This window comes from Cricetulus griseus, assembly GCF_003668045.3.
Source record: "Cricetulus griseus strain 17A/GY chromosome 1 unlocalized genomic scaffold, alternate assembly CriGri-PICRH-1.0 chr1_1, whole genome shotgun sequence".
NCBI lineage: Eukaryota > Metazoa > Chordata > Mammalia > Rodentia > Cricetidae > Cricetulus > Cricetulus griseus.
Window position 1 is genome coordinate 120,653,004 of NW_023276807.1, and position 72,089 is coordinate 120,725,092.

General features: G+C 44.5%; 1 protein-coding gene across 2 annotated transcripts; it reads right to left on the reverse strand.

Annotated features, from left to right (window-relative positions):
* Positions 1-340: 340 nt before the first annotated feature.
* Ccdc149 (coiled-coil domain containing 149) lies at positions 341-58,884 on the reverse strand. Of its 2 annotated transcripts, XM_035452105.1 has the most exons (12): positions 58,726-58,884; positions 56,130-56,168; positions 41,170-41,277; positions 28,382-28,498; positions 27,504-27,676; positions 26,773-26,845; positions 25,356-25,440; positions 22,026-22,170; positions 15,407-15,483; positions 13,892-13,924; positions 9,441-9,557; positions 341-765 (listed from the first exon to the last, which is right to left on the reverse strand). In XM_035452105.1, the coding sequence occupies exons 1-12, from the start codon at positions 58,783-58,785 to the stop codon at positions 341-343; spliced, it is 1,452 nt and encodes a 483-aa protein (XP_035307996.1). In that variant the 5' UTR covers positions 58,786-58,884. The 2 variants fall into 2 exon arrangements, with proteins under 2 accessions (XP_035307996.1, XP_035307997.1); XM_035452106.1 differs by lacking the exon at positions 13,892-13,924.
* Positions 58,885-72,089: the final 13,205 nt, after the last annotated feature.

Genomic DNA, 72,089 nt, shown 5'->3' on the forward strand with positions numbered 1-72,089 from the left:
TAGAAAAACATCTTCTGTCTAATAAAACAAATGCTGACAGGGAGAGGTATGTGGAAAGGCAGCCATATGGCAACTATGATTCTTGTGCCCGGCCATGTTCACAGCAGCATTCTTCGGCAGACAGAGGTGACACTGAGAAGCTCACAGACCAGCATTTAATAAATCAGATGGAGCTGGCACCATCGGGTGCTCCCAGCTTGTAGCAGGATCAGAGCATTTTCTCATTTGCAGACAGGAAGGTGTTTTAGCAGAAAGGGGTTGGATGCCTGTTCTGAAGCGTCAGCCTTTTCTCACTGTCCCTGGTGCCTTCAATGTGTCACCATGTCAGTCTCTCTTCCCCTCAGGTTTGCACAGTGCTTCTCATGTCTCCGCCCTCCGAGATCCCTCTGTCACCTTCCACACTAGATGCTTTGGCCTCTGGCTGCATGGAAGACAAGTGGTCCTGGAGAGTTGTGGTACACTCTCCCTGGGAGGCCAGGCTAGGTGGGGAAAGGCCCGGCTCACACCTCTGTTCTTCCAGGGGAGCCTCCCTGGTGACCAGGTGTGCAGCCTCCTGTCCATCAGTCAGTTGAACAGTTCCCTTTCCCACGGTGTTTAGTTCCTCTGAAGGGAGCTGGGGTAATGGAGGATGATGAAAGTGTGAGCACTGGTTCCTATTGCTTGGCTGTGTTGGGGAGCTGACAGCAGGCTTCTCAGCATCCTCAGGCACTGTCAACGCCTCAGCAGCTGCACAGCTTTCATCTCGCTCCTGCTTCTGAATCTCCCCTGAAAACAGACAAGGGACAGCATCAACACTCTGGCAGCAGATTGGCCTTACCTTTCTCTCCTGTCAACTCCCACCCAACCACCTGCCAATGGCCTTTAAGAACCAATGACTTATTACTCTTCCCCCTTCCAGGCTGGTTGCTGGAGCCCAGGGGATAAAGGACCCATGTTCAGAAGCCAAGCAAGCACCTTCTTCAAACCTCTGCCTTATTGCCAAGGGACCGCCTAATGTCTATGGAAGACTAAGTCTGAGGACAAAGGCTGTCCTTTGGAAGTTGAAGGGATATCTAAGCACATTAGTGACAGAGATTCCAGCTGCTTTCAGAGCATAACGATAGCTTGGGGAGATTTGGTGTCATCCCCACTCATTCTTCATGAGCACTTCACTATCTAAGGGGAATACACCATGTTTGCCCAGCTTCAGATAAAAGGCTATGTGCAAACGGTTTCTAGCTCCCTTCTCAGCACTGAACTCTTCGCCTTAAATACCACTATCAATCAGAAATTCTAGAGATGCAAAGCAGGAGGGAGAAGACAAGGGAAGAGCACTGGGCGCTGTCACCTTGTCCCCATTTCCCTACTCACTTGCTTTATGATCACAGCTTGTCTGGCCTCAGTTTCTCAGATAAGTGAAAGGGAGGACTCTAATGTCCCTCTATGATGTAATAAGTAAGTAATCATGTGACCAGGGAGAGTAAACAGCTCTTAGTACCAGGATATGTGCATTTAATACTAGGCTGTGAGTTTCCCATAAACCAGTATGTTCTAGGACCTAGGAACAACAGTGATGAAGGATACAGAAGATGCAAATCTGGGTGAGTCTAGCATGAGCATAGGTGCTGGTGCAAATCCAAAGACCTTAGGAATACTTCCTGGTACTCCTGATTGCAACCTCAGTAAAACAACGAACACTATAGTCAGCCTGCCACCAGACACGTACAGGGATGTTCTTGGGCTGACTGCTGATTGGGGGACTTAGACTGTGAAAGATTGGCAGGATGCAGAACACATATTCCTTCCATTTTCTCATGTCACACCTTTTGAGGGAGCCTTGCTGATTCCAAGCCAGTTCTGACACCATTCAGGTTTTTTTTTTTTTTTTTTTTTTTTTTTTTTTTATAAGGTCCTACTGGTCAGGTTCTGATAACCTGTTGCCTTAGTTTCTGAGATTGGCTCACATATATGTATCCTTCCAAATGTGTGACATACCTGTGATAGGTTTATTGTCAACTTGTCTGGGACTTGGGAGATACACCTATGTGTTTGTCGGGCCTTTCCAGAAAGGACTGATGTGTGGGATAGTGACTGGGAAGGAAAGACCTGACCAGAATGTAGGAAGTACCTTCCAGCTGCCAGCCCAGATAATAAACAGAGTCTGAGGAAGGCAGCCTAGTGGGAGTGCAGCTTACATTAGCTGATAGCAGGCTTTCCAGCATAGAGTAAATACCAGCTACTCTCTAGAAACTTCCAGGCATTTCAGCTCCAGGCTGGGACTACTGAAGCACCAAGAATGTGGTCCTCTGCCTGTCTGCTGTTGGACTACCAGTTCCTATGGTCTATCGTAAAGCCTATCCAATAATCCCTTTACCATTTACATATGGACCTTTTTTCGGTTCTGCTCCTCTAGAAAACCCTGCACAATACCCCTTAGTTCTCTGCACAAACTATTCTGTTTCCTCCAGCTCTAAAGTGCTGACCAGCTAGGACTTACTGGGTTGGCCTTTCCGCTAGGAGTTGCTCTACAGACATGACACACTTTATCTTGTCAAACTTTGGTCCATGAGATCAGGAGCGTCTGAACATCAACTGAACATTCAAGAACATTTTAAAGACAGAATTCAATTTTTATTTTGAGTAGAAAAACAACATATGTGGGAAGAACTGGAGAGGCCTGCCATTACTATAACAAACAACTTACAAAAAGAAAGAGGTGTGGCATGTGTTGGGGTGGGAGTGTTAATGCAGATTGAATCTAGGATCTTGCACATGCTAGGCAACCTCTCTACCACTGAGCCACATCCCTAGCTCTTGGATTTTGGCTCACAGTTTTAGGGGCACTAGTCCAAAATAAGCTGTCCATTGCTTTGTGCCAGGCAGCATGTTGTTGTAGAAGCACAAGATGAAACAAACAAGTTCACCTGGGACCAGGAAGGAAAAGATAAAACAATGAGGGGGATCAGTCCCATTAGCCTCTTCAAGGGTGTGCCCAAATGCCTGATGACATTGCTCTAGGCCCCACTTCATAATTGTTCTGCTTTGTCCCTTTCCTGATTTTGATTAATGTCCTGGGTCTATCTTTAACCCCTCCCTTGTGAGGTCTGTAGGCTCAGATCCTCCTTCTCCATTCAGTCCCTCTGTCTCCTCTGTGGCATATGTTTCCACCAGCACAGCCTCCCCCCCGCCCCCGCTCTGCTTGTGGTTTCTCAAATAGCAGTTTTCTTCTGTTTTGAGTCTACTACTGGGTGCACACAGATTAATGTCTTATTTTGTGGCTGGTAAAGAATGACCACCAACTTAGTGGCTTTAAAACATACATTTTTCAGAAGTCCTCTGTCAGTCTCCTTGGCAGGTCAGGAGCACAGTCCCTGCGTGACTCTAGGGCACAATCCATTCTTCACTTTCCTCAGATTTTGGTGGCTTCTTGGTTTGTGGCAGAATTCTTTCAATGCCCATCTCCTCAGACACATCACCTGGCTTATCTATGTGGGCCATACCTCTCTCTTGCCTCCATCTTGTGTGGTGATCTATTTAGGACCCAGCTGTACAATCCAGGATCTTCTCACCTTACTACCCATAGATGAATCCCATCTTCAAAGTGCTTTCATCATGGGGATAAGGCCGATGGGTCCATTGGAAACCCCTGAGAACATCCTTTAGTCCTCTACATACATATGCCCTCTGTATTTCCTTTGTTGACCTGTTGTCTACTCCTGCCTCTCTGAGGATACCTTCCTAGGTATCTGTCCTGCTTCTTCTTCCTTCATTCTATTCAGTTATTAGCAATCTAACTCCTGCCCACAAGGACATCTCTCATGCCCGATCACCATGCTTCCCATAGGAGATGTAGACTCATGATTCTAGAGTCCGGTTAGACCCACCCCACCCCTACAACCTGCCTGGAAACTGCTGTTACATTCTAGAAATACTACACACACACACACACACACACACACACACACACACACACACACACACACACACACGTCTCCTCCCATTAGCCATCTCTGCATTGCTCTGTGATCACATGGACTTCAGGACTTCAGGCTTCAAAGCCACATGAGTGTCCTTCCTTATCTTTTTCACCATTTGAGAAATGTAAAGTCCCAGCTCTGTCCTTTAGCACTGCAAATGGAACCCTGTGTCTCTCCAGATTCATGGGTTCCACCTCCCCAACTGGAAAGGGGGTATTTGGAGGTGAGACTTTGGAAGAGGTTTAGATGCATCATGGATATGGCTCACTCACCATGGATTCAATACCCTCATAGGAAGAGGAGACCAGAGCCTTCTCTTTCTCCAGCATGTGAGCACACAGCAAAGAGGGGAGAGAGCCCTCATCAGACACAGGATGTACCCAGCCTTCAAAACTAAACTCACTACACAATGCAGCCAGATTGCTTGGCTCTGTTCTACAAACCCATGATGATCGAGACTCAGGGAAATGCTTCTGGCAGCTTGCACGCTCATCCTTCCATGGCATCAGTTATGCCTTGGCTGTCTAAAGCCTCTCTACACCAGGCTTTCTGGTTTGTATCCTCTTGGTTCAGGGACATGTGTCCCTTGCATCTCAACAAACAGGTAAGTGACACAGGAAAAAGTGCACCCAGCCCTGGACTTCAAACAGGTGTCAGGTGTGTTAACTGTGTATGAGGATAAAGCAGATTTGAGAGGATTCCTTCTGTACATTAGACATGTTAGATATTTTAAAACACAAACTATATAGTATGTTAGGTAAGATATAACATGAAAAGTGGGTATAATGAAAAGGTTGAGCTAAAAATGCAGCTTAGAATTTCGGCAACATGTGATAATTTTTTATATCTATGATCCATTTTAACACAATGCATGAAAGTATTGATGGATATGAGTGGTAAGGGATAGGAATTTTGAATACATCTATTTAATTAAGTAAATATTAATTTGGGGGGCATTCAGTTACCTAGCATGCATTTAAATGTTTAAGAAATTTTGAAATAGCAGTAAGGTTGACAGAATCTATTTGTAGATTTCAAAACAGTTGGTAGAGAGGCTTTTGCATGTCCCTAACACCTAAAGCATGGCGAGTATCTGAGGTGGTGAATATACCAACTGCTCTGATTTGGTCTTTATGCATTATATCTAAGTCTGACATGTCACATGGCATCCCATAAGTCATAACTAAGTACAGTCATTATGTGTCAGTTTAAAATATTTTTAAAATGTCTGAACCCTAGCTAAAGCAGAACTGAGGAGCTCCAAAAGAAACTAAACTGAGTCAGGCACTCTACAAGGCTTAAGTGATACCACCAAGATGAAGAGGATAGCTCACACAGAAAGAAGTGATACTGTAGTGGTAAACACAGTGATACCACCAAGATGAAGAGGGTGGCTTGCACAGAAGGAAATGATGCTGTAGATGGTAAACACACTAGAACCACTGGGAGGGGACAATGGGCTTCACCTGAGCAAGGCAATCATTGCTTCTTGTCCCCAAACCTCTTCCATCTAGTTCTCCTGATACAAAATGGATTTTTTTTCACATTAGAGGAGCCATCTCATTTTCCTCAGCCTTTTGGATAACCACAGAGGACTCTACAGACAGACTCTTGACCAATATTTTTCCCCTCTCATTTTCAAGTCTGAATTCAGTCATGGACACCTTGGGTCACTCTTCTCTGCAAGTCTTATCCTGGAAAACAAACCCAGTACTTGTCCTTGTCCTTACAGTGAAATACATGAACACATATATGAGTATAGCAGGCTTTGACTTGGAAAAAAATTGCCTGTTGTGATGATCTGTTCAGCAGAGATAACAGTGTGTGAAATTCCCAAGAGAGTCATGCTCCAATCCACACTGCCAAGCCAGGTTCTCCATACGGCTTTGCCATTCTGATTGGGTCTATGGACTTGCACCTGGGAGCTTGTCAGAGCTACAGGGTCTTAGGCTCCACCCCTCATCTACTGGTTTCAGAATGCCTACTCATAAGGTCCCATGTGATGGGGGGTTCCCATTACAGTGTGAGAAGCACTGGGACCTTGACACACAAATCTCACCATGTCTTCCTCTACATGGAAAACCTTCAAAGGCTGCAGATTCTGGGGAACACAGCCAAAGCTTGCAACCTAGTGTTCATGCATTCATGAGCTAACACCCATTTCTCTTTTTATCTGACATCCCTGCTCCGCTCCTTGTATCCCTCCATCCAGCCACATCTGTCCCTTTTGGTACTGCACCTTCCCCCAGGGCCTTTGTTGATTCCCATTGTCCCTGGAGCCCTCATCCCCCTCTCCATTCCAAAGGGAGCCTTTGGAGGCAGCCCAGCCCCCTTCTTCTCTGTGTGGATTAAATCTGGCCATAAGCTCTATTCCTAGTTACGGCTTCCCACGAGGTGGTCTAGACCTCCTGAAACTTAGAGGGTTTTTTTTTTTTTCCCACCTCAAATTGTTACTTATAACTAACTACCTTAAGTACAAAATCTTGCCTGATTAATTTTTTAACTTTGCCAATGTTCTATGGCAAAGACTCAATAAATAACTTACTAAGTGCTTGAATATATGGACTTATACATGTATTCATGAAAAAGCGAATCTATTAGCATACATCCTAAATACCATGCATCACGTTGGGAAAGAAACTTAAATTTACAGTATTCATTTTAGGGTATATTCAGATAACAACCCTGAAACTTCTCAAAATGGTACTTTCTGCGAAGAGATAGAGATGTCTAACTCCTACAAATATTTGGCTACATCCAAGGCAGCTCGGGGAAGTGATCACATCAATTTCAAACTAACAAATGAAAACTCTTACTGTGGTTGTAGAGGGTCGCGTGAAACACTGAGTCAACACTGATCACGCTCCCAGCAGAGGGGGAAGCGTTATTCAAAGGGAGAGAATTATGGTGTGTCCTACAGCTACATTTTTCAGCAGTGCGAGATGAATAAACTCCTTCTGGAAATTACTCTCATGAAATTACTTCTCCTGAGACAGTTAATAGTATATTCTGGTGCCCCCGAAAAATTAATTAACCTTCCTCAGAAGAACCTCACCCCTAAACCATTGGCAATGTGTTTTTACTGTGGGTCAGCCGAGACCTTTGCCACCCTCATTTACATCTAAGGGAAGCTGGTCTAAATTATGCCAGGGTCTTTTGGTTGCTGGTGCTTTGCCTTGTGCTATTTCCTTGTAGGATATTCCAATTCTGTCTAGATGTGTGAATCTTGTCATCATCTATCTCTCCCTTCCCCACCCCTTCTCCTCTTCTTCCTTCTCCTTCTCTACCCCCTCCTATTTTAATGAAAAGCCTTTGAGGTTACCAGGGAAACATTTTTATTTTAAACTTTTGTTCAGGGGATGACAGGAAGTCCCATAGGCTACAGAGCAGCCACAGGAAGGGGATAATGGACACCCAAAGAGGATGAGGGACACCAGAAGGAGATGGTGGACTCCTGAAGAAGATAATGGACACTAGCTTTGGTTCTGTTGTCTGCTCCTATTTGCTTCGCTGGATAGCACATCTTGGGACCAGAAACAATACAGGTTCTGGAAATTGACACTGTTGGTACAGCAGGATTTACCAACCCCTCCTTTTTTCTTGCATTTATCTAGAGGGCACCCAAACAACATGCTTAAGTCAATTATCAGTACACACAGAAAACTTCTTAAACATGTGACAGCCATCATGCCTTCACTAGGACCTCTGATCCTTTGCTATGGAAACCAAACCTCCTTGAATGCTAAGATTCAAGGTGTTAACTCTTAAGTCAGCCATAGGAAGCTTTGCTTTCACTTTAATTACAGACTCACAGCACTGACATCTCCATAAAAGACTTATGAATTAGCCAAAAGTTGGAAAATATTATTGCAAAAAGTAGTAATTATTCTGGGCTGCTGTCACAAACAGAATTAATATCATTAATACTAATTAGTCACAATACACACATCAATAAGGATGAGGCAAATGCTTCATGACAGAGTGGGAAGAAAAATATTGTTTCTTTTTCTCTAAAAGATGAAGAAGAAATAGTGTTGTAGAAAAGATTGCTAGTCCCCTAAAATGTATCCCCCACCCTTAGGCCCAAAGGGGACATTTGTCATCTTTTGTTGGCTGGCTGGCTGGGCTTTGTTGTCCTCCTGCATGTGGCAGCTTTCAGTTGGAATTAATCAGGCCACAGCAGTGATGAGGCCATTGGGACATTGACAGCCTCTCAGAGAGCGTGTCCTTGTTCCCACCCAGAGCTGGCTCAGGACAGACAGGAACAATGCGCACTGATGAAGGGACTCTGGAAGCTATCATTCTGAATCAGTCCCTCATGCAGGCTGCCCTTGTGAAGATCAAGACAGCTCCTTCCAGTACAGTAGGCCCAGGCCACCCAGAACAGTCAGAGGCTTTGGCGCCCCATGAGGACACAGGCTGCCAGCATGCTGTGACCACTAGCCACAATACAAGGCCACAGTGCACTGGAGACCAGTATTACAAGCAGCACGTGCTACAGGCTGTAATGACCCAGTTTTGCTTTCTGGCCAGTGTGGATTCACCAGGGTAAAGGTCTGTGTCCAGGGATTCTCCCATGAGTACTTGAAAATATTTCTTTCGAAAATCTAGAAATATCTTCTCCTTTCACTGCTCTGCCCTGTGGTGAGCAATCTGAATAGTGAGAAGATGCTGGGTGAACCTTGCTGGCCCCAGCTATGGTGGGCAGAAACACCTGTCTATCACAGTGAATCCTACATGGTCCTACTAATGCTCCGAGTTCTAAGTTGTGAACTGGCTGGTTTCACAGCACAAGCTAATGACAGAGCTGGTCAGCCCATATTGCTAAAGGGTAGTTCAATCATCAGGGGAGGAGGTTGGGCTAGATCACACTGTGGAACTGAGATGTTAAGTCAAGACAGCTAAGTGTAACTTGGAAACTCTGAGCAAGGTGAAAATGGGACCGCAAGGTATCACTATGGGTTGATCCTACAGCTGATGAATGAAGATGGGAACTGAGTATGGACAGGTCAGATGGTGAGGAGCCTCCAATGACACAGTAAGCACCCAGACTGAGCCACAAGTAGGATGCCCAAGAAACCCTGCAGAAAGACTTTGGTTACAGGTCAGTGTGGATGGGGAAGAGATACTGACAGGAGTCAATGACTATAAGGTTTCAAGCCTGAGTCACCAAAAAAAAAAAAAAAAGAGGAAGCAAGAAGAGCTGGTGATGTCACACCAAAGAAGCCCACAGGCTGCTGGGAAAGTTCAGGATCTGAAATAAATTGTAGTTGCAAATAGAAGTGCGTGAGTGTGTGTGTGTGTGTTTGTGTGTGTGGATATGGGTGTGTCTGTGAGTGTGTGTGTGTGCGTGCATTTAAGTATGGGGTGAGGATGTCTTCATGGAGTCCTACAGTAGCTGTAGAATGAGGCCCTGCTGGCACTGACATGCACTCTGTAGAGGGTACTGACCAGGAAGAGAGAGCAGACCTGAGAGACACTTACCATCCTTGGTGCTCTCCTTGTTCTCAGTGGGTTGTTCCACAAATTTCAACAGTGGGGACCTTGACCTCTGTATGGTGGTTAGAGTCTGGTCACTGAACAGTATAGTGTCCTTGCCCCCTATGAGGAAGATGGGAAAATTGGCTTATCAGTCACTGGTTTAGCTGGGTAACCTTTACAACCCATAACAGTTTTCATTGTTAACTTGATACACCATTGAATTGCCTGGGAAGAGTCTCAGTGAGTGGCTGCCTTGATCAGGTTGGCCTCTGAGGTATTGTTTGAACTACACTGATTGACATGGGAAGACCAGCCCACTGTGGGTGGCACTATTCCCTAGTCAGGGGATTTGGACCATATAAAAGAAAATGAGCTGAGCATAAACATGCACACAGTCTCCCTCTGCCCTTAAGTGGGGATGTGACTAGATGCTTGAAGTTCCTGCCACAATCTAGAATTGTAAGCTGAATGCAACCTTATTCTCCCAAGTTGCTTTGGTCGAGATTTTTTTAATCATAGCACCAGAAATGAAACTAAGACACTCCACACAATGAGCTAGCTATTTGGTTAAGGAAACTCCTTCAGTTGTGGGCAGTACAAGTAAGTAGTCAGTAGGCCTTTCTCTAGTATGTGAATAGAGTATGGATCTTCTATCCATGATAGAAGACCTTTACTCATTCCCCAGTGGCTACTCTGGAACAGCTGCCCACAAGTGCTACCAGTAAAGAGAAACCTGAATGCCTGCAAAGAACTGGGCAGTTGGGTGGGACAACAGCAGTGGCTGCAGCAGGGAGCTTGGGAGGGACACTACATTAGCTGTGCTGTGGATATAATCACCTGCTCACAGGGTGACCGTGAGAGTGTCACTTTCCCTCTCTAAACATCGAATTTTTCATCATGGGTAGTTGTGAAGATAAAATGAAACGGTCAGGGAAAGGCCTTGGGTATTTAGAGAACATTCAGCAAACATCATGTGCTGAAATCATCAGCACAGACTCCCACACACCTGATAAATGTCCCAGTTGCATCTGGTCATGTTAACCATGGAACTGTCACAAGTCAGCTGGCATTAAGTCCTCCACATTAACCTAGCTGTATTCCCACTTGGAGTATACACTCAGTTTAACCCACTACCTATTAGTGTGAGTTCCCATTAGAGGGTAGAGAGGTGTGAAGTGGATGAGAGGACAAGGGAGAGGGCACCACATTTTCACTGCAGAAGGCAAATGGGTCATGCAGATGAACAACAGGGGGAAACAGCTTCATACATGAGCATGTCAAACTGGCACCAAATGCATGGAAGAACAGTGCCCTTATGAGGTTGTAAGAGTCCATAGGCATGCTATGATGCCAAGTCTTGGCTTGAAAAGCTTAAGGGTTCTCTGGGTGGAAACCATTGGGCCTGAAACAAAAGCTCCAGGTCACAAGAGCAGCTTGGGCTCCAGTCTGGGCTACAGTGACTCCTCACAAAAACAAGAGACTTCTGCAAAAATGTGAGGGAAGTGCATGTAGAGAAGACAAGAAAGCCAGCCTTCACCTATGCCAGTAGAAGGGGACTGAGAAGACATGCCTCCCTAAACTCTTGCCTGGAGATGGTGCCTCCATATTAGCATCATTCCGAGATCTGGTCACCCTTGCCATGCTTCCTTCCTTAGAAGGTTCCTGGTTCAGCAGCTCTCTGAAGGTCTGGAGCTGGCTGTGGCCACTGGACTGAGGTCTAATGGACAGTCTGGTTGCCTGAGATTTCTTCTGGCTTCCACTTAGAGGAGATGGTGCGTCGGGGAGGGAATTCTGCACACTAGGTCAAAGGACCACTAATGCCCAAGGCCACACAGGCTTCTCATTCAGCTGGTGCTTGAGTGGCTGCAAGCTCTACTGATTCCATATGGCACCAAAGTTCTCACTCCTGCCTCTAAAAATGAACCAAGTACTTTCAACCCCCAGGTTTTCCTCCTCAGGCTGATGCCTTGTAGTAGACACAGGCTGAAAATGAAAAGCTCAAAAAGCCAGATTATAGCCCGTAGATGGATTGTTTTCTGGCTTTCAGTATTTCTGTGGATTGTGTCTGTGCTTCCTCAGCACAGACCCCCCCTCCCTCTTCCTCACCCCTCTCTCTAGCTCCCTCACCCCCCCCTGTGTGTGTGTGTGTGTGTGTGTGTGTGTGTGTGTGTGAGAGAGAGAGAGAGAGAGAGAGAGAGAGAGAGAGAGAGAGAGGCAAAGAGGGACAGAGGGGGGCTATGTGTCATCACTCTTACATGGGAATCAGAGGACAATAGTAGATGTTGCTCTCGCTTCCCACCTTATTTGACACTGGGTCACTTTGGCATTTGCTATGCACATCCTGCTGTCTGGCCCATGAGCTTCCAGGGATTCTGTTTCCCATCTCTTCTGGCCTTTAGAGCACTGGAATTACAAATATGTGCTAATATGCTTGGCTGTATGTGGGGTCTGGGGATCAAACTCATGCTGGTACAGCAAGCATTTTACCAAAGAGTCAGCTTCCAGCACATGGTGTTTCCTTGTAGAATATGAACACATCCAGACAACACTCCTCAGAGCTACCTATATAGATCTGAGAAGACCTGAGGGAAGGATGCCAGCAAGTGGGAGTAAAGGTATCTATCGTGGCTAGAGAGCATGGCTTGCAATACCTACCCTCTGGCTTCTTTGCAGTATCCCATAGCTTTGTTACTATCAAAGCACAGGCCAAACAACTTGAATAGTCCCAGCTATCTAGATAACTTCTCTCTATAGCCTGACATTTATCAAATACGTTTATTCTCCAGCAAGATCACAAATTGACTCCAAGCCTAGCAACCACTGTTGAAATCTCTATGATGGGGCTGGTATATCTAACTTATTGGTAGCAAGCTTGTCTAGCATGTATTTGTTCTTGGGTTCAATCCACAGCACTAATGAACACAGTGTGACAGTGAGTGCCTGTGATTCTAACACTTGGGAGGTAGAGTGAGGAGAATCAGAAGTTCTAGGTCATCCATAGCTACTGCAACAAGTTCAAGGCCAGACTGGGCTCTGTGAAACTGTCTAATAAAAATACAACAAAGTAAAACTACATGGTGCTGGTCAGGAAGAGGGGAAAGAGGAAACTCACAAAGCATTCTTCCCCGTGGATTCTTTCCCACAGCCACATCATCTCCCTAGTGCTTCCATCTCAGAAGAAGTTTTTCTGCCTTCTGGATTCCTCCTATCTGGTCCAGAAACCAGTATCCACTTACATCATTTGCCTATGTATCTTGGCTCAGAGCTATGGTCACCCAGCATCCATAAAAGATGTATGAAACTCTAAATACACAAACCTAATGCCATCTTCTATGACCTGTGTGTCATCTAACTCTCCCTCCCCCACTGTGTCCTGTTCTAAAAGGAATAGCTTAGGAAAGGAGAAAGCGTTCTTTCACATGTCAGCTCTGACACATCCATATTGGATGTTGGCCAATATGGAAGACTGATGCCACATTAGCAAGGAAAAATGCTAAGATAGATTAGCAATGTCTGTCACTAGTGTGAGAATGGAGTATATACTACATACACACCAAGTATTTGTCATCCTGAATTTTCTTGTTCTTAACTGTTTTTAACTCTACCCATCATCTCCCTAGTGCTTCTATCTTGGTCACTCATGCTGCACTAAACCCTCAATACTTTGTTTTCTCCATCAGTGCTTAATGGAGATTCATCTTACTTCCTTAAGAAGACTATAGGTATATGGAGGGCAGGGGTGGGTTGGCCTGGCATGGTATTCATAAAGCTGAAGCTCAAAATAGGTACCAGACCATAAACAAAGTGATTTACTGGAGACTTTGCTCGTTCCTTTTGAAATGCTGGTAAATAAGACAATTCTCGAAAACCAATAGGACTCAGCACCTTCCATTGTGAAGTAGCTGCTGCTTGTGGAGAGGATGAGAAGAAATGGAGGAGGCAGAGGAGGTGTGAGGGCGAGAGAACACATTGCTTCTTGCAGTAGCTTAAATGGAGACACGTAAGAGCAGGAGTAGGGGAACTGCTGTGACTCACACAGGAAGAGTCACCCCACTCCCTGTCCTTTCTCTCCAGGACTACAAACACCCCAAGACAAAGCTACATCCATATATCCCGTCACTCATGGCCCAAAGCAAGGCTGTTGCAATGACAAAAACTATATCTAAAGGGGAAAGTGCTACTCCTGTCCTGTGCCCCCATTTGTATCTATGTGGTGGCCAGAGGCTAGAACCCCTATGCCCACAGCTTAAAACCCACTGAGGCTGGTCCTTCAAGTTAATTGTACTCATAAATGTTTGCTTTACACTAACTGGATTCCCTATTTCAGTAAGTAATTTTATCTAGAAAATTCACAGAAAGGTGGATAGCAAATTTCTACAATTCACATACATGGATGATAGAATGTGTTCCCAATTTAGCCACAAGAAACCCCAAATATTTGAAAATGAACATACTCCCAAATCCAACTGAAACATTGTAGCTCAGGCCTTCGGCAGCAAAAAGAAGGGAAAAACAGTCATTATTGCAGAACAGCCATTTGAAGTCCCACCTGACCAAACAAATACCAGACACAGGAAATTCCCAGCATTGATTCACCCATTCAACTTCCATTTTTTTACATAAATCACACAAATGAAACAGTGAGAAAATTCACAAAGTCATTCTTAGAGAGGGGGAAAAAAACCAAAGCTTTGGTACATGCACAAAAACAGCAATTTGACTGCACAAATAAATGACAAATTTGTCTGTCTGTGTTGAAATTCAATGCAGTGAAAGAAAGGCCTTCACAGAAGCTGAGGTTTGAACATCATCAAAAGCGGCTGATGCAAAAGGACCATTCAAATCCCCAGGACGGCACTCGCCACTAATTAGTTCTGTGAGGTCTTTTGACATCCAGTTCAAGGAATCTCTGTGAAAAATTCCAATTTATGAAACACACTCTCAGGCAACCTAAGGCAGCTATTCAGATTTCCACCAAGGAAAACGTGATGTTGTCCACCTCCTCTCCCGGGGCAATTTTCATTTCTCATCCGTACAGGAATGCAGCCCACAGGAGCTGAGGGAAGAGACCGCTCCACACTGAAAGGGTAAGGCACTAAAAATACCCAGACAATGTTCCTTCCAGGGAACCAGGAGGCGGTAGAAAATGATAAATATAAGTTTCCAAACAGCGTAAAGACAAGGCGAAGAACTGACGGGGTCTCCTGAGAGGGGTATTTTACTGGGATAAACGGGATAAGTATAGCTCATTAGAAAGAATCACCTTGGCTTCTCACACATTGGACAAATGTGGGGAGAAAAATCTCCTCAGGAAATTTTTGTTTTCAAGCTACATAAAACTGTTGGGAGGAGGAAGGCAGGAGAAGGTGGCTGTGAAGTACATCTGGGTTGGAGAAATTGTTGGCGCTTCATTTTTAGTACTGGTGATTAAACTGAACAAATCTTTGTGTGGTTTTACATTCCATTTTAGGGCTGATGATTAAATTGCACAAATCTTTGTAAGATCTGATATCCGTTTTTTAGGACTGGTGATTACATTGAGCAAATCTTTGTATATTCTCCCATTCGTTTTAGGAGGGAAGGTTACATGGAACAAATCTTGATGACTACTGATAAATGAAACAACTCATGGGCTTTCACAAAGGTTAGTGTGTGTGTGTGTGTGTGTGTGTGTGTGTGTGTGTGTGTGTGTGTGTGTGTGTTTGAGAAGTTAGGCTACCTAAACATCAGTGCCCCACTGATGAGATTTTGAAAATTTACTGTCTATTTCTCAATTTATCCCTTCCATGGACTTGTCATTGGACAGTTTCTCAATTTGAAATATTGTGTGGTTGTTTCTCAATAGTCTCCAAATCAAAGGGCCTCAGACAGGCAGAATTTTGTTGCAAGTTGTGTGAGAGAGGTCTTTTTAAAAGTGAACAAATTCCTAAACAAGAAGAAAGCCACAGCCATTCACAGTTTCTTCTTACCTGGAAGACTCCACAGTCCAGAAACTTCCAGAGTTCTTAGCTTTTTCTCCAGCTCTGCCACTCGATTCCCTAGGATCCTGGAAAAGACAGGAAAATACTAAGAGGAGACTGAGTCACCTATCAGCGCTTAGACATGGGTGGTAGCTAATGGGGGAGTAGATAGATTTAAGAACAGTGCTAAAAATAGAGCAAGTGGGTACACTCGAACACAATACACAGTCTATTGGAAGTTCATGTGGAACACACACACACACACACACACACACACAGGCTATTCAGTTGAGTTCTGTTCCACAAGGCAATACCCTGGATGTTAAACAACTATTTATCACTGCCCAAAACATTGTAAGGAATTCCCATTTGAAAATTGTTCATTGCCAAATATGACAAGATTTTGAATGTCCTTAGTAGCAGCAGACCCTTATTCTGTGAGAGCAGGTTTGATTTTGGAACCAGTAGAGGGGCACACTTGGAAATGTTTCTTCTGAGGCAATAAAGTAACAAGATCAGCTTTCAAAGACCCCCACTAGGTCTTACTGACACAGATGCCCTAGATATCAAGAACCATGTCTAATACAGCGTAGGTGGTCAATAAATGTGTGTTTATAAATGTGTGTAATTAAACACAGATTTTTTTCTTTTTTCATAATCTGCAATCATATGTGGAAAAAGTGAATAATATGAATTTCAAAAGAGTTTTCAGTGGGATTATGAGATGGCTCTGCAGGTAAAGGCATCTGCTGGCAAGCTTGACAATCTAAGTTCGAACCCCAGGACCCACACGGTGGAAGGAGAGAACCAACTCTTACCAGTTTTCCTCTGCCCTTCATATACCAGACATGGCACATGTGTACCCTACTCCCAACACACATAAGTAAATAAATCTTAAAAACAATTTGGGATTGGGATTTGGGAACCACCAGGATAATGGGGTTGTTTTCCAAATGACCATTCGGACTCACTGTGATATCTAAGTTCTGAAATGTGTAGCAGAAAAGATCAGACTGTGTGCTTGAAAGGCAGGCTTTGTGTAGATGCATAGGTAAACATCCGTTCATTCCCTCCAGACATTAAACATAGCCGAGACATGATCGATACTCATCTAAAACCTTGCTTTCCAGTGGTCTGGAATTGGAAACCAGTCTTTATTTTTATTTGAGGATTTTCTTGGCACTGCTGTGCTGAAATGACATGAAAATCTCCTTAATAGCAAATTCTCAATTCCTTTCAGTGGGGAAAAATTAGAGCAGCAAAATTATTCTCCTACGTCTCTTTCTATTCCAGAGATAGCTGCACACACCCACATACATTCAGAGCCATGAATATGCATATAGCTGCACATATATACAGCTCGGTTCATCCTGATTTTACCTGAATCGACCTGCAGCATCTTAATCTTCCCCTGGAGTTCACAGGGAAACTGGCATTGATCTACATGGCTTCCTTCATCTAGTTACTACAGCCCATCTCTTCCTCTTTTCCTCAAATCTTGCACTCTGCATAGTGCACATCAACTATTTCAATTTCCGCATCATCTGTTGGGTCTGTTTTGCTTTCATGCCCTTGACCCTTCCATGGACACCGTTGCTCCTAATCTGCTTTCCAATATTTTGCACAGAGCTTCTGATCCCAGCTCTCTTCCTCACAGGTGATGGGTCTGACAAGCAATCACAACAGTACTTTCGTTTGTTTCTTAATGAGATGAGATCACATGTCTGCAGCTGTCTCTTAGGACAAAGCTTAAGGCTTCACTCCTCAATGGCGCTGAGGGATGCCCTGAGCTGGGTTTATAGGTAGAGTGCAGGCTTTGCTCATGCTGTTTCTGGATAATCCAGCCATTTCTCATAGAAATGGAATGTGTGAAGTGGCTGGTACCCCTTGCTTGAGTTTTTCAGTGGTAGCTGTATTCTTTGGTCTGATACCAGCACCCGGATGCAGGGCTAGGGGTAGTAAAGGATTTGCAGAGAAGTTGTGGGGATGGCAACAGCAGCAACAGAACCACTAGAAGTAGTAGTGACTGTAACACTTTAAAAGTCTGTGCTCATGGAACTATAGATATAGCCATAGGTGATGTGCAAAATACAACCTAGGATGCTTTGTATAACTGGAAGGGATCTCCTGCCTGACCTCCTATATCGGCTTAGGGAGGAGTTATGGGAGCTGGTATAAGAGGCTGTGAGAGCCACAGTCACTGGCAGCTCTCACGATGGAGAGAAGCGTAAGAACAAATGTAGCTGAAGAAGTTTGACTGATCCAAAACCAGCTTCTGGGATCCACCTCTGTGCTACAGGCTGGAGGGGAAGCTGAAAGGAGAGGATCCTGTCCCTACTGCTAGAAACCAGCAGTCTGTTAGCAGATACACATGGACAATGTGTTGGGGAGCCTAAGGACAGCTGATAAATATCCAGAATTTGTTCCAAGTCAGGTGTTATGCCCTTGAAAAACATACACACTGCCCTAACTTTTTATTTGTTTGGTTTGTTTTATTGCTTTTCTGCAACATCTGGGTAAGTGGTCCTCGATTTATAAATGAGAAACTTGCAGCTCACAGAAGACAATGACTTACTCAGGGTCTCACGGCTAATAATCAGAGGGACTAGACAAAAATGAAGCCTGCAAGCACACAAGTCTAATAAATGCTGAGAGAAAAATTGATAAGCTAAGAGAAGGGCAGAACCAGAGAGGCTGGTAGGGCCTCTGATGGAGAAGGAGCCTGTGGCCATGCTGAGAACACTCTGACTTTTCATCAAAGTTCTGCTGAGCTGCTAAGGTCTTCTAAGCAGCAGAGAGAAGTTTAAGAAGTGGTCCTCTCATGAAGTTGAGAACAGACAAGGATTAGAAGTAGAGGCAGAAGATCACTCGGTTGGAAATCATCCAGGAAGATGAAGATGTGCCCAACAACCAGGGGATATGCAGGAGAGCCAAAGGAACAGGGCTACAAGGAAGAAGAGGAGGAGCTGAGACTGTATTAAAGATGCACAACCACATGGCAACTTGTGGAAGAGATAATCATCTGATCATGGGGCCAAGGAGATCTACTCTTGCCAATGGAGTAAAGCAAGAACCAGAGAGTGGCAAGAAATGGCTGTGTCAAGGAAAGGAACAGGGGCAAGGCAGAGCCTGGAAGTCACTGGGAGAGAAATGCTAATGGGAAGGGTCCGCTTCTTCCATGAAGTGTGTGGGAGACGTGACCTACCCTGGGGTGGGGTGCCAGGAAGATAAAAGGAACTCGGGTTCCCAAGTGAGAAGCTAAGACAGTCTGACAGGTTAGCGGACAGGAAGATGAGTCTGCTGGGAAGACTGCCAGTAGCACAGAGATGTAGTCAGGGCAGGAGCTGAAGGTATACTTGGGCCTGGGAGAGAGGGTTTATGGTATGGATAGGATAGGAGGGGTGTTTGTTTGTTTGTTTGTTTGTTTGTTTGAGACAGGGTTTCTCTGTAGCTTTGGAGGCTGTCCTAGAATTTGCTCTGTAGACCAGGCTGGACTTACAGAGATCTACCTGCCTCTGCCTCCTGAGTGCTGGGATTAAAGTAATGCACCACCACCGTCCTGCTTGTTTTGTTTTTAAGGTTGTTTTAAGGTAAATAGGAGAGATTTTGGTATATGTCCCCCTCCTGCCCCTTAGTCTAAAAAAATCCTCTAGATGTCAGACCCCCTAGTGACTTTGTACCATGGTTTCTGATGACATTCCTGGGGATCAGCAAAGAATTGAAGGAGCTAGCCTGTCTGGTAGAATTCCTAGGTGAGGGTCCAGACGATCCCCAGCCTGAGGGGAAACTGTGGCTCTCTGCACTACCTGTCATGCCCCACCTGGGGGCCTTTGAAACTCTGCTGTGATCTAGGACATCACTGTTATATGAGATTTAGAAAATTTAGCTCACTTACCATCAGCTAGGGAAGCATGAACGATGTTATTGAATTAGCCACCTGGCAAGGACAGGCAGGCACTTTAACAACCATCCCCTGTGCTGTAGCACCAGCCTGTTAGGGACAGGAACCTCCTCCCTTCTTCAATGATAACCAGGTAACGGCTAATGCATCATCAAGAAGCACAGCCAACAAACAGCCAAGCCATTGAGCATCACTCAAATGTAAAATCCCATGGTACTTAGCATGTCATCAGATGGTTCCCACAGGACCCTCTGCCTGAAGGGGGCCATTGTCAAAGCCAGTAGGCAGAGCAGGAGCTTCCAGAAGGGAAGGTCTTTAGTCCTGAGACGCTACATCACCTTAATAAAGCCTTTTCTTTCCTTCTTTCTTTCTTTCTTTCTTTCTTTCTTTCTTTCTCTCTCTCTCTCTCTCTCTCTCTCTCTCTCTCTCTCTCTCTCTCTCTCTCTCCTTCCTTTCTTCCCCCTCCCCCCTCGTTATAAGGCTAAATCACGAAGGGTACCAGCGAGCTGACCAAATTCACATTCTGCTCTCAGTCCTTCATTTATAATCCAGTTAAATTCTTTATACACCTCCAGGAAGTATGAAACAGAAGGCCTTCAAAGTACCAAAAATTGGCACATTTAACATTCCTTTGTGCACCAATATGATGCTACATCTGCAATCTACTGTTACAGGGGGAAAAGCAAACCAAAGAACAAAGGCACAAAGTGTGCCCCTCCCTTTTCTGTGATAAAGAATAGCTGCTTTTTGTTTTTAAAAATCCATAAATATATGAATACTTAGGTGTTTCTTCATGTACTGTGCCTTTGTTTGCATGATTTGAAGGTCATGTGGAACACAAGAAATGGTGGCTTCTCCCAAGAAGGGGATTTGGACAGCTGATGTGTATGGAGACCCATGGTTATTTAACCAAAACAATCAGAGACTTGGGGGAAAGGCTGACGAGGTCCACGCTGTCCGCTGTCCACCACTGGGCAGATCTGGAGTTTACCCGTCGCTAAGAGCCCAAAACATTGTTTTAAATGGGTAAATATGCAAAGGTATGCTCAAAAACAAAACAACAACAACAAAACCCACAATGAATGGAAATGTCAGCCTCCATATATGGAGAATGTGGTTTGCATCTGGGACCTATGGCTGTTGCAGTGGGGTTCAAAGGAGCCCAGAGTCCCTGGCCAGGGGCTTCCCAGGAGTGAGGAGCAGGCTCACTGCTGGCTTCAGGGGATCCCCAAAGACAGCCCTCCCCCACCAGATTCCTGTTCCTGCTTCCTGAGAAGTGGCTGCAGTTCAGCATGGCTGTTTCATTTTGCAAGGCTGTTGCAAACGTCTCCTGTCAATAAATTACCCTGTCACCCAGGGAGATTGCCGGCCTCCCTTTGATGCTCTTGCTTTCTCCCACATACATCTTCATCTCTGGTACGGTCGTCTCCACACTCCATCATTTCCCTTTTCTCTTTTGTTTTTAAAACACTTTCAATCATTTTCTTGTGGCCTCTTCCCTGGGTGTCCCTGCCTTTGGCAGCCCCAACTCTCAGGTCCCTTCCCTCTAAGTCCAACATCTGTTCTTGCTCAGTTCTTCTGCAGTGTCATTGTGGCTTTGAGTGTAAGTCTTAGGAGCAGGACCACCTATAATTTTCAGGGTTCTGTGCAAGATAAAAATGTGTCCCCCACCCCTGTGAATAAAAAATTATCATGACCTTCAAGATGGTGGTAACAGTATCTGACCAAATGCCAAATCCTTCTCAGAGTAGATTGCATGCATAAAGCTGGCCCTGCTTTGATTCTAATGTGCTCCTGTGTTAGAAGTTGAATTTCCAAGCTCATAGGTCAATGCTAATCACCTTTAGGAGGTGCTTAGAATGTGACACTGTCAGGAGGGTGAGGGCCCCACCATAGCACCAGTGGTTTAGGAGAAGGCTACCCAGGTAAGCATGCTTGCCATGTCTGACTAGGTGGTACCTGGGTCATGTTCAGGTGACATCATGAAGATCATCACCACACACAGTGGCACACTTTTGAATTCAGCCCCCTGAGGTGTGAGAAGTAAACTTCTTATTTTTAAAAATATTCATAAATTACCTAGTCTCGGGTACTCAGTTATAGGAACAGAAATGGATGGTATATATAATATGTATTGCTTTAATTTACTGTTCTTATTCACCATTCTCAGGACATTTTCAGCTTTGCTCTCCTGCTTCTGTCCACTATTTTAACCTACCTTAACTTGCTCAATTTGATACAACATAATCCACACTCACTAACAATCAAACAGGGTGCTCCATCTTATTGACTTTTCCTTTTCAACATCAATTAACTGACAGAGTGACAGGAAGTTTCCCCTCAGGGACAGCAGCCCATAGAAGTTGACAATTGTTTTTCTGGTCATCAGAGACCCTCAGAGTCAAGTCATAGGGTTGAAGGGACACTGAGACAGCTCCCACCTCAAAAGGAGAGCTAAGGAAGAAGTGAGAAATCTGGCATTGTGCTGTGGGAACTACCATGAAACTGGTGTTAATATTGCACAGCTCACTAAGAACTCAAAATTCCTGCTTTATTGACTCTGGTGGATAACTGGGATGCCAATGCAAAGTAGAAGCATAGTTCTGATTTCATCGGGTTCCCCTTCTAGATTTCAGGGATGTTACCTTCTTCCCAGAGTGCCTGTGGTTTACTTCTGGGAGCCTCATTCCCACTCTGCTACCCCCAGTCTAAGGGGCCACTGCACACCTGTTGGTTTGCCTCTGGTGCTGAATGACCATGTTTTTCTCGTGGATCGTCTCCAGAAGGGCTGTGGCCAGAGACTTCAGGTCAGCAATAGACTGTGGAGTAGCTGGAAGGCTGCACCCGTGATCTTCAGAGAGTAGATCCTGGACTAGGGAAGACACAAAGTTGACAGCTCAGTCATGGATTCTGAAATATGGGACTGCAAAACCATGTCAGTTCTTCCTGGACAATGGGTGTCCCAAGCTTTGACATGATACTGTGTTTTCCTGAGAGCCTATCTCAACTACCACCAATAAAACAACATAAAAGTCAGTATCACCGTCAAGTGGAAAAGCCTCAAGGAAGTTGGACTCCCTTTTTTCCTGTGGCTTCTTTTTGTCAAACTGGGATGGAACCCAGGGCTTTGCACCTGCTATACTGAGCCACGCTCACATCCAAGTGCACTCTCACTGAGCCACGCTCACATTCAGCCATTTGCAGCTTGTTCAGAGACTAATCACATTTTTCACTTGCCAGTGTGTGAAAACATTTTTATGGTAACTCACTGAGACTCCAAACTGAAAAAAAAAAAAAGGCCCCCAACCCTAGCAAGTGTTATTTATTTCCATTTTGTTAACAATAAAGTAAGTCTCAGATGGGCTAAAAACTCCTGTGAAAGGTCACACTGCCCTGCAAATGACAATACTTCCTTGCCCTTCAGGCTCTCTGATTATGGCAAAAGTAATATACCACTTTAAAGGGGTAAATCAATGGGGAGAAAACGCAAGTGACAACCACCCTGGTACTCCTCCAGACTATGAAAAAACACTGTGCTCTTTCAAATACTATTTCCTGTGTGACTACATATACAGATTCATTCAATATACTTTGAAAATGGGGAAAATACTTAACAACATCCCATCCTATTCATGTCCCCTAAAACATACAGATAAACCCCCACTTTATGGTTTTTTTCTTTATTTTTTTTATTTGAATTAGAAACAGGATTGCTTTACATGTCAATCCCAGTTCCCACGCCTTCCCCTCCTCCCCTACCACTTGCCCAACTTAAACCCTACCTATCACATGTCCTTTCTGCTCCCCAGGGAGGGTAAGGCCTTCCATAGGGTGTCATCAGAGTCTATTGTGACCTATGGGATGGGGCCTAGGCCCACCCCCCATATGTCTTGGCTCAGGGAGTATTCCTCTATTCGGATTGGGCTCCCAAAGTCCACACCTATGCTAGGGATAAGTACTGAACTACTACAGGAGGTCCCATAGATTTCTGAGGTCTCCTCACTGAAACCCATGTTGCTGGGGTCTGGATCAGTCCCATGCTGGTATCCCAGCTATCAATCTGGGGACCAAGAGCTCACCATTGTTCAGGTCAGCTGTTTCTGTGGGTTTCACCAGCTTAGTCTGGACCCCTTTACCCATCATTCGTTCTTCTCTGCAACTGGATTCCAGTTCAGTTCAGTGATTAGTTGTGAACCTCCCACTTTAATAGTCCATTTAGGTTTGCAAAAATTCATTTAGCTATTGCTAGATATTTATGCCAATTTCATTTAAAATACAGAATGTATGAAGAAATTTCTTATAGAAAAAGGTTCCTATGTGTCTAATTTATTTCTTGCTAGTTCTTGCTAGGGAATCTGTTTAAGTTTTTCATAACGGGTTGCCATGTTCACACATTTTAATGCCAATCCTATGGATCATGTAAATAAGCTTCTCTCATAGGTTTTGCTAGACTTGAGTCAGTGGATAACTCTGCCTGTGTGCTTGAGGCATAAGAGTCAGGACAGGGCTCCATACTCTAAGCTATTTGCTAGGTATGGTATCCAGGGATAACCATGGAAGAGGCTCTCTCTCTCTCTCCCTCCCCCTCTCTCTCTGCTTCTGTCTGTCTCTCTCTGTGTGTATGTATTTATGTATGTGTACATGTTCATGTGTGTGTGCATGTGTGCATTTATGTGGAGGTCATAGGTTGACATCAGGGCTTTCCTTAATCTCTACTTTTTTTTTTTTTTTTTTTTTTTTGGTTTTTCTGAGATAGGGTTTCTCTGTGGCTTTGGAGGCTGTCCTGGAACTAGCTCTTGTAGACCAGGCTGGTCTCGAACTCACAGAGATCTGCCTGCCTCTGTCTCCGGAGTGCGGGGATTAAAGGTGTCCGACACCACCGCCCGGCTAATCTCTACTTTTTATTTTTGAGTCAAGGTCTCACTATACATCTCTGGCTAGCCTAGAACTTGATATGTAGACCAGGATGACCTCAAACTCCCAGAGATATCTGCCTGCCTCTGCCTCCCGAGTACTGAGATAAAAGACAATATACTTGGCACAACCTTAGTTTTTGAGACAAGCTCTCTCACTGAGTTCATCAGTTAGGCTACAGGAGCTGGTCAGGAAGCTCTAATGATCCTCTTCCTTCCTACTCACCAGAGCTAGGTCTACTAGTGTGCACCACCACAACCGTTTTTTTTACATGGGTGCTGGGGATCTGAACTCAGGTCCTCACACTTGCACTGCAGGCACTTTGCCTGCTGAAGCACATAGATGGGCTTTTCGTCATTTTTATAGGGTGTTATAGCTTCCCATTCAAAAATACTTCTAGGATGTTCCTTTCTAGTTGAGTGTGGAAAAGAAGTTGCTTGGGAAAGAACCTTGATTGTTAGGTCCACTGCAGACACTATGATTTTTAAAGCCAGTTCTGATTTAGACTGGGCCATGATAGCAGCTGGTCCCCATTGTCAGCAGCTGAGAAGCCGGCCTGTGCAACCTTAGGCTTAAGTCGAGAGCTGACTGAAGAATATGAAGTACCAGACTCAAGCTTTCTGCTATTTTTCCCCCAGACCACTCCTGAAGATCATTATTCTTCATTGGAATCGACAGGAAGGAAGAACAAAGCTGCAATCAATGAAAGCTTCTTTGAAAACGGCATGTGTTCCCATGATCCATGGTGCAATGATCTATGCAGTAGGGGGCTTTGCCATTCTGTCTGCATAGGCCAGGAGAAATACTTAGGGAGGCTGGACATCTAGAGGGAAGGAAAAACATTTTCAAGAGAATCCAGCCATTGGAGAAGCTCTAAGGTGATGATTCCTAAAGTGGGGGTCTCCCACTACAGCAGCATGGCCTGGACACCCTGCAGATGTAGAGTCTCAGGTTCTACCTCGAAGACCTGTCAAACCAGAAACCTGGGTAGGGGGTAATCTGGGTTGGAAGGACTCAGGCAGTCCTGCTGCATGTGGCAGTCAGGTGCCACTGTTTTCTGTTCCACAAACCCAGAGACTTAGGTGGGACATGGACTGCAGCTCTCTGCTCAGAAATTGGTCCAACCTGGATATTAACTCCTACCTTGCTTTGCAGACAGGACCCCAGTCAGAGCACTACTGCTGGATTTGCCTTGGCCCTTGGAGTTTTTCCGTCTCTCGAGAGCATTCTGTAGCAACAATGGAAAACCCAAAAACCTTTGTCAGAAAAGGCAGTGATGGAAAAGTGCCTTGTTAAGGGAATACCCCTGTGTACTCACAGGAACCCTGGAAGACTCCAAATGTAGCCTAAAACATAGAACTCCCAGTCCTTGGGATTTTAAGAGGCTCCATATAGAGAGAGTTTGTTTGTTTTTTAAGTTACTGCAAGAGAGAAAGGCAGTAGCTGTAGTCCCTTGTATTCAGAGGTGTTTAACTCACGTTCCCTAAATGGGATCTGAGGCAAGAACCCAGACTACATGTGGAGAAACTTGTTATGGAAATCATTTTAGAACAGACCTGACATGAAGACTACATTGGCTTTCATGTACCGATGGTGGTCTCTGGAAAGACATGATGCTTGGATTGGAAAAAGATCGTGGTCAATTAGTGATGTCTGCCTTGGACACAGGATTAAGTACACATGCTGCCATGGTCATTCTTAGGATAGACTCTTGCCTTCACACTGATATATAGTAGTCTGCCATTGTTTGGAATATGAACATGATACATGAAAAGATATAAATGGTTGTAAATTTATATCCTAAAAAGCACACACTTCCTTGCTTCATGTTTATATATAGATTGATGTAAATGAAAGTGTGGCTCCTGCCCGATGGAAAGCCATGGTGATCTCTGAGAACAAAAGCCAATGTCAAAAACCAGGACAATGAGCCAGCTCTCCCTAGTATTAAGTTGGCTGTAAAACTTCACCAGCAGAAAGAGCCATCAATCTATTTTCAAAGCAGAGAGACCCAGGAGAGCTTTCCAATTATAACACTTACAACTAACACTGTTGAAATAGATATTATCAAACCAATGGAGCTGGAATTAGACTAAATGACAGTGAGGAGGCAAATTCAAACATTCTATCCTTCCAGGATGCCTCAAACACTAGCGTTTAGGCTATGATGTTCATCTTTGTGTCTTCTCCCACCGAAATCACTTTCTTGGGGGATAATTATGCAATAAATAGAATCTGATAACTGTACATTTCACAGAGGAAGTGGAGAGGACCCCTGAGTTCACAGGGATGCGACTCCAAGGTGGAAGCACAAGGGTTTCGGAGGTTTCACAATGCCCTGTCCAGACTATAGACATAGAAGCAGATACTGGGAACAGAGGGCATTGGGATTTTACTGTTATGTGGTTGGTTTTATTGGCTATCCCAATTAGGGCTCTTGTTGGGCTCCATTTGGGAGGACAGGAAAATGATGGAATGTCTTTGAAACATAAAAGAGAATCAAACTAGGATGACATGTAGATACCGAGTGGAGAATTACAGACGTCGTCTTGACTGTTACCTTGTACTTGGCAATGTTTGACTTCAGAAGGCTGACCTCCTCATGGAGTTGTTTCAATCTCTCTTGAAGATATCTAGAAAAACACACACACATAACTAAGATGGGCATGGTTGGGGGGGAATGAAGCCCACTAAATGATAAGAGCAAAACATGAAGCCCAGATGTCATTTACTTGTAACGACTTCTTTCTCATCCGGGAGGGCAGGTGTAGGAAAATGTGACCTTTTATTAAATGGAAGTGATCAAGGTCAGACATGCCCAAATCACAGACATCCCATTTTGAAACAGCCCTCTTGGAGATCCCCTAAGGGACAACAACATCCTTTTCACATAATTCTCATTAAGATGATTCCACCAGGGAGCAAACCAGGAAGAGAAGGCGCCAGCCATAACACAAGTCAGACACATCCACACGCAGAAATGTGCCTGGGGGCAAAGACACAGCTAAGGGAATTTCTCAATTTATTTTCTTATTCTTTCTCCTCTCCTTGACAGCAGCCACAAACAACTCTTCCTGGCTCTTCACCCTTGTGGCCCAATCAGAGAAGGTGTGGGAAGCGAGGGAGGCTAGATAAGTGGGTGTTTCCCCCTTCTCTTCTTACCAGTACATGCCATTGCCAATATTTGGGGACTGTGACTTGCTTTGCATTCCAAATGTGCTGTCTCAACTACAGACAGGGCTTCAGGAACCCCGCCCCCCAGACTGCCTCCCTCCAATGCTCAGCACTCGCCTGTTCTCCATGCACAGAGCATCCACGTCAATGATACGGTTCTCATGACCGCCCAGGATATGGTTGAGCTCCTGGTTCAGCCTGTCTACCTTGTCCTGGTAGGAAGCCCGCTCTTCCTTCACATCCTGGAGTTCATCCACTGATGCCTGCAGGTCATGTTCCAAGGACTCGATCTGAAATCCAAGGAGTGTCACAGTGGTTCTCAAATGTGGGCTTTTGGGTCAGGGGTGTAGCTTCCACTAGACTGGCTGACTTGGAGAGCTTATGGGAACTGCCCAAGTGCTAGAGTCACCCACATTGCAGGCTGGGTAAGGACTAGAGCTAGGGCCACCTTCCAACCAGACACTTAACATGGGTGGGACAGATAAGTGTGCTCTCCAGCCCCAGCACATTGCTCTCATTCACAGGTATGGAAAGGGCAGGCTGATGCTAGAGCTTTACAAAGACATGCTGTTCCAAGCCACTCAAACCCTGGGTGTCCTATGCCCAGTTAGTCAGAGAAGAGGAAGGAAGTTTGTTTCTGTAGCTGCTTCCCAAGCAGGGCTCCGCACCCTCTGAAATCCTGCCTACAAAACATTGCTCAGCATCTTAGTGGAAACTCCTAAGTTACAGGCCAGTTTGTCACATTTCTTCCCAACTGCCTATGCAGGTGGATGGTGGCAAGTCTCTTGGCATGCACAGAACAACAGACATTCAGTACTGGATACCCCCGGCTGCCATCAGACACTCAGCATGAACCTAGGAAGAATGGAGGAAGTCAAGCTCTGTCAGCATCCCCTGGCTTCCTCTTAGACTTGGACACAGGAGCATGTGTGCCCTACTTCCTGTTGTGAGGCCTCATGCAGGCATCCCCACCCACAACAGAGCTCAGCAGTCACCTGTTCCTTAGCTCGCTCCAGCTGCTCAACCAAATCCTCCCGCTCATGGGCTGCGAAATGCCTCATGCCAATTTCTTCATCTCCGAGCCTTTGTTTAGCAATTGTCATCCTCAACAGCTGCATGTTCCATTATCAAAAAAAAGGCAAAGGAAGAGAGAAAGAATATGAATGAGTACATCCCCCCAAACCTCAAGGACCTATCCAGACATTTCTGGAAGAGTAAAATTCTTGCAAGAACTACTGGGGAAAAGCATAGAACAAACTGCTTATCAATAGTATGAAGTTTTAAGAAAGAGAAAGTTCTGTTATAATTTTTGATTGTTGATACACATGTGCACATGTTCAGTGTAAGGCTGGGGTAGCCAGGCTTGATACTGGAAGGTGGATGTGCCACAATGAGAAAGAAGAAACTCTTGAACCTCATTTAGACTTAGCAAAGATCCAAAAGTAACCCCCTAGGACTGGTTAGGATCTGCTAAGATGGACACGCCCTATATATTGAACCACTAGACAATGCTATCAGGAACTTTTAACATGCTATTCAATGCCCAGTAAGTGCTCCTGACAATGTGGTTCTGTGAATGACCCCAGACATGGGCTAGCTTCTTGAGAAAAGACAAGTAGAAAGAACTGGAGAACACAAGCCTTTTACACACGGTGACCAAGTATGTGCTAAGAACTTACGTTTGAGAGAATACATAAAGTGACCAAATATATAAAGTACCCAAACATCTGTGTTTGGGGATGCTGACACTCTGCATACTGTCTCCCAGCTCCCGCCTCCCAGGTAAGGCCACAGTGGGAGTTATGGGAGAGGTCCCAGGATGAACCCATAATCTTAGAGCATCCATGCCTGCCCATCACAATGTACTTATCCTAAAAAGGTTCATCATGCATCAACTTATCCCTATAGCTGCATATGCATGAAGCCCTAGGAACATGTTGTCTCTATCATGTGGGTATGACAGCCCAGCATAGCTCACTGTGGGCATGTTCTTTCTTGCTCCTGCTTGAGCCTTACGAGAACAGTGACCAGCACAAGGGGTTAAGCCTCAGCATTTCTGAAGGATTTGGGTCAGGTGAGAGACAGAAAGTTAGTTTAAGCCTAGGCAGAATTACCTAATTGAAATTATGACAGCAGTGAACTTGAAAAGAAGTGATAACTGCAGAAAAGCAGGCAGGATGCAATGACCCTCCACTGCTCACTGAATCTCACAATATCTACTGAGTGCTGTGAGCCAAGGGCTGGCCGAGGGTGGAGAATACTCACATGCAGAACTCCATTCCTAGTGGAATCTGCTAAGTCCATCCTTGGGGTTCATAGCATGTGGATTTTTGGATTTTTCCTACTTAACACAGCTTACTTATTTTCACCCCCAAATCTATGTTCAAGGTCTTCTAGTTTCATTGTTGAATATTCAGAGTGGGAAATATGTGAGGGCCGGATGTTCAGCCCAGATGAGGTCAGCAAGGCCACCTTCTGCCTCCCTGCCTCACACTGTGGATGGCCTGTCCATGGCCGGCTTGGTCCTGAGTGCCCACATTTTTCTTTTTCTTTTTTGATTTTGATGGTTTTATAAAATTCACGTATTTGTGGGATTCAATGTGTTGTTTTCATGTATGTATATACTGCATGATGTTCCTGGCACTGTAATTAATACACATTTCACCTCCCACATTTATCATTTATCATGAAAAGCTTTGGAACCTAACTGCTATGAAATACATACTGCATGGTGCTAATTAACCATGGTCACCTACTATGCAATAAAGCGTGAAGCTTAATCCTCCCCTTCAAGTGTGACTCTGTCAGGATGTTAACACCTATGCTCCCATGCCCACCCCAGTCTCAGATAAACAGATTTTCTGGTTTTGTGGTAAAACACTCTGACCAAAACAACTTGGGAAGGGAAGGGTTGGTTTCGGCTTACATTTCCAGGGACAGCCCATCATTGAGGGAAATCAAGGCAGAAACTCAAGCAGGAACTGTAGAAAGCAAAACCAGAGCTGCTGACTGGCTTGCTCCTGGCTCATACTGAGCTAGCTATTTTATGCAGCCCAGACACAGAGGCTTAGGGATGCTTCTCTCCACTCCTACCCCAGTGGGATGAGCCCTCCCACATCTATCAAGACAATCTCTCACAGACATGGCCACCATCCAATCTGATTGAGGCAATGCTTCAGGTGAGGTTCTCTCTTTCCAGTTGACTAAAGGTTGTGTCAAGTGGACAATAAAAACTAGCTAGTGCAACTTTTCTGTGAATAACCTTTTTAAGATTCTGGATAATAATATGATCCTGAGGTCTTTCTGTGATTTATTTATTTATTATTTATCTAACATGATGTCTTCTGAATTTCATCCATTATGAAGACAGAGTGGTATCCCACTGGGCATATGTACCATATCTTCTTTATCCAGTCCATTGATGCACACTTAGGCTGGCACCATACTATGGCTAGCCTGAGTAGCATATCAATGAACAAAGGCATGAAGGTATATTTTAATATACTGATTTCATTCCCTTGAATACATACCCAGTAGTGCAACTGCTATAGTTTGGTGCACATATATAACATTTTATTTACTTATAATTGGAAGTGCTACAGCATTTCCTCCCATTGTTGTATAAATCTATACTCCCACTGGCAGTGTGGGAAAGGTCTCCTGATGATGGCTTCATGTACACTGCTGGTATGCTGTCTAGTGTTTTTGAGTGCAAGAAGGATGGCTGCCATGTGCCTCATAGGGAAAATTTGTGAATTGAGGCAGCTCCTTCTGAGTCTAAGTTAAAGAATGGGTTAGCCTGTTAGTTTAATGCTGATAAATTAAACATCTCTGTCAAATAAGTTTAGGTTAAATGGAAGCTTACAGAAAACATTGGCACAGTAGCTGTGGCAGAGGCTGGCAGGAGCCTCCCCACCTCTCCCTAGACCACTAAGCCAATACTCTCACAATCAGCATTGAAGTGGCCTCATGGAACACATGGACACACAGCAAAGCTGAGAAGCAGCATTTGTCAAACCCCAGAGGCTGGATCACAAGCACATAGGCTTCTGTCAGGAGGTCACAGGAGACTCGGGCTATGTCTTGAAGACACATTCTAGATAGACAGCTTGAACTACAGGTAAAGAAACCTCACTTTCCAGTTACAACTGGCCTCACAGCACATTTCATTTAGCATCATACAATTCTGTTTATTAATGCCAATTAATTATTACACATGCCTAGTGAGCCCCCACTCCATAGAACAGAGCTATCTTTACACTGGATGCTAGTTAAATGTCAATCAATGCATTAGCTATCATTTGGTGTTTAATGTGCAGATAATATTGCTCCTACATGGCAGGGCTGAACTGGTTGAAACACATTTAAACTGAAGCTCAAGTTGGGTTGCTAGTTGGGTCTGAAATTTAAATGCAGTCAGCAGAAAGGGCCTGGTGAGGCTATTGCTGTGGCTACGTAGAGCCCAGGACATCAAGCCTGCCTTCTACAAGGACATCTCATAGGCTCTGGGGTCACCTGTTTAGGGCTTCCCACACTTACTCCCCAAAAATGATCTTGAATGTCTCCATGCCTCTGTATCTCCCTGCTGAGAGCACACTATGAAATGGGAGAGAGTGGAGGCATAGTAAAGGAATACTGGCTTAGGGGCCACATAGGTGAAAAGGAATGAGGGATGCAAAGAAAAGAAGTCATTCTAAAATTTGAGTGATTCCCCTCACACTCATGAGGAGAGTGACTGTATGTATTCAATGTACATAGACTACATTTTCCCAACTATCTATGCTAAGTTGTAATGTTTGCAATCATCAATAATGCCACAGTTTGGAGGCATGCATGCAACTGTTTGCCCTTGACTGTTTGTGAAATTTAAGGACCATCCAGGTAATCTGAGCTTGCCCCATGTTGATGATAGTCATGGCCCTGAAGAACAGAAAGTGGTCCTTCTTTATGGCATTAGCTTAGTCCAGGAGCAGAGAAAGTGTGTGACTGACTAACATCAGCTGCTTGCAGAATGGGTATCATCATCACCATCACCTTCATTACTGTCACTATCATTATGATCATTGCTACCATTACCACCACCACCACATTGTCATCATCATCCATTCAGTAGCCCCTAACAACCACCTAGGGAAATATGCTGTCTTTAAGATGGCTGAAGCCGAGCTCCAGACCCAGGCTTACAAGTGAGCATGACGGCGTGGCTGTCTACCAAAGGAAGTAACAATAAGCACTGCTTCCCACATTTGCCATCCTCAAACAGGGCATCACAACAATACAGCTAGTTTCTGAGTGCCAAGAGAACTAGTGCTCTGTGAACACCCGCTCTGTCAGCAAGGGACACTACCATTTGCTGATTTAGAGAGAAATAAATGTTTATGAATGAATTATGGACATGAGTCTTTGGCTGGTGCACAATGCCCAGCTGCAGCTCAGATGTCGCTGGGGGACAGGGAACAAAACAACCTGGCAGGAAGACTCCAGGTCATTGCCAGCTGCCCAGGCCCCACCAGGCTTAGCCTATGTGAGGCCTCCCTAGTCCTTGAGTCACAGAGACACAATCCTTCTTTGACCTCGTCTCAGGTTTCTACTGTCATGGCCTATAGCATTGTTTTCATTTGCTAGAATCCATTTTGTCCAATGGGTACTGGGTGGCAGTTAGGGTGGGAGCCACTATTCTCTGAGTGTTACCTCTGTTCAGATTCTTCTTTTGCCAATCCTAGCTATGTGCCCTGACAAAGTCACCTAACCTTGCCAAGCCACACATGACTTGCGAATTTAAAAACAAAGATAAGTGTGACCTTAAAGATACACCAGTGTCTATGCAAAAGAGTTTGTCAGCAGGCATGGTGGCACATGCCTTTAATCCCAGCACTCAGGAAGCATAGGCAGGTGGATTTTTGAGTTCAAGGACAGCCTGGACTCCACAGTAAGTTCCAGGACAGCCAGAACTACACAGAGAAACCCTGTCTCAAAAACAAATAAAAGAAAAATGAAAAAAGTTTGTCACTTATAACAAGATGATGGGGCCTGTGCTCCTCTCTTGGGACTCAAGAAACTGTCATCCACACACTACTGTGCATGTCAGCTAATGAGCTCCCTCCTTGGGCTGAGAAAGCAATGTGCTCAAAGCTTCCTGCCCAAAACAGACACTCACAGTAGCTTTCTCCTGCACTGAGATGGTGTAGAGCCCTTGCTGAGACTGGGAGGCCCACATGACTCTCCTTACCTGCCCAATGCCATCTCCTGCTACCTCCTGCCATCTCCTGCTGGGTGACTGTGCTTCACCCAGCCTTCCTGCATCCCTCCTGGTATCCATCCCAACGCCCAGGTATTTGTGCTTCCATGCCCCTACACATACAGTCTTAGAACTTCCCACAGTCACCCATGTTGTCCTTGTCAAGGCTCAGGTTAGAGACTTCCCTAGATGTCTCATCTTGGCTAAAGATATTCCTTCCCATGTCCCTTGCTTCTCAATGCCTGCCTCTATGAACATCTGTGTGTGGCACCTGGCATCAGCTCCATGGTACCTCCTGAAAACTTCAGTATCCACAACAAATGCTTCTCAGATCAGGGCTGACCCTCTGTCATGTTCCTCACAACCCAGAAGAAGATCCTAATGTCCCTTCCTTTCAGAGAGGCAGGATGGGTCTGGGTTCTGGTCTCCTTGACCCCTGTACCCCATCTAGTGCTGTCCAGGATGCTGAAATGCCTTCAACCCTGGGGAAGATCCACTTTGTATCCAGCTGGTGATGATGGTGTCCAGTCAGCTGAGACCAAGAGAGGCAAGGTCACTGGTTTAAATGGAAAATCCTAGAAATGGCCGAGGTGGGGTTGGTCCTGGCTTTCCAGGGCTTGTCCTCTGCTGTGATACTATCCTGCACCACCCCACTCAGATAAATCACATATATTTTTGCAGAACCTGCTCTGAACTAGCATGTGTTGCAACTTCCCAGTGAAATCCTCAAAAACACTCTATTCTCCATCCTGCCCCAGGATATTTGCACTTCATCCTCTATATATCTGCCCTCCTTCCTTCAGGTCTGTGCCCTGGGCATGTGAGGGCAGTACTTCCTGAGTGCCCATACCATTAGCCAGCTAGCCTCACATTCTGCCTAGTGCCTGGCATCTCTGACATATTGAGATTGTGTCCATCTAGTACACCTCAACTCTCTGACCTTTAGTATGGAGCACAGATCATAGTGAACCTACCCTAATGATAGTGTGGTGCGATGGTGAAACTCCACTTCCCAGAATCTAGGAACAGGACTTGTTTGTTTGTTCAATTGTGGCTCTGCCCCAATTCAAGTCCCATGAAAGTAGTGACTTACTGTTTCTTGTGCCATCCCCAGAGCATATGTGTTAAATGAACTGAACCCATGGGCTACATGAGACCCTAGCTCAAAACAAAACAAAATGTCTGCTTTGCTCCAAAGGAGAATATCTCATAGGGCGCCCCCTTCTGGAGATTAGTCCAACAGACCTCCTCTGCAAAGCACCTAGAACAGCTTGTACACAGCTTTCCCAGATACATCCAAGACCGTGACAACCACAGCTGAACACACTTTCCTATTTTTTTAAATAAATAAAGTATACTTTAATTGATCACCTGCTTGCTCACTGGCCTGTCTTTATTGTCTTGGACTTCTCTGTTTTGCAGGATTCATCCAACCACTCCCCACAATCGGCAGTCACAGAAGGGCTCTGTGGTTTTATAGGGCCAACACCAGATCAAACAGAGAGAGGCACTTAGAGCTGCCAGTTGGTGAAATAGAAAGCTTATTATTAAAGGGAAAGCCTGAATTTCTCCAGTATCATAGTGACAGCTAAAAAAATGGAAGCTTTCTTGCCTCTGCCCATGCCACACTGGTTAGGGGTCTGCTACCAGCCATGTACTATGGTCTCTAACATGAAGCAAAATAAAAATCACACAAGAGTCACCACTGTTGTCACTGTTCTAGAGGGTCTGGGGGTGTGTGACAGCTATGGGTACATCTTACAGGTGTTCCTTTAATAGGGTGCACAGCACACAAAGAGCTTCCAGAAGCCCTGCATAAAAATGATGCTTGCTGATAGCCACACCTGGGTGTTGATGAGGGGCTGAACTTGGAGGTCCAGCTGCCATGTGGCAGGCTTTCACTTGGATCATGATCTCTGCTGGGGCACACACTGAGGGCCCTGGAAGTAGTGGGACTACAGGAGGGAAGTTTCTGACTGCTGATGACACTCTGGTATGAGGGGATTCTCAGGCAATACTGGCCTGTGGCATGCTAAAGGTAACAGTACCCTCCCATCCAGAGAACTCGCTGCACAGTGAGCAGGATGGAGCGCATATTCCCTCATTAAAGCTCGTCACCCTGCTTTCTCATCTTCTCACACTAGACACTGTCTGATGACTTTATGTGTTTTGTTCTCTGTCTGTCTCCCCAATCAGTGTTTAAGTTCCCTAGTGGGGAACTTTGTGTTTCTCAGCTTCTTATGCAACTTTAGCTGCTAGAATACAGGGAGTTACCAGGTGTGTGAGGGTCAACACAGAAAGAAGCCTGGCCACCACTGATGGGCATCTTACAGATGAGGACACAGAGACCCCAGAAATGACTGAATTTCTTCAGACCACTAACACACTGGCAGGCAGAGCAGAAACACACACTTGGGTCTAAGCATGCCCAAAGATGGGGCCTCCTGGGTTGTCTCTACTGCTGCTCTTCAGCCAGATCCTTATGGGAGGCAAATTATTCCAAGGTCACAGGTATCAGTTTGGTGGTGTGCTGGCCAGTTTTATGTCAACTTGATGCAAGCTATAGTTAATGCAAAAGGAGGGAACTTTGATTGAGAAAATGCCTCCATAAGACCAGGCTGTAGGTAAGCTTGTAGAACATTTTCTTAAATAATGAGTGATGGCGGAGTACCCAGGCCATTGTGGGAGGTGCCACCCCTGGTCTGGTGGTCCTGGGTTCTATAAGAAAAGCTTAGCAAACTCTAAGAAGCAATCCAGTAAGCAGCTCTCCCCCATGGCCTCTGCAACAGTTCCTGCCTTCAAGTTCCTACCCTATTTGAGTTCCTGCCCTATTTCAGGAGTTCCTTGTCTTAACTTCCTTCAGTGATGAACTGTGATGTGGAAGTTGAAGCCAAATAAACCCTTTCCTCCTCTAGTTGCTTTTGTCATGGTGTTCCATCACAGTAAGAGTAATTCTGACTAAAACAGGTGCCTGATGTTTGCTATGACATCAGTCCTAATGGCAAGAAAGCTGGCTAAGTTTCAGAAGCTGGGCTCTCTCTGCCAGAGAGGCAGTGCCAGCTCCCCTCTCAGACTCAGATAGCCTCTACCAGCTTGTTGTTGAAGTTTTAGATCCACAGAGATCCCCTTCTTGTTACGATGAATCTTTCCACCATAAGCCACCGAGCCCCACCACCACATGTGCGCTTTACACCCGAGTTAGGGCCCAAATTAATACACAGAGAGACTTGTATTAGGTTCAAATGCTGCTTGGCCAATGACTAGGACTTCTCATCTGTTAGCTCAGTCTTAATTATCATAAATCTATATATTTTATAAGACTTATCAGATGCCTTATTGGCGTCCCTCCATGCAGGTGGATCACATTGCTCCGCTGGAGGAAGAGCAAAGGGGAAAAAGGGGACACTTTCGGTTTCCTTTGCTTAAATATGAGTCTCCTTGTTATGTCACTTTCTGCCTGGATCACCACTTCTCTACTACATTTCCCAGAATCTTCTTTGACTCCTAGTCCCTTCTAACTTGCTGTCTCATTGGCCAAACAGTATTTTATTCAATAATCAATAAGATAAACATACACATTACATTCCCCATCACCTTCTTCTACCACTTTCCAGCCTCTTACCCTTCTCTCTATTCCATGACTAGGAGAAAAGACAGGCAAAGACCAGGGGTGTTGAGGCCATTCAGAGCAGGCTGAGTATAGTTGGGGGAGGGGTCCTTCCTACATAACTGGTTCTCTTCTCTCACACATGAACACAAGGGCCCTGCATCACCCACAAGGATTCTCCCAAGTGAGGGTGGTGCCTGGAGCCTTTCCTCCCCAGAGTCCTCACTGACCTTTAAACACTGAAATTTTTAATCCCGATACTGAGGAGGTGGAGACAGGGGATCTCTGGGCCTTGCTGGCTAGCAAGTTCCAAACTCAGTAAGAGACCCTGTCTCAAAAAAAAAAATAAATGAAAGGAAAATAATTAAGGTAACCACCTGAGAGTAGAGAGTAATCCCTAGCCTCCACATACATCCACAAACATGTACAAGTTCATAATGCACCTGCAATCACCCACACATATGGGAACACATCCATACCAAAAAAAAAAAAAAAAAAAAAAAAAAACCTGAAATTTTGAGGAAGGGGAAGTTTCTGGTGTGTTTCAACTATCACACTTCTCAATTCGTATGGGTTGGGAGTTTGTATTTATCTGGGTGCATTCTTGCTCCTCTCTCCAGTTCTTGGGCACCAGACAGAGGAAGGTCAGGTAGTGATGAGTTCCAAGCACTCCCCAATGTATCATAAGATGCCCCCCCAGTTTATGCAAATACTAAGCTGTCATAGCTGCTGTAGTTGCAAACCTTCCAGAAGCCATTTGGAAGTGCTTTATGAAGTGTAGGGTGCCAAGGCTCTAGCTGAACAAATAGAAAAGTCAGTCTCTCTGAAATATCCAAGGCAGGTCATTTCCTGTCACCTCAGGGCTCATGTGTGCTCAATACCCACAGTCAGCTGCCTATGGCATGGTGAAAGGTCATTGTCAAAAATGGTGACTCAGAGATACTTCCCACAGGCACAGGTGTTCAGCAAGCACTGCCCTTGACCCCTGCTTCATCTACAAGTAGCAAATATCCATCCCTTAAGTATGCTGAGTAGAATCAACCGACCACGTGCAGGGTTGACATGGGTACCCTCTGGCCACCAAAGTTTGTCCTCTGCCCTTGCACCTATCAGGCCTTCCCAGGGGCTTCCAGCTGGAGTTTCTGTTTGTCCCTTATTGGGACATTTTGCTTTTCTAGAACTTTTATTCCAGTTTCTAAGTTCCTCACACCACACAGGGTGATGATATGGAGTAGGGATTCTGTGAGCCACTTTCCCCTTCTCTCTTACATGAATTCCTTTGTTCTACTCTCATCTTGGCTAGTCTTGATCCCAAGATCCTCCTGCCTTTGACTCCCAAGTGTTGGAATTACTCATGAGCCACCACACCGTCCCTGTGCCAATCCTTTCTTTCCCTTTATCCCTTCACAGCACTGTTCAGGCAATACATTCCACCCCTTCCTGGGAGATTTGCTAAGGAGGGCTCTGTGGGGGGAACTAAGGATCGCATACTGAAGTATGGGTGGGCCTAGCACTTATCTTCTGAGCATTCCCCTGGGGCTAAAGTATCAGTTTGAGGAGCAGAGCCAAACACAGTGAGGACACACAGGACTGACATCTGAAAGCTGGCAAAACTACATTTAATCCATGATCTGACTGGAACGGAAATGGATGGAAAGGAGAGTCAAGGAGAAGGCCCCAGAGTATGTAATAGGTGCAAAGATCCCATGACTCAAGGCAGCAAGGCAGACAGGCTGAACCTGAATGAAGAAGATGACATCAACCAGATTATGGCTGGAAAAACCAGCAGTGGACAGAGCACAAATGCCTGGTGCACCATGACAAAGACATGGCCTGCATCTGGATGATGAAAGAAGAGTGGAAGCCACACATGGTACAATGGATCAAAACAACAAACCATCAAAATCACCACCACCACCACCACCACCACCACCACCACCACCACCACCACCACCACACACACACACACACACACACACACACACACCTCCCTCAAAGGCTTAACCAAGTCTCTATCACACAGCCCCAGCTACCTTTGACCTCCATGTATCCCTTTCACATAGCATCTCCCCATGAACCTGGAGCTTTAGTTTTCTTCACTTGGCTAGAAGCCATCAAACCCAGAGAACTTCCTGTCTCTATCCCAACTCAGAGCTGGAGTTACAGAAACATTCAGGACATCCGGCTCTTGAAACAGATGCCAAAATCTAAACTCTAGTTCTCAAACTCGGGCAACAAGTACTCTTAACTGCTGAGTCATTTCTCTAACCCTGTCTTCCATTATGGTAACAAAACACCAATGGCTGGGTACATTATAAAGACAAGACGTTCTCTTGGCTCATATCTTTTGAGGACTTCTAGTGAGGACCTTGTGGCAGCAGCATAGTTTGGTGGATACAGAAGATGTCAGCTGGAGAGGGAAAAGTGAGAGAGCAGAGAAGGGTCTGATGTTCCTGTGACATCAACTCATGAACAACTAGAAACCTGATTTACTCCATTAAACAGGAGGTAAATAGTCACCTCCCATGGGCCTTAGGACCCAACCTATTAGACCCCGCTTCTTAAAGGTCCTAGCTCCTTTCAGAGCTGTGACTGGGACTGTGGTGTGTGGTCTTGATTGACAGCCAGACATGACTTTAATCGACATAGAAACAAATGACTGAGCACAGCTATGAGGAATGTCCTAGGTTAGTTTAAATGAAGTGGGAAGACTCACCCTAAACGTAGGCTATGGGTGCCTACCAGCTGGAGTCCTGGACTGAACCACAGAGAAAGCTTAGTACAGTATCATCTCTTCCTACGTCCACGTCCTGTTGCTGCCATCATACCTTCCTGTCGCCATGCTTCCTCAAGTTGTTTTTATCATGTAACTAATACAAGGGCCAAATTTCCAGTACACAACAGGGGTGGGTAGGGTGGGGTGCAGGGAATGACACCATATCCAAACCATCTGGGCTTCCCATCTAGCCATCAGCACTGGCCTCTCTGATCTTTTATTGTGGAAGAGTTCCCTCTAGGCAACTGACTCCCAGGGAGTACTAAACATGTTTTACAAAGAAAAAAGTGAACATCTTTCAAAATGGTGCCTTCCAATAACCACCACCAACTCCTCACAAAAGAGAAAGCTACCTTCATTTGTCAAGGAATTGAATAACATCTAGAAAATGTCTCCTCAGGAAAGCACCCCTGGACACACACAATATAGCGTTTCTGAGTCGAAATTCAACGCCCTTTCTGTTGTGAACACTGCCTCTGGCAAAGGGCTGAAAATGAATCTGTAATCTGTCCATGCTGGGCAAAATGGAAGATTATTTGTGGGAACAGAACTTAACTTGAGTAGTTTTTCTTCTCTTTTTCAATTGTACTTTTGTTCATAGCTTCAGCTGGGAGAAAGTGAGTGCACACATTTAGTTTGGAGTTTATGAGTTCATATTTTATAATTAACGTTGCCAACAGGGGAGTTTGATTAATGCCGAGCTTTGGATTTTGAGCAATGTTCCATACAAATTGCCAAATTTAGCAATAAAGTAAATTGGTGATGTGAACATCATTAGTAGAATGACTACTTAAAATTCAAATCATCGGAGCCACAAATCCATTATTTGTGTAGAAGGGAGGAAGTATCACATTTGGTTTTATTTCGCCTTCAACCACATGTTGTCTACCACCAAGCTGAATATAACGAAAGTTCTAGAATGGGTTGGAACAATATTTTAGAGCAGCTCACAAACACACACATGCTCACAGGCATGTGCACACACGAAGGGGCTGCGATAAAGGCAAATGCTAAACTGTGAATTTCCCTTCTTGCAAATATAAAAATCTGTAACAAAGTTTTTTCAGGTGATGCTGCAGTGTGTTTCCTGATGTACTACATACACAGAGACTTCCAGTGCACACTCACGCAGTGAATTTTTCCCTGCCAACATTCACAGTACCTTATTGTCACCCTGGACCTCGCCAAGCCTCTGCCGAAGTTCTTTAATTTCTTCTCCCAGATGTTTATTCCTGTCCTGAGAGTCTCTCAACAGCTGTGCAAGATTAGCCTGGAAATATCAATATAGCACAAGAGCAATCAGCATGGAGGTATGAACAAATGGGGGTTTCCCTGACTTGTAGATGCTACCATCCAGCTCAGCTGGATCCCACAGAGCCCAGTGTCAGTGAATATGTGTGAAAGCAGCAAGCATGTAAGCCACATGGTACCAGCTCAAGGAGAGGAGGATGACATGGGCAGCAAGCCTCCATTATTTAGTGAGATTCACTTCCAGAATGCATCACAAAAGGGGGCAGGTTACAGGGGAATCAGTCATATTTGACTATTTCAAAACTTTCCTAAGGGCTTGTCACTAAAATGTCTATCCCATGAGGATACCCAACACTCACATAAAAAGCTAGGCAGGTATGGCTGTGTACAGATAGAACCCTAGAGCTGCTGGGGAGGAGATAGGAAGAACTCTGGGGCTTGCTGGCTGCTAGCCTAACTTGAAGCTCAGTGAGAGACCCTGTCTCAAGGGAATAAGGTTGATAGAGCAGGACCTCTGATGTCCTCCTCTGGCCTCTGCCCCCTCATAAGCACATACTTGTACATATGTACCCCACATACGTACACACAGGTAAAAAAAAATTACATTTTCAAATTGCATAATTTTCAGTTCTCAATCAGGGCCAGCAATGTAAGAAGGCTTCATATTCTCATTTAGGTCATCTCTTCTGCTCCTTCAAATGAGCTCTTCTTGGCTATTTCAGAATTTGAGTGTGCATATGTGTACACTTATGTGTTTGCACACATGTGTAGGACAGAGGTTGACATCAAATATGTTCCTCAATTGATCTCACCGTATTTTTTTGAGACCTTCTCTCACTGAACCTGGAGCTCACCAATTCCACTAGGCTGTCTGGCCAGTGATCCCCAAGGATCCCCCTTGTCTCTGTCTCCCCAACAATGGGACTACAGTTGCATGCTGTTGTGCCTACCTTTTACATGTATGCTGCTGATCATACTCAAGTCCCCACACTTTTGCAGCAAGCATGTTACCCACAATGCCATTTCCCCAGGCTGAATGCCCAGAACTTCCATTGTCATTCTGAGGCAGCCATTTCCAACATCAGGACTCAGTTGCAATTCTTTAGTCTCCTGGGCTGTCTCCCATCTCATTGTTTCCTGATGGTGGTTCCCATGGTTCAAAAAAGCTCAGGTTTTTGCTTTCCACCCCAGTCTTCAGAACATCACCCACCACCACCACCACCACAAGCTTCTCCTCTCACAAACATCATCTAATTCCTATCTAGACTGGGGTACCAAACCTGTTGGAGGGGCTCATCTAGCCAGCAGCTCCATTCCTTTCTCCAGAGCAGCACTGCTGGCACCTGCTGACATACACTCATTTCCTCTTGGTCTTCCCCTGAACTCCTGTCACCTTCATGCTTCCCTCCACTCAGCCTTCAGCTTGCCCTTGTTCCCTGACATTTTTTTATTTAATTACCCTTATTTTACAAACCATAACTTGTTCTGACTCTCACCCGACTGATCATGTTCTCACCCACCTTTAGTAAAGACAACTACTGAGCAAGGTAGCCAGTCACACAGGGCATCTGTGTGCATGTCTAAAGCCTCAGGATGAGAGGATGAAGGAAGGAGAAGGCTGGAGCCTCACAACAGTCAACTCAAAGAGGTGTACATGGAGATAAGTCCCCAGATTCCTTCATGCTGAAGTTGAGGACACCCAAACCCAGAGGCATAAATAGACAGCCAACGTCTCCAAGGCCTTCAATGCTACAGTTAAGGAAATAATTATGTTGGGTAAGAAAAGACAGCAAGAATATAAAGATGAAATTTTCACTGTCCTTGCTCCATGGGGCCTCTACAGTCCATTGGTTGGATGGCCATCTTCCTCTTTCTAGATACCCGACTTCCATTCTCACACCTTTCTCCTCCATGCCAGGCCTGATTCCATCTTGGTGCCCAAACCATCTGTCAGCTCCTTCAAGCTTTTGCATAGAGATCACTGGTCCCCACAGGACCTGCCCCTAGACCATTGGATTAACACGGCCACCCTCCCCTTTGCTCCCATGCCTTTGTCTGAGGCACATGCCATCTCCTAACATACCATATAATTTACTTCATGGTTTATTGCTCGCTGTTTATTTCCTGACTCCTTCTCCTTTCTAAAGCGTAAGTTCCATGAAGGGCGAGAAACTTGGTTCTCTCTTCTCCCCTCTCCCCTAACACAGCTAAAAGGGGAGATGAGATGCCTTGGCATTGGGAGTAAGGAGTACCAACTACTAAACTAGTGCCTAATATGCAGCCTTGCCTGGGACAAACCCTCAGCCCCCTGTGCTCTAGGCTGCTTTCCCTAATACAATCTCCATTCCATAGTGCAATCTAAATCTTCAACCCCATATTTGCATGGCTCATAGCTTACAATATCTTGCTTCCCATTTTCCCAGAATTCTGCTCTCATGAGATACAAAGTTGATGGTGGATGAGGAAAGTTAGACTCCCTTTTGTAGACAGAGAAACTAGGAACCATTGCTCCCAGATGACTTTGGGAAGTTCCCTTGTGGGGAATGAAAGTTACTTCTCAGTTTTGTCACTAGCTGCATGGGGAATTTTCTCCATCTGCAGAAGGAAACAAACACTGAACTTTCCATGTGATGACCTGAAATGTACACAGTAAACACAGAATGCTAAGTCCCAGGCTGGGCACCAAGGGGGTGCTGCTTAAAGTCCCTCCCCATGGCACTAACTCAAGTACACAGAAGATGGAGTTGTGGGGACACAGCAGGTCTCTCTTTGGCCACAGCTGGCTCTTTATGATTCTGTGCCTGCATTGTTCATTGTTCATTCATTTATTCACACAGATGTTTATTGGGCATCTGCTTTGTGCTAGGAACTGTCTTAGGCCTGAGGATGCAGCAATGACCCGAAAACACAAAACTCTGTGCTCTTGTGAACTCACATGTAACTGATTACATGTTATAATCCATGGGACAGAATGAGAGTGGCTCACTTGGTCAGGTATTAAGCTTCTAGGAAAAATGAAGTACAGGAAACAGAGTGTACAGAAGAGGTCACCTTTAAAAAGAGATGATGGACCTTGTGAGTACCTTGGGACAAGGATCCAAGCAAAGAAGGGGTATTCCTCATCTCACATCTTAGAACTTTTTGGGGGTGGGGAGGGTGGGGTCACTTCAAAGACACAGGACATGTGGGGTCCAGGTAGTGAAAGTCAAAAATGTTCTTGATTGACAGTTTGTGGTTCCGTCCCTGTGGCTTGCTTCCACTGAACTTCAGAAAGTTCCCAGACATTAGCTCATGGTTCTTAGGGAGCCAGCAACAGCATCCTCCCTAAGGACAGGCAGCAGGTAGGAAGGATGGTCTCAGAGGAGGTGGTAAGGGAAGGAGCAATACCACCTGTACCTTTCCATGAGCAGCAATCAAAATTCAACAAGAAAGCCAAAGTGCAAAGATGGTCACACCCTCAGACTTCCCTTGTTCAATGAACAACAGCTTGATCCCCAGGTGGGGAGGGGAGAAACTGACATTGAGGGACCACTGCCACTGAATTAGCAAACCCAGAGTAACTCATCTCATGTAGCAAAAAGAGCAGCATTCTTCAGTCCATCCCTGATCAATGCTTTTGGGCAATGCAGCCAACATGAATTATAGGAAAATAAATTTAAGAAAACCCTGTGTTTTCAAGCCCATACTATGGCTCTAAAAAACCTCTGAAAGATTGCTCCCAATTTCTCTGCCTATCTTGTCATGAACCAGAAACAATAAGGATGCTTTGTGGCTCCAGACCTAGGGCCTCGCTCTGATTAAGTGTTGACCTTGGTTCTCTGGGACATTTGGACATAGAGCAGGACAGAAACCCATGATAAACACAAAAGATCCCAGAGAACACTTGGGTAGAGGTTTGGGCTGCAACAGGGAAGGCATTCAGAGTAGAGCCGTGATTATCAAACCTTATTTAGTTTGTAGCCCAGCTGAAAAGAATGCAACCACAAGATAGCCAGGCATCCCACCACCGCCCACAATGCAGTGGTGGTGGTCAGTTGGAATCACAATACCTTTGTGATGGGAGAAGTCCTTCTGTGTATATGATTGTCTTATTGGTTGATAAATAAAGTACTGTTGGCCAATAGGAAAACAAGATAGGTGGGACTAGGAGTCAAAGAGGATTCTGGGAAAGGTAGGAGAAAGCACAGAGTCACCATATGAGCCCGTGAAGACAGGACGCTTGCCACTGGCATCCGATAAGGTAAGTCCTATAAAATATATAGATTTATGATAATTAAGACTGAGCTAGCAGATGAGAAATCCTAGTCATTGGCCAAGCAGCATTTGTACCTAATATAAGTCTCTGTGTGTTACTTGGAAAGTGCCCATGTGGCAGCAGGATTCAGGCGGCATGGCAGAAAGACTTATTGTTATAGAAACCTTTGGATCTATGAATTCACAGTACATCTACCCAAGCCTTGAACTTGTTCTCAGGGGTAGAAGTGGAAGGGAGGGGCACCCTTGCCTTAGAGCAAGTGACTGTAATTTTCATTTATACTTATCAGATAGGGTTGTCAACACACAACCCTCCTCTATTCAAGCCTTCCACCTTCTCAACTCTAAAACAGTAACTAAAGCCTGAAAATGACTATTCTACTAGGGTACACAATTCCTTGAGAAACACTTTAAAGGTGATGGGGGGGGGCACGTTTTCAAGAGCTTGGAATAGAGGATCAAAGTTCACACAGTTCTCCTGACCAAAAATAACACCCATGACTCACAACCTCACTCTAACAATCCATCAAGAGAGCAGGTGGTGCCTGCTTCTAATTTATCAGCTATGCAGAGCACTTTGTCTCCCTGTTATTGAGGACTCTGTGACCATCAGTTTGGAATAGCAGTTTGTGAAGGAAATATCAGGGAGAATGTGGCAATGCAATAGGGTATCAGAGGAAAGAGAGGCAGGCCCAGGAGACCGCTTCTTTCCATCTCCAGGGCAGGTGGTGGCCCAGTAGAAAAGCTCAAAGAGGCACACAAATGACCCTACTTTAAATATTCATATCAAGCTAAAAAAGGTTGTCATATTCTCCTTGATAATAGGAGTGAGTACACAGTGGGCAAACTATAGAATCCTCACCCTGAAGTCACTCTAGCTGTCCGGGAGATTGTCTACAAAAGTTGTGGCAGTGGACCAATGGGATGGCTCAGCCAATAAAGGTGTCTGCTGAGACTGACAAGTGAGGTCAAACCCTGGGATCCAAGTGGTGAAAGGAGATAGCTAACTCCTAAAAGTTGCCCTCTTACCTCCACACATGTGCTGTGACACACACACACACACACACACACACACACACACACACACACAAATAAATAAATATAATAAAAATTATAATTGTGATGGAGGAGGGAAGAGAGATTTAATAGAATAAAATAGGGGGAGAGGGTGATAAAGTGGCTTATTGCTTAAGAGCACTTGCTGCTCTTCCAGAGGTCCAGAACCTTCAATCGCCTATAACACAATTTCCAGGGTGTAGTCACACTCTTCTTGCCCCATGAACGTCCTTACACATGCCCATTCACACGTAGACACAAACATACACATGACATATAACCTTAGTAACAAGTAGCGGGAGGTGAGACTTAAAGGCTATTGGCATACTCCATATTGGAGACCTTTTCCTTTATCGAGGGGAAGTTCGGGCCCCAGCACAGGATGATGGGTGATTGATGCTGTGCTGGCTAATATTTAATTCCAACTTGACACCAGCTAGGGTCATCTAAGAAGAAAGAATCTTCACTGAGAAGAATGCCTCTTTAGGATTAGCCTGTGGGCAAACCTGTGGTGCATTTTCTTGAATAATGAATGATGTGGGAGGGGCCAAGTTCATTGTGAGAAGTGCCATGCCTAGGCTGATAGTCCTGGGTGCTAAAAGACAGCAAGTGTGGTGGGGGAGGGGGGCAGGAGGAGGGATGGGAGGGAGAACTGTGGTTGGAATATAATACACATCACACACACACACACACACACACACACACACACACACACACACACACAAGACAAACATGCAGGTAAGTAGTTCCCCTCTATGGCCTCTGCACAAGTTACTTCCTCCAGGTTCCTGCCTTGAGTTCCTTCCCTGACTTTCCTGGATGATGAATGTAAATAAGCTGTAAGGACAAATAAACCCTTTCCCACAAATTTACTTTGGTCATGGTGTTTTATCATAGAAATAGAGACCCTAACTAAGGCAACTGTGAAACTAAGAAACCCTAACTAAGACACTGTGTGCCTAAGAAACCCTAAGTAAGACACTGTGTGCCTAACCATCTCCCAAGCCAGCCCCTAACTAAGAACAGTGTGCCCTGGGAATCTTCTGCACAGAGCAATTGTCGCACCTCTTGATGGCTAGTATGAAGACATCAAGGAGTTAGTACCTCTCACCCAAACCTCGTGGCCACCTTTTGGTAGGAATTCTTACTGGGGAAGCTTAGTCTCCCTTCTGCAAATCCTCTAGAATCTATTAGATACACATCATCTTAGTCATCAGGCCATGGACAGGTTAGTATACATCATCATATAAAAAGACAGGGCTTGGGCTAGAGAAATGGCTCAGTCTCAGCAGTTATGACTGTATTGTCCTTCCAGAGGACCTGAGTTCAATTCCCAATACCCATATCAAGCAACTTATAACAGCCTGCAATACCAGCTTCAGGAAGAATCCATGTCTCTAGCCTCACAGATAACCACACTCACATGCACATCACACATACACACACACACACACACACACACACACACACACACACACACACACACAATATGTAAATAATCAATGTGTACTAGGGAGCACTATAACATATCTTTTAATTTACAGACTTATTAGAATAGGAAGTCAAACGTAAAATGAAAATAAGATGAGACAGAAAGAGAAGCAAATCCTTGACTTTCTCATGAAATGAGAGAAAGAAATGGAGACCAGATCCAGAGAACACTGCTGAGTTCCATTGCACTGGGAAGTTTAAATCCTGGGCCCCTGGAATCCACAGCTTCCATAGGGTACAGTACAGGATAAAGCAAAAAATACATTAAAAAATATATGCCCACCCTACATTTGATGAAACATTGGTGTTCTTAAGGCCGATGATGGATGGCAAATTTAATTGCAGTTTCCACTATGCTGTCTTGGTTCAGTGGCAACTCCTATGTGTGCAGTAATTGAGTGAAACTTGCTTAGCAAAGGGCCCCTGCTCATAGAGCCTGCCAGAGCAATTACCTCCATCACACTGGCAGCACTCTTATTTACAAACACCAGCTACAGAGAATGCATTCTGTGCATAGTTTAGGGCAGTACAAGAGTTCAGCAGCCTCCTCCTACCTCAGTCTCCACCACCCTCACAGATAAATGTCTTTCCAGGCAAACCTGTTGAGTGACTTTAGGGAAGGCACAGTTTAAATAAATATTTGCCTGATCTACGACATTATGATTTTGCTTCTGCTTGCTAGTGGCTCCCAGAATAACTCCCAAGCATTTTAGAGTGAGCCTATGAATCAGGGGCACACCCATACTCTATGTCAAGTCATTACAGGGATTTGCAGAATGTGATAGCAAAGATGGAGTCACAGTCCTGATGGGGAGGGCTTAGAGCAGCTGGACCTGGGTTGCCTCCTAGCTTCCCGAATGTGGCAGTTAAGTCGTTCCTTTCAAAGTGTTCTGAAAGAACAGCTCAAAGCACTTGAAGTCTTTGAAGGAAGTTTTAGGTTCCCTGCATCAAACCAGGATTCGTGTACAAAGTCATTCTGATTTGTGGGCCCTGGGGACTAAAATAAGCTTGACCAAGAAGACTTTGCTGAAATAAAAGGCCCCCTCCTTTCCCACACAGGGCCACTCTACACTCCATTTTCCCCAGAGTTGTCATCTCGTGCATGTCACTGTATAAATAAGCCATTCCTTTTTAGAGGCAAGAAAGCAAAGACTCCCTGGTGGGCCAGGGAGATGCCTCCCAGGGCACTTGTGCTCAAAATCAAACAACCAAAGACAAAGATATTAAAGATGTGTTTGACTGTCTGTTCAAGGAAGAGTTTGGGGAGGAGGAGTGTGCCGCTGTGACCCAAAAGAATTCTGTCACCTAAGAAGATTAACCCAAGATCATCTAAATTCCCCTTTGTCTCCTTCACAGAAAGTGCTTGTTTAGCTAAAGAAAAATATTTAAGGAGTCGTTTGCGATCTTCCCCTGATCTCTCCATGCAGTGCAAAGGGGCACGCAGTGTACAGTTCTGCCTGGAGTAATGGGAAGATGTTTTCATTTCAATATCCCACGAGAAGCTATTAGTGCCATCACTGTTGTCTTGGTTTCTTCACAGCTTCTTTAACGGGTGATTTGCTACTGGAAATTGAGTTGTTTGAAAAAGAATTCCAAGGTCCAAAAGGAAGGCATGACAACTATATTCCTAGAATTTACAAGCATGAAGTTCAAGTCTGTGTTTTAAGCAGATTAAGAAGGAAGGGGAAAAGACAGACAAAATTATGGTTAGTGGCTGGCGGTCACCAGAAAGAAGACTAGCTTATATAACAGGTTCCCAAACCTTGACACAACTGACACCATGATGGAAGTACCATTCAGACCATAAAACTCAGCATGTAGACAGCACCACCTGCCAAAGCAAAAACAAAGACCTAGTCCATCAAAGTCCATAGTTCTGGAAAAGTCTCTAAATATACTAACCTTGCTTTTTAGCTTCTATAGTTTTGTTTCTGCCTGTTTCTTAATACTTGAAGCCAGTCAACCCAAGACATTGTTTTTTCTTAAAAATTTACTCTAAAAAAAGGCTTGGGAGTACACTGAGATCCCAAATACACAGTATCATCTCCAATCAGTTACTAAAGACTTTCTATTGACTTAAATCTGTGCCCGAGTATGGATACTCCACCACAGCTTAGCACAAAAATCCTACCTCCACTTATGGTTCTCTGCTACTGCTTGGCAGAAGGCTCTGAATAGGACTTCCAAAATGGATGGACTATCTGTCTCCAAATCAAAAATAGAACCAAACCCTGAACCAAATTATCACCACAGAGAGTCTTCTAGAATCTAGTATTGCTCTGTGAACCTACTGTGTGGCCTTGAATAATCCCAAGAAAACTATATAAGGTCTGGCATTCACCAAGCATTCACAGATTACTAGGCAAAGCACATGGGCAGCTATTCTTGGTTGTCAACTTGACTACATCTAGAAATAACTAAACCTAGAATGTAGAATGGCTGGGAAAACCCAGAAAGGATTTTTATTAATTATTATTTGAAGACCTACCTTTACTAGGGATCCTTTGAGGTGGGAAGATCCACCTCTAATCTGGGTCACACCCTCTGCTGGCAGCCAGTATGAAAGGCTTGGAAGAAGGAAGCTCTTGCTCTTTGCTTGCCCTTGCTCTTGCTGGCAAGGTTATTCTTTCACTAGCATTAGAGCCCATCAACTAACTGGTTGATAGCCATTGTTGGACTAGCTGGACCACAGCCTGTAAGCCACTCTAAAAAAAATTATGTATATTTGCCTGATCTGGGACACTGTGATTTTGTTTCTGCTTGGTAGTGGCTCTCAGAATAACTTCCAAGTATTTTGATTATAAATTATTGATATACAGATTCATTCTATACATTCTGTTCCTCTGGAGAACCCTGACTAATACAGCACATTAGAAGCCTTCCTACACAAGTTGCTCAAAAGAATTTCATGAATACGTCTCATTAGCATCTCCATTTTAATGAAGAGGCAATGGTGGCTCAGAGAGGTTATGCAGCTTGCCTAGGGTCAGCCAGCTGGTAAGCAAAAGATTATACTTGAATTCACGGGACTGGAAATTTTTTATCTAAGGCTATGGCATTGCCTTTATGAAAGATGCATCTCACCAACACAACCTCAGAGCACAGCAGGATGTACACATATAGGCATGAACATCTCTAAGGTCTTTTAGAAAGCACACAGCACTACAACAAAAATAAGGATATGTTACTATTGTCTATCAAAATATGAGAAGAACCCTCAATACATTTCCAGCTCCTAACAAGCATCCTGTAGAATGCCAAGGACCCTCAGGTAGGCTGCAGAGCACCTATGACTATGAAATGGTAGGCAACTTTTTTGTAACAAGCACATGGGCTTCTTCTAGAGTGAGGGCCCATGGCTTTCCACATGTTTGTAGATCTCAGATTCCCAAAAGGATAAGATGCACTGGTCCTAAGGAATGAAAAAAATGGAGAAAGTATGACAGGTATGGTCACAGCATCTCTCTTCCAAAAAAATGACCTAGTGAGGTCATTTCTACATTCTACATTTCTACATTCTTCCCTGTTCTGAATGGTGTGACATAAAGGGACTTTAAAATGACCAGTCAAAACCATTCACTGGCCTAAGGACTAACACAAAACAAAATTTCAAACTATTTTAAAGGGGAAAGAGCCAGCCATTCTACTTTCTAGGTTTGGTTAATTCTAGATGTAGTCAATGACCTAGTGAGGACCTCCAAAAACCTAGTGAGGTCCTTTCAAGTAAGCGATAACTATCACAGACACAAAGACAATGGGGTAGCAAGAACCAAAGTGTCCATCTTCTTTTGCGTACACATCTCTTGACCTCTATACTGCCTCTGTAACTTGGCAATCATGTCTGGTTCAGTGCCATCTGTTCATGCCAGGTGCATTCATTTTGCAGCTGGAGGGTAAACACTACACCTTCTGGCTCACATCTGGGATCAATACACAACATGTGCTAGGAGGCCCCAGGTCAGGGCTATGCCTCCCTCACTTCCTGTTCATGAAGCACTTCAGGAAATGAAAATGCCTCCCCTTATAAACACATGTACTGCCTGTTTTGGACTAAATGGGAAATCACCTTGGAACCAGGGTCTACAAAGCAATGGCATATTCTTCCCTGTTCTGAATGGTGTGACATAGAGGGACTTTAAAATGACCAGTCAAAACCATTCACTGGCCTAAGGACTAACACAAAACAAAATTTCAAACTATTTTAAAGGGGAAAGAGCCTTCTTCCTATTGCCAAGACTATTCCCCAATACTACTTATTCCCCCCCAATTTACTCAGCCAGACATACTTTTGAACCATAGTTTTCTCTCCTTTGCACAATTACTATCTACCATCCTATATTTAATGACTTTGTTCACTGGTTTATTCACAGAATCACCATTAGACTTAATGATGACTGCATTATTGGTCATTTGTACCAAGATACCTTGGGAAGGGAGGCAGGATACCTGATGGCAATACAAGAGGTGAGATCAAGGAGCGACGACTTTGACAGCACCAAGTTCAACAAGCTCAAGGGCTTTGCTCTGGCTCTTTTCACCCCAAATCCTCCCTGTCAAAGCAAGCACTAGGCCCATGCAAAGTGCTCACGAAGACCTTCCTGAGATCCAGCAGTCACCACCAGAAGCTGGAATTGCATGGTAGTGCTCAAGCTCCACTCCTGCACCAGCTAGTCACATGACTTGTACATCCTACCCTTGTGTAACTTCCTTGCCCTCTATAAGCTTCCAGTTCCACCTTTGTCAGATGGCGCTGACCATAAACCATGGCCTGCTTCACTTGACTGGGCAGGAATTAAATGAGGTCACCCACAGGGCCTGGAACAGTCAGAATGAATGAACAATAAGGTAGACTATGCTTAGTATATGTTACTCCTAGATCATTTCAGTAAGGTACATAAAGCAGGTGATCATGATACTGTATGCCAGTATCCATCTCATGGGCACAGTGGGAGCCACCTCACCTCTGTAGAAAGCCTAACCCAGCCTGTCTAACTCTGAAATGGGCCCTAGCCCAATCCTGGCCTATACTCTTCCCTGAGACCCAGGGAACTGCCTTTTTCTCAATGCTAAAAGGGTGGGGTCCAATAGTTCCAATGCCATTAATGCCACTCTGAGGAGAAAGCAGGGCCACTAAGAGAAAGGATGATAAAAAAAGAGAGTTGACATGAAGGACAGACCTAGAGTTACTGAAGCTGGTCTCCCTACTCCCTAGGCAAGCTGTATTTTTGCCTCCCATGAGGACTGGGCAAACAATTCTAGGGAGGATCCTTATCAGGAACCATTCTTTAGCCAAAGCTACTTTGAACTCCAAACACAACCAAAGGCTACCAAGAAGGACATCATGTTCTGTAGAGAGCTAGGAGTCATAAACAGTTAGCATCCTAGGAGAGAATGACTTTTATTTAAAGAGAGGAGAAAGAGAGAGGGGGAGAGAGAGAAACAGAAGAGGGAGAGAAGGGAAAAGAGGAGGACAAATAGAAGAAGAAAAAGCAGAGAGGAGAGGAGGGGAGGAATAGGAAGGGGAAGAGGAAGAAGAGGAAAAGGAAGGGAAGGAGAAGGAAAGGAAGGAAAAGGAGGAAGGGGAAGACAAGACCTTCACTAAAGTGCTGAGCTGAGCATTCTACTTGCACCATATCCTTTGTCCCCGCTCATGGATACTCTGTACAGTGGGCATCATATTTATCCCGTTTTATGGATAAGAATGCTGAGGTACCCAGAGGTGCCTTCTTGAGGCTACATATTCTAGATGACCAACCTAAGCCAAGATAGTAATAACACTCAGGGGTTAGACCAAGAATGGGAATATAGCTTTCATGGGCCAACCTATAGAAAAGCACTTGACCTTTGAGCATTGTACCACTCCTGCAGGGGACACAGCCATAGAAGGAAGCTGACCACAAGAGAAAGGGGCCCTGAGAGTTGCCACATAAATAGAGTTCTCAGGTAAGCTGAGTTTGAACTTCAGGTAAGCAATGACTTACACTTTAGTATGTGTGTCCCCAACATTGCATGGCATGTGTTTTTATCCTAAGAGAGCACCAGATATCTGACTTCAAGTCTATCTGGGTACCCTGCATTTTTATTTACCTAACATGCCTTGGAGGAGAGAAGAGGTACCCACAAGCACAGGAGACTGATGACCAAACAGCCCTTTGCCTGCACCATCTCAGAGCTTCTGGTTACACAAGGCCATCCCATCCTTGCTAGATGCACAGTTTATAATTCTCTCACTTGCACCCCATCCTCTATCTCTGGGGCTAGACAGTGATTTTCAGGCCAGGCAGGAAGGACACTCAGCCCAAGCTTCATCACCATATTAATTCCCAAAGGGTTGGGGACTGAGCACCATACTAAGAGCCACCGTGCTCATGTTTGGCACCTTGAACTTGTATTTTTAGAACGGTAAGGATGCAGCTTGACAGACGTACTGGAATTCATCAGATTCTCCTCAGTCGATGTAAATGTGTCATTATAAAGTCGCAGAACACGAATGCACTTAAAACTGGAAAACTCCTTCATGAATACTAACAAACTCTGAAATCACAGGGAAGACGACTGCCTACAGCTATCGAAAACACCCAGCCAGCCAAGATTAAGGATTTCAGTTTTTAAACAGTAATGATAAACTCCCATGTAATTTTGTTTAGAAAAAAACATCAATTAGCCACACAGAAAAATTAGACTTTAGATCAAACATGGAGCATTATAAACTAGTCACATAGAGCAGGAAGGAGTATGTAAGCGAGCAGCATGGACAGGTGGATGTGGACAGCAGTGTTATTTAAAGATAGAAGGTGTGTGTGTGTGTGTGTGTGTGTGTGTGTGTGTGTGTGTGGTATGTTTATGTGGTGTGTGTGTAAGTGTGCATTTGACACTGTTCACCAGCATCAGGTATTTCAAGATAATGAACCTATGAATTTTATGTGCAACATTAACAATCAGCTGTGTTTGCTGACACCTGTCAGTTACAAACACAGGACATTGGGGTAACTATTATAGCTGGGGACAGATGTTTGCTATGTCTTGGATTATACCAACCAGTTCTGAAGTCCCATTCAAGTGAAGAGGCCTGCCATAGCATAACGTACCACCATTAACATTGCCATCACCTGGGCTCCTCTAACACAAGTATGAGTCAAATTAGAAAAACTGCAATGGGAAAAAGGAGGTCTAAGAAAATTGTCTTGGGAAAAAGGCTACTGTTTTTCACACACACATAGGAGTGAGTTCAAATTAATCCACAAATTAACAGATTTAATCAATTTACTATTAACCAGCATTTTAAAAACAATTTTTAAAGAATTTAAATTGAGATGCCTCCTTTTGTCATCTAACAAATTTAGATGCTCACTTTTAGCAGTTTAATGAAACAATTTTCACAAAACTCCAATAAGATCTGTGTGGGGAGAACAGGAAGACTTGATACCACATTTCTCAGTTTTATCTGAGAAAAGTAACCAATAGGAAACAGTTGAACAGAAGGAACAAAGGCAGAAGGATGGCCCCAAGCAGACATGAAAGGCACAGCAAAGGCCAACAATTAGAACTGTGTGGGACAGCCACAGGCCCAAACAGGAAGTTCAAAGGAGCAAAGCAAAATGTTCAGGAACGATCACGTGTAGACACTACGAAGTAAGAAAGTAAGAAAAGAAGTAAGAAAAGGGATTGACCAATAAACAGGGTTGGTTACATACAGAGAAAAATAAGAAAACAGCTTGGGAGCTTTGATAGAAGACATGTTTGAAAGTCTGAAATGGGGAGATCTCAGCAGTAGAGCACCATGCTCCTCCAAGTCGGAAGGAGCTGCCACAGGAGCACTCAGTTCCCAGCTTCTCCAGAGTCCCGGGGTTCAGTCAGCTGGTGTCTCCCCACACCAGTTGAGCTGTGCTCGGCATCCCTTCTGCCTCTCCTGGTGCCTCTTACAACCACATCCCCCAGCATCTTAAAAGATTTCAGAAGAACTAAAAAGGAAGTTTGCTTTGACAGTTGGGGATTCCCAATTCTTTGAACTGTGCCAAGGTAACAGTCACCCTGATGTGAGAGTTGCCAGATACCAAGAGGAAATCTTACCTGCTTCCTCTTTTCAGGGGGAAGTGATGGATCTCCGTCCTACAAGGAAACAAATACTACATTTTACTTGCTAAGAATAAGCCGAGACTCAACACAGAATTTCAACCCTCAGTTGGACCAAGCTGTGAATCTAAATTCAGACCAATCCCCATCAGCCATGCAGCTAGTGAGGCAAGGAAGCAAGCTCACTCTTTAAAATAACTGCCACTTGATAGAGGACCCCAGAGAATTGGCTCCAATCAAGACCAAACATGTATTTTCCAAAATGATGTTTCTAAAGGAGAAATCTAGATGGGTCAAAATTACTTTACTTTAGAGTAGAGCAGAAACTCAGCATAAAATAGTATCTCATTCAATTAAAGTTCTTTGAAACAGAATAAAAATAGTTACTGACATGCATACAGACATAAACACATGCATACACATGCACATGTATACACACACATATACACACATAAGCATGCATGCATACACACATACAAGCACACACATGTAAGAATACACATGCACACATAGACATGACTCATATGCACACACGTGCACATGCATACACACATATGCACACATACATACACATATACATGCACACACAGGCACACACGTGAAAACACACTTATATGTAGGCACACACATATGTACACACATGTAAACACATATGCACAGGAACACACAGGGACATATATGCAAACACACATACACACTCATTAACACACATGTGCACATCTACAAACACACACATAAAAACACACAAAAGGCACACATTCATTATATGCACATATACACACACACCTGCCTAGTACTTATGGGCAGAATAATCAAGGGAGGGAAACCTGATTTGCTCAGATAAATAACACTGAGAAATTTTAGTTCTACTGGGCATTTTGACTTATAAAAGTTGAGTTCTTCTCCCATTGTTGCCTCTGGAAACATAAATACCTCAAGAGAACAAACAAATGCTCACCAAATGAACACCCTTTATTGTTATTATAGTTTTAACAAGAAAAAGCCTCTCTATGTAGCCCAGGTTGGCCTCAAACTCCCCATTCTCCCACTTCAGCCTGCCAAGTGCTGGGGTTACATACTCAGCTAAATGAGTAGTCTTACAAAGACACTAGTCACATATATATCCAAGTTAGTTGAACTTGAAGAATATTTCTATTTCTACTCCAGGACAGTTCAGTGATCCTAGGCAAATGATGAAATGTTAATAGTGCTTGCACAGGGGCTGGAGAAATGGCTCTGAGGTTAAGAGCACTGACTGCTCTTCTAGAGGTCCTGAGTTCAATTCCCAGCAACCACATGGTGGCTCACAACCATCTGTTATGAGCCCTCTTCTAGTGTGCAGATATATGAAAGCAAATGTTATATACATAATAAATAAATAAAATTTTAAAAAATAGTGCTTGCACTTAACAGAAATATGGCATGCACTTACAGTCTCAGGGCTTGGTAAGTGAACACAAGAGGACCACAAGTTGAAGGCCAGTATGAACTACATAATGAGTTCTAGATCAGCCTGGGACACACAGCAATAGCATGTTGACAGAGGAGAGGGATCACATCAATGGGAGGGAAAGAAGCCAGGGTATGAATCTGCACTGCTCCTCTACATCTATCTAACTTGCATCCTTAAAAAACAATCCATAAGAACCCAAGAGAATAAGGGGTTGGTCACATAGTCCCCTACCACTGGGACTATTCAAAGGCTCCAGAGGTGATGTGAAATCCAAATGGCTAAGCATAACTGTGAGGGATTTTTTTTCTTAATTAAATTATTTGAAATGGGAAGATCCATTCCTAATCTTTATCTTTGAGGCAGGTAGATCCACCATTAATCTGGGTCAACCTTCTGCTGGCAGCCTGTATAAAGGACATGGAGGAAGGAAGCTTGCTTGCTCTTGCTCTCAGTGGCAAATCCATTCCTTCACTGGCATTATAGCCTACTTCTTTGGGATCCCAGCATATACTGAAGACCAGATGAGACATGCAGCCTCATGGACTGAATAACTACTGGATTCTTGAACCTTTAATGCCAATTAACTTAGCTAAGTTGGACAGCTGTGTGCAGCTGGAAGCTTCTGTATTAGCACAGATTTACAATATTAATACTCTTTAAAATGACAAGGGAATTCCATTATCAACAGACTAATAAAGAAACAGCTATGGTAAGCACATATGGACGTGAGTATCTTCACATGTGTTAGATCCAGCAGTCTGGAAGTGCATATATGTGAAGCAGGTTGTTGAGGAAACAGGTGGTATACACATTTCTACTTGTAAACTTTGGTTTGGTTTGATTTGGGTTTTGTCGTTGTTGTTGTGCTTGCTTGCTTGCTTGCTTGCTTGCTTGCTTGCTTGCTTGCTTGCTTGCTTGCTTGCTTGAGACAGGTTATCGAGTCTCTAATCCACTATGTAGCCAAGGAAGTCCTTGAATCCCGATCCCCCTGACTCCACCTCCCAAGCTAGGGTTAAAGGTATATACCTAGCTACCTGGTGAACTGTTGGAAAGGGGTCACTTTTGAAGAGAACACATCATCACATGCCTTTTTTCTGTCTTTAGGGAGAGGAGCAGATGTCCCTCCAGTGTCAGACTTACAATCAGTTCTCGATACTTCTTCTTCAGGGACTGGTGTCGTTCTCGCAGCTGATTAGCCATGAGTTTGTACTGGTCCCTCTCCTGCTGGCAAGTGTCCAGCTCCTTGGAGAGGATCAGCAGGGCCTCTTTCTTGCTCTCCAGCTTCCGTTTACATACCAGGTACTGCAGGACAAATAGCCACTGGTTAGAAATGGCAGGTGGGCTTCTACACCACTTCTACAGTGCACTGTGCTCCCCAGTCCCTCCTTTCTCATGGTAAGGGATCACACAATTTTAGACACCAGTAGCATACATGCAGAAAGGCTGCCACACTGCCTGACACATAGTTCTCTCAAGACACAGCCAAACCTTAGCTGCCCATGAACAAGGGCAGATAAATAATTTATTTGCAAATAAGTTAAGTTAAAAAGTAGAACTATAAGCCAGCAAGATGACTTAGTAAGTCACAGCACTTGCCACCAAACATTAATGACCTGAGTCTGATAACCTGAGCCCACAATGCAATGAGAAAACTAATTCTTAACTTCATCCTCTACACATGTGCTGTGGCACACATACATATACCATACACATGCATATGATAATAATAAAGTAGAACTATTTTTAAAATTACATATAAGGATAAATAGATGTCTGGATCCCAGGTTTATCTAACATGGCATATATATCATATAAAATTACATAATATTTAAAAAAGTTCACAAAGTGATACTCACAAAGATATTTAATGAAAAATTATAAATATTGATAGGAATCTTCTCTTGCTAGTAATTTCTCTTCCTCAAGTTTTAAAATTTTTCCTTATGTTTTTCCATTTTTTTCCTAAATTTTTGTGGATAAGTCCATATGCTGTCGATCATAAAAATAACCCCAAATATTATGAAACTTCTTTGAACCATAAATCACTTCACTCATCCTTCCCAACCATGAAACCAAACAGCCATTTTCCCCTGGAGAATTTGTTCCCTAAATCGGTGCTGACCTGTAAACCCTCTTCTAGGATCAAACACAGGCACCCATCCATCACCAGAGACTGACTTCAGGACTCAGTATCTTTGCCACACTCAGAATTCTCCCAACAGCCAGGCCACTGGCTGGGATACTGCCTTCAAGCAACAGCATCTTGTATCTCTGCTTCTCCCTCCTACCCTGCACCAGGAATGAAGCTCAGCCAACAGTCCCACCACAGTGGCCCGTGGGAACCCAGAGAAGATTCTACTCTTACTGGATATATTACACTGCCTGGCGTTATTCACATATGTGAAATGTGGCACTAAATACCTTTTGAATTTTCCCCATAAAAGACCAAATTCAGAGCATTCATGAAAACAATTTATAGTTTCATTATGCACCCTGACATGAGTGCTTTGTCATCGTGGGCGCTCACACAAAGCTGAGCAAGAGCTGGCACTCCTATACCATTTGAGCCAGTGCTCTTTATGGACAAAAAGCATTACTCATATATAGTGCTTGCTCGGAAGCGACTTTGTTAAGTTCAATTTCAAATAAATGAAAGGGAAAAAAAAAGAGAGTCTTGTGCATTAGCGCATTTTTTCCCCTTTAAGGAAAAAAAAAAGTAATTGCTTAGTTTCAAAAACAAAGGGGAAAGAAAAGCCATTCTGAGGCAGATTTGAGTTCTGAGAAAGGACACTTCACCTTGGTGGAATTTTATTCCCCACAGTAATGAGGCTGGAATCCTGCCTTAAAAGCTCTAGATTTTGAGACTCTGACATTGTCTGCAATGACGCAAAATGGTCCTGTTGCCACAGTGATTTCTCAAGAGTCAAAACCCCGACAAGTAAATATCAGAGGTGAGTGACTTGAACCCCTGAACTGCAGTGTCCCAAGGAAGGCACTGAGATTCCACAGGGGAAGCATCACTACCCACCACTTAACCATCTGTCCCTCTTCTTTCCCCTCAGCCAGCAGCCCCAGTTGCTGGGGCTTTGGGTGTCAGTGGCACAAGGATTCCATTTATGGGCTTCATACCTGAAACCCCAGAGATGTCCAGTGTCTTCGACTTTAGGGAAGAGATCTGAACTGTATCAAGACGTTTCAGTAGCTAAGCTTGTGTAGAACACCCATCTCAGGAATGAGACAGTAAAGACTACTTCATACTGAGAAAGCAGAAACTCAGATTCCCTGCCCTTGAAAGATCCAAGAGAAAAAGCATAGTTTTTTTCATACGTTTCTCTCCCAAGGCACAGTCCAAGTTGGAAGCTGTGAAAAACTTCAGCTTCTTGCTCTGTGGAGCCTGGCAGAAGCCAGATATGGCGAAGTACTGTGAAATGCTGGCATGGCTGCCACACTCATGAACTCAGTACAGCTAAGGTTACCTGCATGAGAACTAGCCAAAAATATCCACAAACATTCCATAAGGCAGTGCTAATTTACACAGCGCAAACAAAAGAGAAAAAAGAGGACATGACGGTATGAAGATGAGAAGGGGACATGTTGGAAAGCATCTGGGGGTGAGAGAAATTGGGGTAGATGGGATTATATTACAAAAAGTATACATATATTATATATATGCATGATATACATACACATACATACATATTTTGAAAGAACACACAGGCAGTCTGTACAGAAAATGAAGCCACACTGAGAAAAGGGTGGTCCAATCAGCTGTCCTTTCCTCTGTTTGCTATAGTCTAGAGAAGTAGTTGTCCAAACGTTGGCCCACACTATTTGCTTTTATCAGCAGGATAAAACTTAGGCTGAAGCCTCACTTATGAAAAAGCCCAAATGGATCTGAGTGCAGAGCTAACCAAGTGAAGGTTTGTCTTAGCCATCTGCATCCACAGGTGGCACTGAGAACCCAGCAACAAAATGGCAGCAGTTCTAAGATACAGAGGTTTCATTGGTATGGGAGGACCCAGGGGGTCCTGGAGTGTGTAAGTGGGGAGCAAAGGCTGAACAAAAGCAGGTAAGCTTTCATTGTTCTCTTTCTCTGCCTGCAGATTCTTCAATTCCTGCTGCCTTAATTTTCCCACCACAATGGACTATGCCTGGAACTGCAAGCCAAAATTGACATTCTCCCCTAAGTGGCTTTTGTCAGAGTATCTTATCACAGCAACAGAAAGAAACAAAGCAGTGGCCTTGTATGGTTTTCCTGTTCTTTCTGTATTATGGCTTGGTCTTGAGCTATACTTGCTCTTAGAGACTGGCTACTTTCAATATCTCCCCTGGGACAGTAGAGACTTCATCATATTCATTCCATATTCCCAGTGCTGAGAAAAATACATGGTACACAGCAGGTGCTCAATACATGTATTTAGATATGTGCATGTACATACACATGAATAAGGAATAACGTTGTAAATAAGATAATGTATGAATTTTTTCCTTTATCCTATTATATGCACATATGTAACTCATATAGAATGAATAAGAAAAATGTATGTACATAAGACATTTCACATTGATGGATGAGGACCCTTCACAAGATATCTAGGGCTGCATCAGACCTTGTGGCATATGCGGCATTGCCCCCATTTAACAGATTTCCTGACTCCGAATCACCTAGACCAGGCTCCGTAGTGTACAGATGAGGAAACTGGAGCTCAGCATGGTGAAGTGAGTTATCTAAAGCTGGCCAGATAAAGCTAGTCAAACTGTATATTTGTCTCACTCCAAGTTCAAGGCTCTTTCCAGATAGCAAATGACCTCAAGTTCTTGGCAAGTAAGAAAAAGAAAGAAAGGCAAACCATGAATTCAGAATAAGGCCTGAAAGTTTTGATATGACCATGGTAGACATAGATAATGATGTGAGAATATATTGATATCTACTAGTCTCTCACTACTGTGCCCTGGACTTCAGGAAGGGGATAGAAACTTCCCTCCAAGGAACAATGCAGGATATATAGTCATGATGGAAATCATGGCAGACAGAGCCAGCATGCCTGAGCTGCCAGTCTTAGCTTTCTTACTCCCTAGGGATGTGATCAGCCAGCTAGCCACTCTGTGCCCCAGCCTCCCTGTTATTCAAATAGAGATGGAGACAGCGCCTCCACAGGGTTGGCCTGAGAATTGAAGAAGTTAGCATTTGTGAAAGATCTAATGAGGTAATTAGGGTAATTGCCATGACTTCCACTCAGATAGCTTGGGGTGAGATGAGTGGAAAAATCTTGGAAGTGAAAGTGTTCGCTCGAGGAGGGGGTGACATGTGACATGGAGCCTGCAGGTCAGGGAGAGGGGGTCAGAGGTTATTATGATAGGCCACAGGAAGCAAACAGCGCTCTAGCAGAGAAGCAAAGGTATAGGTCTCCCTAAAGACATTGGGGTTGCACAATGAGTGGCAAGGGTGGGTTTGGCCGGGGGGGGCTGTTTGGGGTGAAGGTAGAGAGACAGATGAGGCCTAAGGATTCAGATTTGGCTGAGCAGTTCGGATTCTCTTCTCCTAGGAATGAATGAGGAAGCCAGGGTCTCTAACCCAGAGGAGGATCATTCAGAATCTTTTCATGAGGAAAAATGCTATCCTGCCATCAGAGGGGGTAAATGGTATGGGCCCAATTTGCCATGCAGCCCACAGTGGGAGGAAAAGGCATTGGGGCTCAGGACACCAACATTGTTGCATTCTGCAGTAAGATCTGCTCCAGCAGGCCTCAGGAGAACACTCTGGCTCTGCTATTTCTTAATGTGGTCAGCCATAGAACCTGACATGGGGATCATATTGGTGGGTCAGTGAGTCATGTGACTGCCCCACAAAACTATAAAGGCTGTGAGCAGGACAAAGTCAGGAAAATACTCCACTCTCTAACCTCTTGGGTGGAGCCAGGGAATCCACCTTTATTCTTTTTATTCCTTCACTATTGATCATTAGTCAAGTAATAACTCTGTTGGCCAAGTTCACAGTTGGAATAGGAATGGCAGATTTTTCACCCTCTTTCCAATTTCAAGACAGGAGACATTCTATTTATTTTCAAGAAAGGAGAAACATTGGTTTTTGAATGTTTGCCATGTGTCCAGCATTCCTAGAAGTAATAAGGACTTTATCTGATTGCAGTAGTAATAGTAGCCACCACTGTGGTGAGCTCACCATTTCCCATTCTATGCTGAGTTCTATATTTGTTCCCTGTGGTTGGCCTCTGTAACAGGCAGTGAGATTAACCCCTTTTTAGAGTTGAAGATTCTGAACCCAAAGAGGTCAATTATCTAATGACTGCAGAGGTAGGATGTGGCAGAGTTGTACCATTATCTGCACACAGAAATTAGGAAGCTGATGGAGGGTGACAATGGCATACTCTAACACAGGAATTACTGGGAGAATATTGGCACATGTAGACTTGGCTAATGTAAAGATGGTGGGGGCAGGTAGGATTGCAGACACACACCAAGGACAAGGCCCAGAACACCCAACACCAAGAATCATTACAGGAAAGTTTGGGTCAGAAATTGCCAAAACAGTGAGCTGAGCTCCAGTGTTTGAGTCCTTTCTGTTCAGTAGTGTCTTTGGGGCTCTTGTCCACAGTCCTGTGGTGAAGATGGGGTTTAAACGAGTCCACCAGACTCAAGATAAATGATAAATAGGTGTTTATTAGGGAAGCCCTTGCACAGATAGTAAATAACCGCCACAGTCTTCCTGCTCCAGAAAATGCAGTCTGCCCTTCCGATGTTCTCACCACAACCCAAAAGAGCGAGTTAGCCCCTCCTCTTCTTTGTCACATCTGCACACCTGAAGCCACACCCACAGGATGTGGCCACAACCACAAGTTCACTGACAAAGCAAGATGCCACTACACTTTAGTAGACAGAGTGGCCAATGACAATAGTCTCCAAATAAATGAGCTCTGAGAAAGAGAAATGAATGCTGGGAATTGAGAAAATGGCCAACTCAGGGAGGACCCATTTTACTGACTACTTCTGAACCTTGCAAAGGTTGTGGAATCTTCTTGTGGCTCGTGAAGAAAGGTTGGAAAATAAATGATGGTTATTTGCTAGCAATCCCTTTTATTTTCATTGACCTCTGAGCTGCTGTTGATTGGGTACACAAACATGTGTCACCTGATGACAGTTCCAGGCTGTTGGGACACCTACAGCTGCATGTGGGTACATACCTACCAGCTGGAGAGAGGAATGCTGCACACCAAGTAGAGCAGGCAATCCAGGAAATGCGAATGGAATGAACTCCATAAAATATGCCCCATTTCTGGCATGTATACTAGATATCATGAAATATTTTTATTATCCACTCAAAAATAGATTTCTTTTGAATTGCATTTCAATTACTTTTTTGAAGCTGAGTTCGTAACTCATGTGTGATGTTAATTCACGCCCACAAGTGAAGGTAGTTGTACTCGTCACCTTAAGAACCCAATTGCACAGTTTGGGCCATTGGGTGGCTTTTATCTACCCATTTCCTGTTATCTGCAATAAAGCAAATCATAATTGCTACAAGGAAGACCATAATAATTAAATGGCTATCTGACATAGTACATTAGGATTTGGACAGCTTTATGACTGGCTAACTGCGGCCGGGAGAGGAGGTAGTTCAGTGTCAGGGGAGTATGTCTGCCAAGTGACCCTTTCCACGAAATAGTGACTCTTGGTCATAGTGATTTTTAGCGAGGGAATCAAACTGGTTTTCCACCATTGTGCAAGAGTATGCCTGCTACCTCAAGAAATCCCCACATAGAGAGTATAGCACACACAAGCTGGCAAGAATAGCCCCAAAATTTATCTGAAAACTCACTCTGCTTAGGGGTACTTTGTCTCCAAGAGCTGAAGTTTGGATCGAACTGTCTGCAAGGGCCCACGTGTTTCCTTCCTGGAACAGCAATATCAGAAAGCTGTGGATCCGGCAGGGCCTTATGGGAGGTCTAGGGTCATGGGAGCACACTGTTTGAAGGGACAGTGTAGGGCAAGATGTTCTCCTCACTCTTTTGAATCCTGGCCATGAGGTGAGCAGCTTTCTCCCAAAAAACTCTCCACTATCATCATCCTAAAGCTGAGAAGCACTGGGACCAACTAGCCATGGATGCAGTCTTCAAAATGCCAAGAAAAACCTTCTCTGTTGATAAATTCTCTTAGGTATTTACTGCAGTAATGGAAAGTTGGCAATACCAGGTTATACTCTACTTTCCATTCTGTTGTTAGTGCCCTCTCTCTCCCCATCTCCCTTCAGTAACCCAGTAGCCCCTCCTTCCTACCCAACAAGAAGCACCAGGTAAGCAGCACTCAACAATCAACACCTTCTCCAACTCCAATAAGCCATCTCTTTGTTTCTTTGTTCTGAAACATCTGCTTGGCTCTGCCCTATGATGTCTGTGTAGACTCTTACTACAGCCTCGTTTGCATTTCCCACCTGTCCAGTCCACATCCTACAGCCTTAGAAAAGCATAAATCAAGCCCTGTCACTCTTTTAAAAATCATTCATTCATTCATTCATCCATTCAGAAAGAGACAGAGACAGAGAGTGTGTGTGTATACACACATGTCAGAGAACAGTTTGGCTGCCCCCTTCTACCATGTAAGACTGTAGATCACCAGTCTTTATAGCAAGCACCTTTTCCCGCAGAGCCATCTTGATGGCTCACCTACCATTCCAAAACAAAACAAAAGAAAACAAAACAAAACACTGAATGTCAAAGTGCCTGTCATGCCACATCCCCTCAGTATTTGGCTGTAGCCTGCCTCTGCTCTTTCACTTGCTTGACTTGTTCCCATTAAAGCCTCCCACTATTACCTACCCCCAGCCAACTCTCTCTCTCTCTCCACCCCCTCCTCTCTCTCTCCTCCCCCTCCTCTCTCTCTCCTTTATCTTAGTTTATCCAGTGCTGGGGAAAGTGTCCTGTCCCAAAAGCCTCTTAACCTCCAAGTAGAGGAAGAGTGGCTCCTGATGGCTGCACAGCATTCTGAATGCATCTCAATGAGAGAGAAAGTGGGGACAGGGTGTGCACAAGCTCTCGAAATCCACATGCGCGCATGCTGTGACACAGTGCCTGCCTACTTGCCTATTCTATGCCTTTGCCCTCTGCAACCAGACCTTTCATATACAACATTGAATCCCCAAATCAAGCACAAGCTCTAGCCCACAGTGAGAGCCCAGAGCATACTAAATAATAGAGATGTAACCTCAGTCCCCGGTAAGTGAATGTACACATACATTGATATATAGATACATACATTTAATGTTAATTTACATATTTTAGTGATAGTCATTGATGTTCTGCCTAAATCTCTACCAGCTGTGTCCAACCCATGGTACAAAAACTGCTTTAGATGTTGCCTAACACAAATCATGAACTTGGGATTTTATGGGAAGGTTGTTTTGTTTTTTTGGGTTTTTTTGTTTTTGTTTTGTTTTGTTTTGCTTAAAATGTGGTTGTTCTGTTCTGCAAGGTGAACTTTGTAGATGACAATATCGTGTTGCAAGGTCAAAAGGCTACTCACTAATGAAGTTTTTTATGTTCCAGGGGGAAATGTACAGCTCCACAAGCAACAGTGTATATGTAGAGAAAATGTGGGAGAATTCCTACAGTCATCCAGATGGGATTAGTGTTTTGACATTTTATCAGTTAACACAGTATTTCCCTTATTTCTATGACCATGAAGTCCCTTCCCCACCTTTATCCTTCTAAGCCCTGCAGATTTCCAAACAGGCACCAAGGACTGTCCCTTGGAGAGGCAGATATGTGTCTTTAACTTCTTAAAGATATGAGTTGAGCATCCAGAGTAAAAGACCATGTGGGGCAGCCACAGTGTACTACATCTTACTCAACTCTCTGCCTGCAGAATCCCAACCTCCCATGTGCTTCCCTCAAGCCTTATGTGCAAGCACTTCCTACCCACCTAAGCCCATCCACCATGGGTGCATCTCCCAAAGCATGAGCCCTTTGCTATGTTGGTGTTCACTGTAGTTTTTAGCTAACGATCCAGCAACCCTAAGCCAGTGGCTTAATGATTCTAATGCCATCCTGGAAGATGACTTTTTTTTATGATCCATCTTCTTCAGACTCACCATCACATTTCCCCCTCCCTAGGATTGCTTTCAACAGGCAAACTTTGATGATCTGAATGCCCCAGGGGATGTGCTGGAATTTAAGTTAAGTGAGATTTCAGGTAATTGGAAAAGTTTATAATGTGAACCGCAGTAGCTGGGGGGTATGTGAAATTCCCTGACAGTCTTGGTTAACTGAAGTGGTGAATAACGAGGTGTACCTGCATATCTGTTTCAATCCTTCTCTCCTTATGGCTTCTCTTCCCTCCCACCGTCTCACTTCCTCTCCTGCCCTGCCTCCTGCTTCCTTTGAGTCTGTAAAAGATGAGGGAAAATGCCAGAGAAGGAGAGTACCTATCCTTCTGCTGGTCACAGTGAACCAGGGCATTCCTCTTCCTTTGCTGAAGATAGCACATTTTTGTCAAACTCACTGCTTCCCCAGAGTGATGCTGCTGTCACCAGTGTGAGGATAATCCGACCTTGCCTGGGGCCAAGATGCTGCTGGCTAGTGGGGTGTGTGGTTCCAGTTTGTTACAGAGACCAACTGTTCACCACGAGACAGCACTGCACTCATCCAGGAAGCTATAGAGACTGTCCCATTCCCATCTAGGAAACTGAGTGAGTTGGTTCCTGGGGTACACAGGACAGCCTGTGTTTAGACCCTCGTGTATCTATTTACATACCATATTATGCAACAGTCACACATAGACTGGAAGAGAGAATGTTCTGGCCAACTCCACATGGGAGAAAGATTCAATTCAGCTCTTCAGGGTTGAGCAGCAGAACCTGTGGCAGGTATTAGTCAGACTGACTTCAAAGGCTACGAAATGACAGTGGCTCAGCTTCCCCTGTAATGGGAAAGAAATAATAAAAAGACCCTAGGCCAGGGGCAGTGGTGCATGCCTGTAATGCCAGCACTTGGGAAACTGAGTAAAACAGGATTTTGAGTAAGAGGCCAACTTGGGTGACAAAGAAAGACTACTTTCCCAGACAGGGTTGGAGGCCTGGGATGCAGCTCAATAGTAGAGGATATGTCTAGCAGATGAATAAACAAACAAACAAATACACCAGTCATTTTAAAGGCCCTAACACTTCTCCTGGCAGGACTAAAGTACCCCCTTTGAAAAATATCAACTCCTAATTTCTCAGACTTTCTCCCAACAGGGGAAGCCAGAAGGGACCCAGGAATATGTTTTCTACCTGAGAGAGGGAGTTCCCACTTCCTCAGTCCCTCCAGGACTCTGTGCCTCCCAGGTAGGTGCTGATAAAGGGAACCCAGAATGAACCAACATGAAGGTGAGGTGTAGTTGGAGTTTGGGGAAAACCATGTGGGTCTCATGGCCATCACCCTCCCAGGAAACACAAGGAGCTGCTCTCCAACCTAGTACTTGAGGTTCCCCCCCTCCTTTACATAATATGTATATATGGTTTTCATCACTCTGGAGCCTGGTACCCACATATGACACAGCCCCTTGCATCCATCATTGATCAACATCTCCATCCCAAAGATGATGGTCTACTATCCTCTCTACAGAGAAAGGAGAAAAAGAAAAAACAACTACACAGGGTTTGCTCTTAAGGAACCCAAAACACTAGCAAAGCATCACAGCTTGTCTGGGGTAAAGGTGAGATTTGAATGCAGACTTGGCCTGTGACTCTTGGGCCACACCACCCAATCTCACTCACAGGAGGATCGCAAGGATTCCATAAAACAGTTCATCTAAAATGAAACGTTGAAACTCTAATGCCACCAACCATTTTCCTTTGATAGTGCTGGGGAATCCAGCTGCTGTGCTAACAGGCACAGGGCACTTTAGCACCTGAGTCATATCCACGATTCCCAATAGTGTACATTCTGGCATCACAGTAATCAAGAGAATTGTGCCCGAACCACTGAAAGAAAGAAAAGTCTCCCTCCTTAGGTTTGACAGCAGGTTCTACCTTTCTGTATCTCCTGCTGGACTCAACAGTCCCATGAGTGGACCAGAGAGCTGGAGCCAGAGCCTGCGTGGAAACAGCTTCCACCCCCATCCGCTCATACTGGCGCCAGGTGCATATCCTCTAAAGCAAGGAGGTGCCCCATCCCAGGCCTCCCCACACGCGGGCATCCGCAGCCTCGAGATCCTTCAAATCAACCATGCAAATCCTTACCGCTTTAATTACCCAAGTAAGTAGAGCTCTTGCCACCATCTGCCAGGATTCCAACCAATCGTGATCATTACAGTCGTTTTCTCTGGATGAGAACTTCATAGACATCCCTAAAGGGCCACTTGGGCCCTGAATTTCCGCCTGCAGGATGAAGGTGTCCCCAGCCGCAGCCTGAGGCGGGGAGCTGTTTGCTCCCTCCTCTGCACCCGCTCATCTCTTCCAGAGCATTGCTAATTTGCTCTCCCGATTCAACCTCGCCGTGCTTATTTTCTTTCCACCATCTCCAGGCATGACTGATTAGGGAGAAATTTTCCTCAACAAGAGCTGTCAGTTCAGAACCAGCCCACAGCAAAAACTCAGGTGGAGACTTGTTTTGGGATGCTGGGAGAGGGGATTGAAACCATTGGCGTTTGCTGAGGCCAGGTTGAAGTGTAAAGACTTGTTATGGAGGATTCTTCACCACCCAGGCCTATTTCTCTAGTTGTGGACCATGCACATGGGTTGGTGATGTTAACAAAGGGGTGGCCTGAGACTATGGCTTTTCAGGAAGATGGAAGTCTTCTCTGGCTACAAATCACCAGTGGAACTCAGAGCAACACTGGGCCCAGTTTTGTTTTCCTCCACAGTCTGTTTGTCCCCCATCATCACAACTTTGGTCACTACCATTAATCAAAATAGCATTTAAATTTCAATAAGGTGTGCTGTTTTAACCTGCAAGTATAATCTGAAGGCCTGACGCTTAACAAAAACATTCCTGCCACCACACCCAGATGGCACCCAGCAGGTAACATCAAGGTTCACATATTTCTCCATCGGTAAAAGAATTCAAAATCACCAGGGTCAGCACAAACAGAAATATCAAATGGACTTCTGATTCCACTGCCAGACTGACCGTTTCTAAAGGAGATTAAAGGCAGAGCTGGACAGACCTCAGTGGACACAGCCGTGGTAAATGTAACAAGTAAGACCCTGGTTTGGGAGTCAGTCGCCCCTGGATACCAACCCCTACCCCTCAACCCTAGATGAACCATCTCAGCCAGGAAATCTGTCTCTTGCTGATCCTAAGGTCTTCCATCTATAAAATGGGGACCACACTTGCAGCAGCTTCATATGGCTGTGGGAGACTAAAGAGATCATGAAAGCTGCTGTTTAGCCTGGTAATCTGACATCTGGCCACTTACTACTAAGAGGCAATCTTCTTTATCCCTCCTCTTTTGCCATCCTTCTCTTTCTATTTCAAAGATGTATTTCATTTTTATTTGTTTACATGTATGTGTCTGCCTGTTTCTTTGTGTATGCAGGTACCCTCAAAGGCCAGAAGAGGGTGGATCCTTTAGAGCTGGAGTTAGAGGCAGTTGTAAGCCACCAGTGTGGGTGCTGGGAACTGAACTCCAGTCCTCAGGAAGAACAGCAAGTGCTCTTAACAGCTAAGCCACCTCTGCAGGCCCTCTTCTCGGGAACAGAGGCTAATGATCAGCACTGGTTGCTGTCCACATTGTGGCAAGGGACAAAGACTAAATTATTGCTTGGTCTAGACTGTTACAGCCATAGCAGACTGGCCTCTGGGTGCTGTATTCACAGGTGCTCACGTGACCCTCACAATGAGGTCCTGTGTAGTAGATACTGTGATTGACCTATAAATGTACAAAGTAGCCAATAACAATATGGAAGCAGAATTGTTCTCTGGAATTCCCTGGACAATTCTTTAAAGGAGGTGGGACTCATTCCTTCATGTTCTCCTTCCTGCAGCACACGGTCCATCGAATGGACAACCTGTGAGCCATCACACCAGTGCTAACCTGTACCGGAAGGAGAATAACAGTATACCTTCCTTACTTATGCAATGCAGCGGCATGCCCAAATGACTGACATTGAAGGTATCTAGCATCCTGGATGGGAGCATGAAGTGAGCAATCGAGTTCCTGCTAAAACTTAGTGTCACCACTGACAGCTGACATTATCTGTCCATGACACAAAAAGTGTGTGAGTACTCTAGTGAGAAAGTAAAAGGGCTTAAATGCAAGATCATTTCCCTTCAGGTATCACAATGCAAAAGGTAAGAGATGGCTCAACAGTTGAAGTGCTTGCTGCCCTTCCAAAAGACTCAAGTTTAGTTCCCAGCACCCACACTGTACAGCTCAAAACAATCTGCAACTCCAGCTCCAGGGGATCTGACACCTTCTTCTGGCCTCTGCAAACACAAGAATCATATACAGAGAGACCCTGAACATACACATAAATAAAATGGGAATTCAGTATAATAGGCTGGCTTGCT

What these genes read in the sequence shown, in the direction of transcription:
- Ccdc149 (XM_035452105.1), bottom strand. Translation starts at nt 58,785, where the DNA reads ATGGCTAATCAGCTGCGAGAACGACACCAGTCCCTGAAGAAGAAGTAT. An exon ending in AGGTCCAGGGTGACAATAAG is followed by an intron (nt 28,499 to 41,169) that starts GTACTGTGAATG and finishes TGGAACATGCAG; the next exon opens with CTGTTGAGGATGACAATTGC. An exon ending in GGTCCTGTCTGCAAAGCAAG is followed by an intron (nt 22,171 to 25,355) that starts GTAGGAGTTAAT and finishes TGTCTTCCCTAG; the next exon opens with TCCAGGATCTACTCTCTGAA.